This window comes from Elephas maximus, chromosome 15, assembly GCF_024166365.1.
Source record: "Elephas maximus indicus isolate mEleMax1 chromosome 15, mEleMax1 primary haplotype, whole genome shotgun sequence".
NCBI lineage: Eukaryota > Metazoa > Chordata > Mammalia > Proboscidea > Elephantidae > Elephas > Elephas maximus.
The window spans coordinates 28182607-28254695 of record NC_064833.1 but is presented as its reverse complement, the minus strand read 5'-3'; positions in this window follow the sequence as shown (position 1 = coordinate 28254695).

Sequence of the window (72089 nt, the reverse complement as noted above, 5' to 3'; positions counted from 1 at the left end):
ATAAGAATAAGTTCAGACTACTCAGAAGAAACCATGAAGGCAAGAAGGGAATGGGACGACATATACAGAGCACTGAAGGAGAAAAACTGCCAGCCAAGGATCATATATCCAGCAAAACTCTCTCTGAAATATGAAGGCGAAATTAAGATATTTACAGATAAACACAAGTTTAGAGAATTTGCAAAAACCAAACCAAAGCTACAAGAAATACTAAAGGATATTGTTTGGTCAGAAAAACAATAACATCAGATACCAGCAAAACACAAGGTCACAAAACAGAACATCCTGATATCAACTCAAATAGGGAAATAACAAAAACAAATTAATTAAAAAAAAAATGTTCATAACAGGGAATCACTGAAGTCAATACGTAAAAGATCACAATAATCAAAAAGAGGGACTAAATACAGGAGGCATAGAACTGCCATATGGAGAGTGATACAAGGCAATATAGAACAATATAAGTTAGGTTTTTACTTAGAAAAATAGAGGCAAATAATAAGATAACCACAAAGAGGTATAACAACTCCATAACTCAAGATAAAAGCCAAGAAAAACGAAACGACTCAACAAACATAAAGTCAAACACTACGAAAATGAGGATCTCACAATTTACTAAGAAAAACGTCTCAGCACAAAAAAGTATGTGGAAAAATGAAATCGTCAACAACACACATAAAAAGGCATCAAAATGACAACACTAAACACTTATTTATCTATAATTACGCTGAATGTAAATGGACTAAATGCACCAATAAAGAGACAGAGAGTCTCGGACTGGATAAAGAAACACGATCCGTCTACATGCTGCCTACAAGAGACACACCTTAGACTTAGAGACACAAACAAATTAAAACTCAAAGGATGGAAAAAAATATATCAAGCAAACAATAAGCAAAAAAGAAGAGGAATAGCAATATTAATTTCTGACAAAATAGACTTCAGACTTAAATCCACCACAAAGGATAAAGAAGGACACTACATAATGATAAAAGGGACAATTGATCAGGAAGACATAACCATATTAAATATTTATGCACCCAATGACAGGGCTGCAAGATACATAAATCAAATTTTAACAGAACTGAAAAGTGAGATAGACACCTCCACAATTATAGTAGGAGACTTCAACACACCACTTTCAGAGAAGACTGGACATCCAGTAAGAAGCTCAATAGAGACACGGAAGACCTAATTACAACAATCAACCAACTTGACCTCATTGACTTCTACAGAACTCTCCACCCAACTGCTGCAAAGTATACTTTTTTTTCTAGTGCTCATGGAACATTCTCTAGGATAGACCACATGTTAGGTCATAAAACAAACCTTTGCAGAATCCAAAACATCGAAATATTACAAAGCATCTTCTCAGATCACAAGGCAATAAAACTAGAAATCAATAACAGAAAAACTAGGGAAAAGAAATCAAATACTTGGAAAATGAACAATACCCTCCTGAAAAAAGACTGGGTTATAGAAGACATCAAGGAGGGAATAAGGAAATTCATAGAATGCAAAGAGAATGAAAATACATCCTATCAAAACCTCTGGGACACAGCAAAAGCAGTGCTCAGAGGCCAATTTATATCGATAAATGCACACATACAAAAAGAAGAAAGAGCCAAAAGCAGAGAACTGTCCCTACAACTTGAACAAATAGAAAGTGAGCGACAAAAGAACCCATCAGGCACCAGAAGAAAACAAATAATAAAAATTAGAGCTGAACTAAATGAATTAGAGAACAGAAAAACAATGGAAAGAATTAACAAAGCCAAAAGCTGGTTCTTTGAAAAAAATAACAAAATTGATAAACCATTGTCGAGACTGACTAAAGAAATACAGGAAAGGAAACAAATAACCCGAATAAGAAACGAGAAGGACCACATCACAACAGAACCAACTGAAATTAAAAGAATCATATCAGATTATTACGAAAAATTGTACTCTAACAAATTTGCAAACCTAGAAGAAATGGATGAATTCCTGGAAAAACACTACCTACCTAAACTAACACATTCAGAAGTAGAACAACTAAATAGACCCATACCAAAAAAAGAGATTGAAACGGTAATCAAAAAACTCCCAACAAAAAAAAGCCCTGGCCCGGACTGCTTCACTGCAGAGTTCTACCAAACTTTCAGAGAAGAGTTATGCAAAGCCAACAGCCAACATTACTCTAAACGGAGAGAACCTGAAAGCATTTCCCTTGAGAACGGGAACCAGACAAGGATGCCCTTTATCACCGCTCTTATTCAACATCGTGCTTGAAGTCCTAGCCAGGGCAATTAGGCTAGACAAAGAAATAAAAGGTATCCGGATTGGCAAGGAGGAAGTAATTTATCACTATTTGCAGACGGCATGATCTTATACACAGAAAACCCTAAGGAATCCTCCAGAAAACTACTGAAACTAATAGAAGAGTTTGGAAGAGTCTCAGGTTATAAAATAAGCATACAAAAATGACTTGGATTCCTCTACATCAACAAAAAGAACACCGAATAGGAAATAACCAAATCAATACCATTCACGGTAACCCACAAGAAGATAAAATACTTAGGAATAAATCTTACCAAGGATGTAAAAGACCTATACAAAGAAAACTACAAAGCACTACTACAAGAAATTCAAAAGGACATACTTAAGTGGAAAAACATACCTTGCTCATGGATAGGAAGACTTAACATAGTAAAAATGTCTATTCTACCAAAAGCCATCTATACACACAATGCACTTCCTATCCAAATGCCAATGTCATTTTTTAATGTGATAGAGAAACAAATCACCAATTTCATATGGAAGGGAAAGAAGCCTTGGATAAGCAAAGCATTACTGAAAAAGAAGAAGAAAGTGGGAGGCCTCACTCTACCTGATTTCAGAAGCTATTATATAGCCACAGTAGTCAAAACAGCCTGGTACTGGTACAACAACAGACACATAGACCAATGAAACAGAATTGAGAAGCCAGATATAAATCCATCCACGTATGAGCAGCTGATATTTGACAAAGGCCCAGGGTCACTTAATTGGAGAAAAGATAGTCTTTTTAACAAATGGTGCTGGCATAACTGGATATCCATTTGCAAAAAAATGAAACAGGACCCATACCTCACACCATGCACAAAAACTAACTCCAAGTGGATCAAAGACCTAAACATAAAGACTAAAACGATAAAGATCATGGAAGAAAAAATAGGGACAACCCTAGGAGCCCTAATACAAGGCATAAACAGAATACAAAACATTACTAAAAATGACAAAGAGAAACCAGATAACTGGGAGCTCCTAAAAATCAAACACCTATGCTCATCTAAAGACTTCACCAAAAGAGTAAAAAGTCCACCTACAGACTGGGAAAGAATTTTCAGCTATGACATCTCCAACCAGCACCTGATCTCTAAAATCTACAGGATTCTGTCAAAACTCAATCACAAAAAGACAAACAACCCAATCAAGAAGTGGGCAAAGGATATGAACACACACTTCACTAAAGAAGATATTCAGGCAGCTAACAGATACATGAGAAAATGCTCTCGATCATTAGCCATTAGAGAAATGCAGATTAAAACTACAATGAGATTCCATCTCACTCCAACAAGGCTGGCATTAATCCAAAAAACACAAAAGAATAAATGTTGGAGAGGCTGCGGAGAGATTGGGATTCTTATACACTGCTGGTAGGAATGTAAAATGGTACAACCACTTTGGAAATCCATCTGGCGTTATCTTAAACAGTTAGAAATAAAACTACCATATAACCCAGAAATCCCTCTCCTCGGAATATACCCTAGAGAAACAAAAGCCTTCACACAAACAGATATATGCACACCCATGTTTATTGCAGCTCTGTTTACAATAGCAAAAATCTGGAAGTAACCAAGGTGTCCATCAACGGATGAATGGGTAAATAAATTGTGGTATATTCACACAATGGAATACTATGCATCGATAAAGAACAGTGACGAATCTGTCAAACATTTCATAACATGGAGGACCTGGAAGGCATTATGCTGAGCGAAAACAGTCAGAGGCAAAAGGACAAATATTGTATAAGATCACTATTATAAGATCTTGAGAAATAGTATAAACTGAGAAGAACACATACTTCTGTGGTTACAAGGAGGGGAGGGAGGGAGAGGGTTTTTTTACTGATTAATTAGCTGAAAAGAACTGCTTTAGGTGAAGGGAAGGACAACGCTTAATACATGGAAGGTCAGCTCAACTGGACTGGACTGGACCAAAAGCAAAGAAGTTTCCGGGAAAAACTGAATATTTCAAAGGTCAGTGGAGCAAGGGCGGGGGTTTGGGAACCATGGTTTAAGTTAGGGAACTTCTAAGTCAATTGGCAAAATAATTCTATTATGAAAACATTCTGCATCCCACTTTGAAATGTGGCGTCTGGGGTCTTAAAAGCTCACAAGTGGCCATCTAAGATGCATCAATGGGTCTCAGCCCACCTGAAGCAAAGGAGAATGAAGAACACCAAGGTCACATGACAACTAAGAGCCCAAGAGACAGAGAGGGCCACATGAGCCAGAGACCTACATTATCCTGAAAACACAAGAACTAGTCGGTGCCCGGCCACAATCGATGACTGCCCTCACACAATAGAGAACCCCTGAGGGAGCAGGAGATAAGTGGGATGCAGACCCCAAATTCTCATAAAAAGACCATACTTAATGGTCTGGATGTGACTAGAGGAATCCCGGCGGCCATGGTCCCCAAACCTTCTGTTGGCGCAGGACGGGAACCATCCCTGAAGACAATTCATCAGACATGAAAGGGACTGGACAGTGGGTGGGAGAAAGATGCTGATGAAGAGTGAGCTAATTATATCCGGTGGACATTTGAGACTGTGTTGGCATCTCCTGTCTGGAGGGGGAATGGGAGGATAGAGAGAGTTGGAGGCTGCCAAAGTTTTCACGAAAGGAGAGACTGGAAGGGCTGACTCATTAGGGGGAGAGCAAGTGGGAGTAAGGAGTAAGATGTATATTAACTTATATGTGACAGACTGACTTGATTTGTAAACGTTCACTTGAAGCTCAATAAAAGTTAATAAAAAAAAAAAGAATATTGAAGAGGAAATCATCAAATCAATGCCATTTACAGTATCCCCCAAGAAGATAAACTACTTAGGAATAAATCTTACCAGAGATGTAAAAGATGTATACAAAGAAAACTACAGTAAACTTCTGCAAGAAACCAAAAGAGACTTACATAAGTGGAAGAACATACCTTGCTCATGGATAGGAAGATTTAACATTGTAAAAATGTCTATTCTACCAAAAGCGATCTATACATTTAATGCAATTCCCATCCAAACCCCAATGACATTATTTAATGAGATGGAGAAACAGATCACCAACTTCATATGGAAGGGAAAGAGGCCCCGGATAAAAAAGGCATTACTGAAAAAGAAGAACTAAGTGGGAGATCTTACTTTACCTGATTTTACAACCTGTTATACTGCCACAATAGTTAAACAGCCTGGTACTGGTACAACAACAGGTACATGGACCAATGGAACAGAATTGAGAATCCAGACATAAATCCATCCACATATGAGCAGTTGATATTTGACAAAGGCCCCAAAGCAGTTAAATGGGGAAAACACGGCCTTTTTAACAAATGGTGCTGGCATAACTGGATATCCATCAGCAAAAAAATGAAACAAGACCCATACCTCACTCCATGCACAAAAACTAACTCGAAAAGGATCAAAGACCTAAATATAAAATCTAAAATGATAAAGATCATGGAATAAAAAAATAGGGACAAGGGTAAGAGTCCTAATATATGGCATAAACAGTATACAAAACATTATAAAGAATGTAGAAGAAAAACTAGATAACTGGGAGCTCCTAAAAATCAAACACCTATGCTCATCTAAAGGCTTCACCAAAAGAATAAAAAGACTACCTATAGACTACCATAGTTTTTAGCTATGACATTTCAGATCAGCGGCTGATCTCTAAAATCTACATGATACTGCAAAAACTCAACTGCAAAAAGACAAATAACCCAATTAAAAAATGGGCAAAAGATATGAATAGACACTTCATTAAAGAAGACATTCAGAATGTGCATGATCATTAGCCATTAGAGAAATGCAGATCAAAACTACAATGAGATTTCATCTCACTCCAACAAGGCTGGCATTAATCCAAAAAACACAAAATAATAAATAATTTAGAGGCCGTGGAGAGATTGGAACACTTATACACTGCTGGTGGGAATGTCAAATGGTACAACAACTTTGGAAATTGATTTCCTTAAAAAGCTAGAAATAGAACTACCATACGTTCCAGCAATCCCATTCCTTGGAATATATCCTAGTGAAATAAGAGCCTTTACACGAACATGCACACCCATGTTTATTGCAGCACTGTTTACAATAGCAAAAAGATGGAAGCAACCAAGGTGCCCACCAATGGATGAATGGAGAAATAAATTATGGTATACTCACACAATGGAACACTACGCATCAATAAAGAACAGTGATGTATCTGTGAAACATTTCATAACATGGGGGAACCTGGAAGGCATTATGCTGAGTGAAATTAGTCAGTTGCAAATGGACAAATATTGTATACGACCACTATTATAAAAACTGGACAGATAGTTTAAACTGAGAAGAAAATATTCTTTTGTGGTTATGAGAGCGGGGAGGGAGGGAGGGTGGGAGAGGGGCATTCACTAATTGGATAGTAGATAAGAACTACTTTAGGTGAAGGGAAAGACAGCACACAATACAGGGGAGTTCAGTACAATTAGACTAGACCAAAAGCAAAGAAGTTTCCTGAATAAACTGAATGCTTCAAAGGTCAGCGTAGAGAGGGCAGGGATCTGGGGACCATGGTTTCAGGGGACATCTAAGTCAATTGGCATAATAAAATCTATTAAGAAAACATTCTGCATCCCACTCTGAAGAGTGGCGTCTGGGGTCTTAAACACTAGCAAGCAGACATCTAAGATGCATCAATTGGTCTCAACCCACCTGGATCAAAGGAGAATGAAGAACACCAAGGACACCAGGTGATTACGAGCCCAAGAGACAGAAAGGGCCACATGAACCAGAGACTTACATCATCCTGAGACCAGAAGAACTAGATGGTGCCTGGCTACAACCGATGACTGCCCTGACAGGGAACACAACAGAGAACACCTGAGGCAGCAGGAGAGCAGTGGGATGCAGACCCCAAATTCTCATAAAAAGACCAGACTTAATGTTCTGGCTGAGACTAGAAGGACCCTGGTGGTCATGGCCCCCAGACCTTCTGTTGGACAAGGACAGGAGCCATTCCCAAAGCCAACTCGCAGACTCGGATTGGACTGGACAATGGGTTGGAGAGGAATGCTGGTGAGGAGTGAGCTTCTTGGATCAGAGGGACACTTGAGACTATGTTGGCATCTCCTGCCTGGAGGGGATATGAGAGTAGGGAGGGGGTTAGAAGCTGGTGAAATGGACATGAAAAGAGAGAGTGGAGGGAGAGAGCTGGCTGTTTCATTAGGGGGGAGATTAACTGGGAGTGTGTAGCAAGGTGTATATGGGCTTCTGTGTGAGAGGCTGACTTGATTTGTAAACTTTCATTTAAAGCACCATAAAAATTAAAAAAAAAAAGAAAGTTCCTCATGAGCACAATTAAGTGTTCTGGAACTCCCATTCTTCACAGTGTTATCCAAAGTTTTTTATGATCCACACAGTCGAATACATTTGCATAGCCAATAAAACACAGGTAAACATCCTTCAGGTATTCTCTGCTTTCAGCCAGAATCCATCTGACATCAGCAATGATATCCCTAGTTCCACGTCCTCTTCTGAAACTGGCCTGAATTTCTGGCAGTTCCCTGTCCATATACTGCTGCAGCTGTTTTTGAATGATCTTCAGCAAAATTTTGCTCACGTATGATATTCTTCTACAATTTCCACTTTCAGTTGTATCACCTTTCTTGGGAATAGGCATAAATATGGAACTCTTCCAGTCAGTTGGCCAGGAAGCTGCCTTCCATATTTCTTGGCATAGACGAGTGAGCACCTCCAGCACTGCATCTGCTTGTTGAAACATCTCAATTGATATTCCATCCATTCCTGGAAGCTTGTTTTTCACCAATGCCTTCAGAGCAGCTTGGACTTCTTCCTTCAGGACCATTGTTTCCTGGTCATGTGCCAACTCTTGAAATGGCTGAACTTTGACTAATTCTTTTCAGTATAAGGACTCTGTGTATTCTTTCCATCTTTTTTTGATGCTTCCTGTGTCCTTTAATATTTTCTCCATAGAATCCTTCACTATTGCAACTCGAGGCTTGATTTTTTTCTTCAGTTGTTTCAGCTTGAGAAATGCCAAGAGTGTTCTTCGCTTTTGGCTTTCCATCTCCAGCTCTTTGCACATGTCATTATAATACTTCACTTTGTCTTCTGGAGACACCCTTTGAAATTTTCTGTTCAGTTCTTTTACTTCATCAATTCTTCCTTTTGCTTTAGCTGCTCGACGTTCGAGAGCAAGTTTTAGAGTCTCCTCTGACATCCCTCTTGGTCTTTTCTTTCTTTCCTGTCTTTTCAATGACCTCTTGCTTTCTTCATGGATGATGTCCTTCGTGTCATTCCACAACTCATCTGGTCTTTGGTCGCTAGTGCTCAATGCGTCAAATCTATTCTTCAGATGATCTCTAAATTCAGGTGGGATATATTCAAGGTCATATTTTGACTCCTGTGGACTTGCTCTGATTTTCTTCATTTTCAGCTTGACCTTGCATATGAGAAACTGATGGTCTTTTCCACAGTTGGCCCCTGACCTTGTTCTGACTAATGATATTGAGCTTTTCCATTGTCTCTTTCCACAGATGTAGTCAACTTGATTTCTGTGTGTTCCATCTGGCAAGGTCCATGTGTATAATTGCTGTTTATGTCAGTGAAAGAAAGTATTTGCAATGAAGAAGTCGTTGGTCTTGCAAAATTCTATCATTTGATCTCCGGCATTGTTTCTATGACCAAGGCTATATTTTCCAACTACTGATCCTTCTTCTTTGTTTCCAGCTTTCCTATTCCAATCACCAGCAATTACCAGTGCATCTTGACTGCATGTTCGATCAATTTCAGACTGTAGCAGCTGAGAAAAATCTTCTATTTCTTCATCTTTGGCCCTAGTGGTTGATGCCTAAATGTGAATAATAGTATTAACTGGTTTTCCTTGTAGACGTATGGATATTATCCTATCACTGACAGCATTGTGGTTCAGGATAGATCTTGATACATTCTTTTTGACTATGAATGCAACACCATTCCTCTTCAAGTTGTCATTCCCAGCATAATAGACTGTATGATTGTCCTATTCAAAATGGCCAATACCAATCCATTTCAGCTCACTAATGCCTAGGATATCGATGTTTATGTGTTCCATTTCACTTTTGACAATTTCCAATATTCCTAGATTCATACTTCATACATTCCAGGTTCTGATTTTTTTTTTAATAATTTTTATTGTGCTTTAACTGAAAGTTTACAAGTCATTCTGTCACATATAAGCTTATATAAACCTTACTCCATTCTCCCACTTACTCTCCCCCTAATGAGTCAGCCCGCTCCCTCCTTCCAGTCTCTCCTTTCATAATGGTTTTGTCAGTTTCTAACCCTCTCTACCCTCCCATCTCCCCTCCAGACAGGAGATGCCAACACAGTCTCAAGTGTCCACCTGATACAAGTAGCTCACTCTTCCTCAGCATCTCTCTCCAACCCATTGTCCAGTCCCTCCCATGTCTGATAAGTTGTCTTTGGGAATGGTTTCTGTCCTGTGCCAATAGAAGGTTTGGGAACAGTGACCGCCGGGGTTCTTCTAGTCTCAGTCAAACCATTAAGACTGGTCTTTTTATGAGAATTTGGGGTCTGCATCCCACTGTTCTCCTGATTCCTCAGGGGTTCTTTGTTGTGCTCCCTGTCAGGGCAGTCATCGGTTGTGGCCAGGCACCATCTAGTTCTTCTGGTCTCAGGATGATGTAAGTCTCTGGTTCATGTGGCCCTTTCTGTCTCTTGGGCTCATAGTTATCGTGTGACCTTGGTGTTCTTCATTCTCCTTTGATCCAGGTGGGTTGAGACCGATTGATGCATCTTAGATGGCCCCTTGTTCGCATTTAAGACCCCAGATGCCACACTTCAAAGTGGGATGCAGAATGTTTTCATAATAGAATTATTTTGCCAATTGACTTAGAAGTCCCCTTAAGCCATAGTCCCCAAGCCCCTACCCTTGCTCTGCTGACCTTCGAAGCATTCACTTTATCCCAGAAACTTCTTTGCTTTTGGTCCAGTCCAGTTGAGCTGACCTTCCGTGTATCGAGTACTGTCCCTCCCTTCACCTAAAGTATTCCTGCCTCCCCACCTCGTAACCACAAAAGTATATGCTCTTCTCAGTTTATACTATTTCTCAAGATCTTATGATAGTGGTCTTATACAATATTTGTCCTTTTGCATCTGACTAATTTCACTCAGCATAATGTCTTCCAGGTTCCTCCATGTTATGAAATGTTTGACAGATTCGTCACTGTTCTTTATGGATGCATAGTATTCCATTGTGTGAATATACCATAATTTATTTAACCATTCCTCCATTGATGGACACCTTGGTTGCTTCCAGCTTTTTGCTATTGTAAACAGTGCTGCAATAAACATGGGTGTGCATATATCTGTTCGTGTAAATGCTCTTATTTCTCTAGGGTATATTCCGAGGAGTAGGATTTCTGGGTTATATGGTAGTTCTATTTATAGCTTTTTAAGAAAACTCCAGATAGATTTCCAAAGTGGTTGTACCATTTTACATTCCCACCAGCAGTATTTAAGAGTTCCAATCACTCCACAGCCTCTCCAACATTTATTCTTTTGTGTTTTTTGGATTAATGCCAGCCTTGTTGGAGTGAGATGGAATCTCATCGTAGTTTTAATTTGCATTTCCCTAATGGCTAATGATCGAGAGCATTTTCTCATGTACCTGTTAGCTGCCTGAATATCTTCTTTAGTGAAGTGTGTGTTCATATCCTTTGCCCACTTTTTGATTGCATTGTTTATCTTTTTGTGGTTGAGTTTTAACAGAATCCTGTAGATTTTAGAGATCAGGCGCTATTCAGAGATGTCATAGCTGAAAATTCTTTCCCAGTCTGTAGGTGGTCTTTTTACTCTTTTGGTGAAGTCTTTAGATGAGCATAGGTGTTTGATTTTTAGGAGCTCCCAGTTATCTGGTTTCTCTTCATCATTTTTGGTAATGTTTTGTATTCTGTTTATGCCTTGTATTAGGGCTCCTAGGGTTGATCCTATTTTTTCTTCCATGATCTTTATCGTTTTAGTCTTTATGTTTAGGTCTTTGATCCACTTGAAGTTAGTTTTTGTGCATGGTGTGAGGTATGGGTCCTGTTTCATTTTTTTGCAAATGGATATCTAGCTATGCCAGCGCCATTTGTTAAAAAGACTATCTTTTCTCCAATTAAGTGACACTGGGCCTTTGTCAAAATTCAACTGCTCATATGTGGATGGATTTATATCTGGGTTCATGATTCTGTTCCATTGGTTTATGTGTCTGTTGTTGTACCAGTACCAGGCTGTTTTGACTACTGTGGCTGTATAATATATTCTAAAATCAGGTAGAGTGAGGCCTCCCACTTTCTTCTTCTTTTTCAGTAATGCTTTACTTATCCAGGGCTTCTTTCCCTTCCGTATGAAGTTGGTGATTTGTTTCTCTATCACATTAAAAAATGTCATTGGAATTTGGATCAGAAGTGCATTGTATGTATAGATGGCTTTTGGTAGAATAAACATTTTTACTATGTTAAGTCTTCCTATCCATGAGCAAGGTATGTTTTTCCACTTAATTATGTCCTTTTTAATTTCTTGTAGTAGTGCTTTGTAGTTTTCTTTGTATAGGTCTTTTACATCTTTGGTAAGATTTATTCCTAAGTATTTTATCTTCTTGGGGGCTACTGTGAATGGTACTGATTTGGTGATTTCCTCTTCGATGTTCTTTTTGTTGATGTAGAGGAATCCCAGTGACTTTTGTATGTTTATCTTATAACCTGAGACCCTGCCAAATTCTTCTATTAGTTTCAGCAGTTTTCATGTCATCTGCAAATAGAGATAATTTTACTTCTTCCTTGCCAATCCGGATGCCCTTTATTTCTTTGTCTAGCCTTATTGCCCTGGATAGGACCTCTAGTACAATGTTGAATAAGAGCGGTGATAAAGGGCACCCTTGTCTGGTTTCCGTTCTCAAGGGAAATGCTTTCAGGCTCTCTCCATTTAGAGTGATGTTGGCTGTTGGCTTTGTATAAAAAAAAATTTTTTTTTTTGTATAGATGCCCTTTATTATGTTGAGGAATTTTCCTTCAATTCCTATTTTGCTGAGAGTTTTTATCACGAATGGGTGTTGGACTTTGTCAAATGCCTTTTCTGCATCAATTGATAAGATCATGTGGTTTTTGTCTTTTGTTTTATTTATATGGTGGATTACATTAATGGTTTTTCTAATGTTAAACCAGCCTTGCATACCTGGTATAAATCCCACTTGGTCATGGTGGATTATTTTTTTGATATGTTGTTGAACTCTATTGCCTAGAATTTTGTTTAGGGTTTTTGCATCTATGTTCATGAGGAATTTAGGTCTGTAATTTTCTTTTTTTGTGGTGTCTTTCCCTGGTTTTAGTATCAGGGATGTGGTAGCTTCATAGAATGAGTTAGGTTGTATTCCATCATTTTCTATGCTTTGAAATATCTTTGTAGTAGTGGTGTTAACTCTTCTCTGAAAGTTTGGTAAAACTCTGCAGTGAAGCCATCCAGGCCAGGGCTTTTTTTTGTTGGGAGGTTTTTGATTACCTTTTCAATCTTTTTTTTGTTATGGGTCTATTTAGTTGTTCTACTTCTGGTTGTGTTAGTTTAGGTAGGTAGTGTTTTTCTAGAAATTCATCCATTTCTTCTAGGTTTGCAAATTTGTTAGAGTACAATTTTTTGTAATAATATGATACGATTCTTTTAATTTCAGTTGGGTCTCTTGTGATGTGGCCCATCTCGTTTCTTCTCCGGGTTATTTGTTTCCTTTCCTGTATGTCTTTAGTCAGTCTCGACAATGGTTTGTCAATTTTCTTAATTTTTTCAAAGAACCAGCTTTTGGCTTTGTTAACTCTTTCAATTGTTTTTCTGTTCTCTAATTCATTTAGTTCAGCTCTAATTTTTATTATTTGTTTTCTTCTGGTGCCTGATGGATTCTTTTGTTGCACGCTTTCTATTTGTTCAAGATGTAGGGACAGTTCTCTGATTTTGGCTGTTTCTTCTTTATGTACGTGTGCATTTATAGATATAAATTCACCTCTGAGCACTACTTTTGCTGTGTCCCAGAGGTTTTGATAGGAAGTGTTTTAATTCTCGTTGCATTCTGTGAATTTCTTTTTCCCTCCTTAATGTCTTCCATAACCCAGTCTTTTTTCAGCAGGGTATTGTTCAGTTTCCAAGCCTTTTATTTTTTTCCCTGATTTTTCTGTTATTGTTTTCCACTTTTATGGCCTTGTGGTCTGAGAAGATGCTTTGTAATATTTCAATGTTTTGGATTCTGCAAAGGTTTGTTTTATGACCTAATATGTGGTCTATTCTAGAGAATGTTCCATGTGCACTAGAAAAAAATGTATACTTTGCAGCTATTGGGTGGAGTGTTCTGTATAAGTCTGTTAGGTCAAGTTGGTTGATTGTAGCAATTAGGTCTTTCGTGTCTCTATTGAGCTTCTTACTGGAAGTGCTATCCTTTTCCAAAAGTGGTGTGTTGAAATCTCCTACTATAATTGTGGAGGTGTCTATCTCACTTTTCAGTTCTGTTAAAGTTTTTTTTATGTATCTTGCTACCCTGTCTTTGGGTGCATAAAATTTTAATACAGTTATATCTTCCTGGTCAATTGTCCCTTTAATCATTATGTAGTGCCCTTCTTTATCCTTTGTGGTGGATTTAAGTTTACAGTCTATTTTGTCAGAAATTAATATTGCTTCTTCTGCTCTTTTTTGATTGTTGTTTGCTTGATATATTTTTTTTTCCACCCCTGAGTTTTAGTTTGTTTGTGTCTCTAAGTCTAAGGTGTGTCTTTTTTAGGCAGCATATAGACGGATCATGTTTTTTTATCCAGTCTGAGACTCTCTGTCTTTATTGGTGCATTTAGTCCATTTACATTCAGAGTAATTATAGATAAGTATGTGTTTAGTGCTGGCATTTTGATGCCTTTTTGTGTGTGTTGTTGACAATTTCTTTTTTCCACTTACTTTTTTGTGCTGAGACTTTTTCTTTGTAAATTGTGTGTTCCTCATTTTCATAGTAGTCAAATTTATGTTTGCTGAGACATTATGTTTTTCTTGATTTTTATTTTGAGTTATGGAGTTGTTATACCTCTTTGTGGTTACCTTAATATTTACCCTTACTTTTCTAAGTAAAAACCTAATTTGTATTGTCCTATATCGCCTTGTTTCCCTCTCCATATTGCAGTTCTATGCCTCCTGTACTTAGTCCCTCTTTTTGATTATTGCGATCTTTTACATATTGACTTCAATGATTCCCTGTTTTGAGCATTTTTTTCTTTTTAAAATTAATCTCAATTTGTTTTTGTGATTTCCCTATTTGAGTTGATATCAAGATGTTCTGTTTTGTGACCTTGTGTTGTGTTCGTATCTGATATTATTGATTTTCTGACCAATTTCCTTTAGTATTTCTTTTAGCTTTGGTTTGGTTTATGCAGATTCTCTAAGCTTGTGTTTATCTGTAAATGTTTTAATTTCGCCTTCATATTTTAGAGAGAGTTTTGCTGGATATATGATCCTTGGCTGGCAGTTTTTTTCCTTCAGTGCTCTATATATGTCATCCCATTGCCTTCTTGACTGCATGGTTTCTGCTGAGTAGTCTGAACTTATTGATTCTCCTTTGTAGGAGACCTTTCTTCTATCCCTGGCTGCTTTTAAAATTTTCTCTTTATCTTTGGTGTTGGCAAGTTTGATGATAATATGTCTTGGTGATTTTCTTTTTGGATCAATCTTATATAGGGTTCAATGAGTGTCTTGGATAGATATCCTTTTGTCTTTCATGATGTCAGGGAAGTTCTTCCAGCAGATCTTCAACTATTCTCTCTGTATTTTCTGTTATCCCTCCCTGCTCTGGAACTCCAATCACACTCAAGTTATTCTTCTTGATAGAGTCCCACATGATTCTTAGGGTTTCTTCATTTTTTTTTAATTATTTTATCTGATTTTTTTTTTCAGCTATATTGGTGTCAATTCCCTTATCCTCCAGGTCCGCCACTCTGCATTCCAATTGCTAGATTCTGCTCCTCTTGCTTTCTATTGAGTTGTCTAATTCTGTAATTTTACTGTTAATCTTTTGGATTTCTGAATGCTGTCCCTCTATGGATTCTTGTAGCGTATTAATTTTTCCACTATGTTCTTGAATAATCTTTTTGAGTTCTTCAGCTGCTTTATCAGTGTGTTCCTTGGCTGTTTCTGTAGATTGCCTTATTTCATTTCTGAGGTCATCCCTGATGTCTTGAAGCATTCTGTAAATTAGTTTTTTATATTCTGCATCTGGTAATTCCAGGATTGTATCTTCATTTGGGAAAGATTTTGATTCTTTAGTTTGGGGAGTTGTAGAAGCAATCATGGTCTGCTTCTTTATGTGGTTTGATATCGACTGCTGTCTCTGAGCCATGTATAAGATATTGTAATGATTTATTTTATATTTTCTCACTGAGTCTTATCTTGTTTTGTTTTCTTTCAATATACATAGATGGGCTACTAGATTGCACTGTCTTGATTGTTGTAGCCCTTGAATCACTTATGTCCTATTACCAGCTGGTTTGGGTTGTTACCAGATATATAAGCCCAAGAGTCCATTTCCTATTCTTGAGTAGAATCTGATTTTTCAGTCACCAAGTGTGTGGTGCAGACTGTCACCTATCCACCTAGAGGAGTAGTGTTGATAGTTGTGTGCACCAGATTCTAGTAGCAGCAGGGGTTCATACTCCAGGGGGGCAGGATGCTGACAGGCTTCCCCCAAGTGCCAGTGAGGTAGGTGTGTCTCTATTCCTAAAGCACTGTGGTGGGTGGGCTATGCAGCTGTACCTTAGACACCCAATGCATGTACCTCTACAGATTGGTAGGTGTCACCATTCTCAGACCCCTAAGGCAGAAGGGTAGGTGGTCTGGGGGGAGCTTCAGCCCTCAGTTCCCCATTGTGGGTCAGTGAGGGCTCTGTTTAATACACAGAGGTATCAGACCTGGGAAACTTGTCTTTCCAGTAATCTGCTAAAACAATTACAATCAGATCACTCTCAGAATTGCCTTTGCATTATAATAGTCACCTTGTTCCCTGTAGGGATGAAAGGCCAAGACTGTGGGTCTCATATGCTTGGCTGCAGCTGGTTCTATATTTTTAGTCCAATTTCAGCAAGTCAGGGAAGGATTTTTGGTCCCTGGGTTTTTCTCTCAGGCCAGAAGAATGGGTTAGGAAAAGATTAAAAAAAAAAAAAAAAAGAACCACAGAGCACTTCACTCTCTGGTTCAGGAAATTCCAATGTTAATGAAGCCACCTGGGAAGTGGAGGGGAAGGATCAGATAGATAGGAAAGAGTAGCATCCTGGAATATAGACGAAGTTACTTATCTTGTTGCATGATGACTGTTTTATCTGATATTCTTGAGGGGTCTGTAGCCTATGTACATTGGCTGGGTAGAGATTGCCCTTGAGGGTCAGGCCTACATCCTGTGCTTGTGCTGTCTCAGAAGCCGTGGTCAGTTCCTCCGCTCCCAGCCCGAAGCCCAGCACCAAGGTTCCCTGGCTGGGACGCTGCACTGCAGGCTCCAAAACCAGTCGCTGCCTACTGGTGACTTCTCCTCCTGTCAGCAGCATCACTGCGCTGCCTGCATGCACTGGCTGGGCTTCCCCCGAGGTCACTTCTGAGGGATAGGGCTGCATCCTGTGTTTGCACCGTCTCATGTTTGCTCAGCTCTCCTGCGCCCAGTCCAAAGCCCGGCGCCAAGGTTTTCTGACTGGGACGCTGGCTCCAGGCGCTGAAAATAGTCGTTGCTTTCCCGTGGTTGCTCGTTCTCAGTCTCTGTCACTCAGGTCAACTCTTTAGATCTGTGTTTGATGGTCTAGGTTCATAGATATTCACGTATGTGATCAATTCACTTGTTTTTCCGAGTCTTTGTTGCAAGAGGGATCCGAGGTAGCTTCTACCTAGTCAGTCATCTTGGCCCTGCCACTCCAGGTTCCCATTATTAATGGATGTTTGCAGCTGTTTCTTTTCATTTTGAGTCATGCCACATCAGCAAATGAAGGTTCCAAAAGTTTTACTCCATCCACATCATTAAGGTCAACTCTACTTTGAGGAGGCAGCTCTTATCCAGTCATCTTTTGAGTGCCTTCCAACCTGGGGCACTCATCTTCCAGCACTATATCAGACAATATTCCAGTGCTATTCATAAGTTTTTCACTAGCTAATGCCTTTCAGAAGTAGACTCACGGGTCCTTCTTTCTAGTTTGTCTTAGTCTGGAAGCTCAGCTGCAACTGTCCTCCGTGGGTGGCCCTGTTGGTATCTGAATACCAGTGGCATAGCTTCCAGCATCACAACAACACGCAAGCCCCTACAGTACAACAAACTGACAGACATGTGGGGGCAGTGGAAGAATAGGTAAGCAAAATGTGGTACATTTATACAATAGAATATCATGCAATGTAAAGAACAATGATGAGTCTGAGAAATATAACATGGATGGACCTGAAGGGCATAATACTAAGTGAAATAAGTCAAGCACTTAAGGACAAATGTTGTATGATCCCTCTTTTATAAGAAGATAAGAATAGACATATATAAAGAGATCAAAGTTCATTGATGGTTACCATGGAAAGGAGGGGTTGGAGGGGGGAGCATACTTTAGGTCGTGAATACTGGTTATTTTTGGTGATAAGAAAAGTGGCATCAAATATGGGTGTAGTGATCACAGCGTGAACAACATAAATGATGTTGCTGAGAAGCGCTCATGAGAAAAGAATGCTTGTACTAAAGAATTTGTCATATATATGATGGCAACAACTCCCACAAAGACCAAAATATGAGTCTAGGATCACATATGGATGGGTATAGGCAGATAGGTATATGAGTAGGTACAGATTTATACATATGTAAAAACATAGACAGAAGTATCTACATGCACATGTGAATACAGATACGTGTGGGCAGGCACACATATTCATTGAAAACACAATTATAGATACTCCTCAAACATAACCAAATACCTGAGATTGGTTTTCTAGGTTTGAAAGCTTAGGACTATAGGCTTATTGGACAACTCAGACAACTGATGTAACATATCATATTTTTAAGCAAATAATGCATGCCTTCTACATTTGTTTGCTAACCACTCCCTCCCCCCAGGAGGTATTTTCCTAAGTTTGCTGTGCTAATTTTTTTTTTTGATAGCAACAAGTAAAAAAAATCTGCATAGCAACCGTTCTGGAAATGACTCACAGGGGGAAGGAGTGATCCACAAGCAAATGTAGAAGGCACACATTTGTGTAAAAATATGGTATTTCGCAAAGTTGATGTTTCTGCATCCTAGTGAAGTGAGTAGCATGTGAGATCTAAAAACTTGTAAGAGACCATTTAAGATACAACAACTGGTCTCTATATTTGTTAGGAGCAAAAGAGTAAGAAGGCAATCAAAATCTCAGAGCAAAACAAGTGTACAAGGCTGACAGCCTACATAAGCTGTGACTTCAACTATCCTGAGGCCAAAGAACTAGATGGTGCCTGTCTATCACCACTGACTGATCTGATCATGGGCACAACAGACGTTCCCAGATAGAATGGGAGAAAAATGTAGAACAAAATTCAAATTCTCAAAAATGGCAGTCTAACTAGACCACTGAGACCAGCAGACTCCCTGAGACTATCACCCTGAGAAACCCTTTAAACCTTGAACCGAAATATCCTGAGATCACCTTTTAGCAGAAAAGCAGAGTGACACACAAAATAAAGGATATTGCCTGTTAGATTGGAGCTGTGCTAAAAAAAAATCTGTATGAGTCCAAAAGGTCAATATTTAATCAAAAGCAAAGATGAAAAAGTAAGCAGTGAAGGGAAACTAGGGTATTAGAAACGAAACAGGAGAACACAATTAAAGAGAATATTGACACTATGTGAAAAATGTAACTAATATCATTGACCATTTTGTGCGGAATTGTCAAATGGGAACCTAACTTCCTCTGTAATATTTCACCAAAAACACAATAAAATATTATTAAAAATTATTTTACAAAATTCATAGGCCCCTATGAGATATAGTGATATATTGATGAAGACTTAGTGGAAAAATATATTTACATAGTTGTTTATTTTCCAATCAGTGCATATTCTTTAGAGTGCTCTGGCATCATCTTTTCCAGGGACCACTGGAGTCGAGAAACAATCTCTTTTTGCTTTTTAATGTCAAACGTGCCCTTCCTGGTTAACTTCGTTTATCCCACTATAAGAAAAGAGAGCAATACAGTTATTACTCAAAATGCTATGGCTCTTAAGAACTCATTTGTAATGAAACAAGACACATGTTTTTGCCTTTGCAATTCCTTAAAATAATTTATTAAATGTACCTTAAATCATTACTTATGATGTTGTATAGTCTGTTTTGTTGCCTGTGAAAATGACTTTTAATGAGTCTTTCAAAAGTTGGTGCTGTCCTTCATTGATGATGGCCATATATGCAGGTCTTAACCAGAGCATTCAGAAATATGTGCATGTTAATTTGTTTTCTGGTCATGTTAAATATATTGTTATAATTTTCATAACATAAATGTAGAATGACATACCTTCTGATAATGACTTTCTTGAAATCTTTAGGCTACAATTGTTGTTTCTAGAATTTGATATATTTTAATGTTAATGGTCTCTGCCTTCCATATTCCACCAGGAGCAGAAAGGTGGTGGGTCAATGAGCAGAGCAAGAATGATTGAATTTTCTTTGTCTTTCAATGAGCAGAGCATAAGACCAACCTGGAGGAACCCAGGAATTTAAGGGAACTTTGTATCTGTACTACGGCAGCAATTTTTCTGCAAATCTAAAATTAGTTCAAAATAAAAACCAAATCACATATAAATACAAGAAACAGATTGAATTGATTTTATAATCTAGTTGACAACTAACACCTTATATTTACTTGTCCCAAACAGCATGATCCCAACCATCTTCTACGAACAAAGAGTTTCATGGATTAGGAAATATGAACTTTGTCAAATGTCGCTGCTATGTCAAACAGGTAAGGGTATAGATTTGAGAACGTTATTTAGCAAGGTGGAGCTTATTGGTGATATTGATAAGAGCATTTTCAGTGGCAGATTAATGGCTGAAGTCTAATAAGAACAAGTTCAGTAGAGGAGAGATAGAGAAATTAGAAAGCACACACACACTAATATTTCAAAACAAAACAAACTAATAAAAAAACTTGTAAGGGAAAAGAAAGCCATAGAGTAGTAGCTGGAAAGATAAATGGATTTAAGCCCTTTCTGAGTTTTTTTTTTTTTTTTAGCACAGAAAAAATATAGCATGTTAGTATACTGATAGAAATGACCCAGTAGTGAGAGAAAAGGTGGCATTATTGGATATAAAGAGCAGAGTTAGTTGGAGAAATCTAATTGAATAAGCAAGAGAGATTGGAAACCAGGGTATATGTGGGAAGTTGGCTAGCTGGAGAGCAAAGGTAAAACCAATCAGTGTAGCTGAGTGGTTCATTACAGCCATATTCAGTTATCCTAGTGCAGTCATGCACTAAAAAGAAGGTTGAATTTGGCTGCCTTTTTTTTTTTTTCTAAGCAGTATGATAAAATAAAAGAGGGATCAAATTCTTGAGTGTAAATACCAGTGAACAATTATAATTATTCACAGCGAAACTTAAGTTGGAGAGATGAGGAGTGAGAACATGAAAGTGAAAAAGTGGTGGTATCGATGTGTTTTAAAACCATTAAAATCAAAGGCTTGCTGCACTTGGGGTAATAAAAGGAGTGAGTTGATGGGTGAGTGGAATGTCGAAAAAGAAAAACATGGAAGTGTTTCAGTTGTTGGTAATGAGAAGGTCTAGGCATGGCAGTGGAAGGGAGTGGCTGTGATGGGAGGAGGTAAAGATCGCAGGAAGAAAGGGTGTCAGGAGCTGATGAGATGGAGTACTTGATATGTTCCTTAACCTTGAACAGCATTCAAACAACTGACATGAAGCACCTCTATGGACTATGCACTATACATTATTTGGAGGGGAATCGAAATGGAGGGAGATTGTTACATCAAGTACCATGTCAGATAACCCCATATGACATCCCTATTGTTAAAAATCCCTCAGTCAATTTGGATTCTTAACATCTCATTATCCCATCTTTCTCTCCTTGCAACCAGAAACTTCTAAATAAATACCAACCCCTTTGTTATTGCAAACAAGTCAACTCTCTCATTGCAATATTTCTAAAATGAGCTCAAGTAAAGAACTTCCTTTTCTATCCAAAGGCTCATTAATGTGTTGTTTCAGACAATGCCTATGTATTCCAACACTAACCCATCAAAAGAACAAGAGAGCTAACTGATGGAAAGATGGAAGGGTCAGTCTTTTTTTCTTTTTGTCATATCTTTGAGTTTTATTTATAGAGCTTTATTTCCCCAACATTATTAACTAAGCCATTGCCCAGGAATGTAGAATCAACTGCAATTAGTTCTGTTTTAAAATAACAACTTCTTTTCAATATATAATTCTTCTGTATTTCTTCTACAAAAATAGACTTGTACATAGAGAAACAGATGATAATTTATAACCTCAACATTTAGACCAATACTGGTTATATGGGAGCCACTGAATATATATTTGCTGGATGAATTAATACATGAATAACATGCATACATGCAAAGAGTGAGCCCTAAAAATATCCTGAAGAAATACCTTTAAAATAATAGGAAGTACCTGATACTTATAAAACACTAAGGTATGATGAAATAATGATGATTTTTTGCCTTATTAAATCAATTATCTTTATTAAACTCTAGGTAATATCTTTTTATGATAGTCTTCATAAACCCTGCCAAGTTTTTTCATTATTTGGAGAAGTATCAAATTGGCAATTAGAGATCTATCAGGCACATAATAATTTGAATAAAAAAAGAACTTTTGTCTTTTTAAATATGAAATAATGACCTTTAATTCTTAAACAGTGTATCAGATCCTGCTGTGATAATAGTCATTTTTGGTCTCTGCCAGTTTGTGCCCTACTTAATTCCTAAACTGAGGTAGTTTCTTTTAAAGTTGCTGTCTTGGTCATCTAGTGCTGCTGTAACAGAAATACCACAAGTGGAAGGTTTTAACAAAGAGAAGTTTATTCTCTCACAGTCCAGTAGGCTAGAAGTCTGAATTCAGGGCACTGGCTCCAGGGAAAGGCTTTTTCTCTCTCTCAGCTCCACAGGAATGTCTTTGTCATTGGCCTTCTTTTGATCTGGGAGTGTCTCAGTGCAAGAACCTCAGGTCCAAATGACGCACTCTGCTCCCGATGCTGCTTTCTTGGTGGTATGAGGTCCCCCTGTCTCTCTGCTTGCTTCTCTCTTTTATGTCTCAAAGTGATTGGCTTAAGACACTATCTAATCTTGCAGATCTCATCAATATAACTGCCACTAATCCATCTCATTACATCATGGTGAAAGGATTTACAAAGCATAGGGAAAACACATCAGATGACAAAATGGTAGACAATCATACAATAGTGGGAATCATGACCTAGCCAAGTTAGCAGATATTTGGGGGGGACACAATTCAATCCATGACAGTTACCTTGCTTATGCTTAGTGTTTTACAAGTTTTTTTTTTTCCTCAGTGGAAGAAAACAACAAACTTTATGATTTCTTTTAGATATAAAATATTGGGATGAAAAGGGGCTACTATCAGACTTTACAGTTAAGTAGTGGAGAATGCAGGCAGAATGCAAGGGAGAGGTTTTTTTGTTTGTTTGTTTGTTTTAATACTTCTTCAAGCTCTTCTTTGAAGCCTGGGAAACTAAATTCCATGACAAGGGAAAGAATGTGCCATATCCCACTTTTTTTTTCCTTTTTCATTCTACATCCTTAAACATAGAAATTAAAGGGCGTGATGGATAGAGCAACCAACCAAAACTTTCTCCATTTGGAATATGGAATTGGAAAAAGAAAACAACAGAGAAGGAATTAAGGAACCCAGGGAATGGAAAATATGTTGTTTTAATAGCTCAAAGCAGCTTCCATTTAAGGGGGCTGTCAGGGAAAAAGCCCGTCAGTGTAGAAACCTCTTCTTCCAATCACTGCTACTGAGCCACCTGCAGCATGGCTCACTAAGGAGCAGCTGTCCACCCGGGAATAGGCTGCTTGATTAGGTACGGATTTCTTGTTATGTTTATTAAATCAATTACCTCGTTCTCCAGCTGTCTTGACAAATTTACTTCTGGCAAAAGAAGAGAGGGAGTATTGAATTCAGTACTAAAGTTTTCATTGATCTTTCTGAAAATAATACTACAGATCAGTAAGCATATCCTTTTTACATACTGTCAAAGAGAGACCATTCTGTGAAGCAATACATTATTAAAATTATTTAAAATTTTCATTACAATTTTTTTTCAGCAATTACCAAAAACCAGAACCAAACACACTGCCATCAAGCCAATTCTGACTCAGAGCACCTGGTGGACTTGAACTGGTGACCTTTTGTTTAACAGCCATAGCACTTAACCACTACACCACCAGGGTTTCCTCAGCAATTATGTAAACCTATTGCTGTCAAGTTGATTCTGACTCATAGTGGCCCTAAAGGACAGAGTAGAACTGCCCCATAGGATTTCAAAGGAACACCTGGTAGGATGGGATAAACGAAGGCATCTACATAAGACAGGGAAGTTTATGACAGGAATGATAGCTTAAATCACCAACACTAACCAACAATCTTAATGTGAGACACCACTCTGAACAATACAACTGACATAAGGATTTATGTAGAAAGAATGCTGTCATAGAATTATTCTCTTACTTCTTAATATACCTCATTTTTGAAATGCAAATAATAACTCATATTTTGATTCAGGATCTTTGCATTCAGTGCTCCATCTTTCTCTAATGCTCTTTCCCTAGATATAGGCGTGGATTCATTATTTCATTCAGATATCTTTTCAAATGTTACCTGGTTGAAGAGGACCTTCTTGACCGCTCTAAATGCTTTGCATGAAAATACTTTGCACATTAGTGATTACCTATTTTTGCCTAAATATTAATGTCAATGACTACACTTCCTACTAGTTTGGTTCTATATTTAATATTTTAATAGCCTATCCTGATTTCAAATTCCCTTTATCAGTCTTAGAAAAATAATTCAAGTTATCTTATTCCCTTTGAATATTTTAAAGTATATCAGACTAAATTTAAACACATTAGCACTCCATGCATAAATCATTTGACCATAACTATGTAAAACTATATAATTTTCAAATGCTGTGAGTTCTTAGCACATTGTTTTCTATGCTAATAATGGCTACCAGAAATAGCTATTTGTAGATATCACTGCTGTTTTTTATTTGATTTCATTATTAAGACTTGGTTCAAAGAATTAGAAATCATGAATCGTAATGCACACACACACACAAACCTACCAAATATCAAATATATTGATTATATTATATTGTGTTTGTGTGTGTGTGTGCATTGAGAATTTCTTGCATGGCTTCAGTAGCATATTTTGCTATCATGAACTTATTTTCTTTCCATCAATTAACAATTAATTAAGTTTTGTAATTACATGAAAATATTTCATGACCATAATCAAGAGTTCTACCACTGATCGCAAAAAATGTCTCAGATCATTGACAAATTAATTGGTTCATCAATAATTTACTAGATTGGGGTCCACACCCTGAAGCAGTCGAGACAATGAAATGTACTTCAAGTCGGAAAGAGAGAGGAAATTTTTTAAGAGGTGACACCAATGGGAGGGACCCAACAGCAATGCTGGCTGTTCATTATGGAGTCACCCAAAAGCAATTTTTGCATCAGAACTTATACATCATTTTGGCAAGGATTACCTAATGTTTTTAAGCATGTAGCCCACAGATGGTCATATACATCACAAAACAACTACAAGGAACTCTTTATTAAACTATAGATATGCATGTTGTACATCTGGACTCTATGTGTTTGTAACAGGCTGAAAAAAAAAAAAAAAAAAACTTACGTAAGAATCTTCCGGCCTGTGGAACTGGCCTGCCAAGTCCTCTCTGACTGAGATAAGGAAAAAGAAAGAAAGTTGCAGATCAAAAGCTACAGGCAGCCTTCCTTGCTGCTGTCTTGCAGGCTGAAGGCCATTTCTCAAGAGAACAAAGAAGAGGACAGAGACCGATGCCACAGGAGCTGAAAGGCCTCTGTACCCCTTTGGAAGATACCAGAGCAACTGGTCCAAGTGCTTATAGATTACTTAAGAGTCATCATAGTGTTAGTGATGTCAAGCTCTCAGTCACCTATTTTGAATAGGAGAAAACATGTTGTAAGTTATTAGGGCCACAATAATGTCACCAAACCAAGAAAAAAAAAAAAAAAAAAAAACCTGTTGCTGTTGAGTTGATTTTGACTCCTAGCAACCATATAGGACAGAGGAGAATTGCCCCATAGGGTTTCCAAGGAGTGGCTGATAGATTTAAACTGTCAACTTTTGGTTAGCAGCAAGAGCTCTTAACCGCTGAGCCACCAGGGCTCTGCAATAATACCACAAAAGTAAAAAATAAAACATTTTATGGAAGACATGTAAAAATTACATAATTTTTCACTACCAAATATTTTCTTCCTTTTACGCTGCCTAGAGAATATTTTATCTACTCATTACAATGTATGTTTAAAGTCAGATTACCCCACATCTAGTCTTTCATCGTGTATTGTTGATTAAGGTGTTTTTAGATTAGATATTCTGCATCTTTATTATTTTGATGTTTTGCTATTTATTTCCTTTTTAGCATGCTTTAGTTTTTCTCTATGCTAAACTTTCCAGGCCTCATTTTTTAATGTATATCAATTACTCGTATAAAATCTATTTTCATATCCCAAGTTGTCCAGTTGCTCTCAACAGCTCATTATCTTAACTAAATAAAATTTATGGCAACAATGCCATTTTACTTTATTTGCGTTTTAGTCCTACATTAAAGTCCTGTAATGCTGATTTATACTATACATTAAGAAGCTGCAAATATCACTCCAGAAAAGACTCTAAAAAGGAGAAAAAAAGGAAACATACACACTAAACTGTTACAGATGATACAAAACAGGGTATATCAATAAAATACTGAACTTTGGAAAAGTCATAGAATCTAATGTTTAGAAATGTGAATAGTGATCTACTGTTAAAAATTGTGCAGGGTCAGCAAAAAAAATTGTGCAGGGTCAGCAAAAAAGGGAAAGACCCTCAATGAGATGGATTGACACAGTGACAGCAACAATGGGCTTAAGCTTAGCAACGATTGTGAGCATGGTGAAGGAGGGGCAGTGTTTTGTTCTGTAGTACATAGGGTCGCCATAAGTTGGAACTGACTCAATGCACCTAATAACAACAAAAACTTTTAAAAATTAGTGTCCTAAATAAAGAAAAATAATTGCTTTAATCATTTCTCTCCTAAAAGATTAAAAAAAAAAAAAACTAAACAATATTGATTAGATATTCTTAGTTATGCCTCATTAATTATTTCTATAAACTTCTAGATTCCTTTCCCTCAAGATAACTGTACTGCCTATTTTCATACCATGTAGCTGAATTTATACTTAATTAATATAAAGTCTTTTAACCATGTTCATTTCCACCTTTGTCATAAATGAGACAGTAATAGTTCACATGATACAGCATGAAAGTTCTGGAACATAAAGCTTCATGGTGATATTTGTAAAAACATTGCCATCCCCCAGTATCTACCTCTGCCAAAACAGCCAAGAATCATAACAGTTCAGGGGATAGTTTGAACGAATCAGCAGTACATATAGCCACTTGGAAATTGCTATCTATTTCTACAGATCAAAAAAAAAAAGTATCCCCCATTGCTAAGAATGTAGTCATCAGTTGTCCAGCTACGATATAATAAAAACAGTATCTTTTTCCTATAATTAAGAAATTTACTAAACATACCGAAGATATCATCTGGCCTTATTTGAGTTTTTACTCTCAGAGTGACTTGTAATAACTCACATTATCAAAATTATCAAAGTTGAGTGAATTTTATTACTCATTTTTTACTAGTTTATGCTGTAGTAACCAAATAACCCACAATCTTGGTGTCTAACAACTACAAAGTATTATTTCTCATTTACATTACAAGTTGGCTACAGTTCTATCTTTCTATATGTCTTCTAAAATCCAGGAAGAAGAGCTTTCCTAAGCAGAGGAGAAACAATATTGCAAAAATACATGACAGGTACTAAGTGGCGCTAAGTGGCACACATCATTCCTGCTCATATTTCATTGGCTAAAACTAGACACAGGGTAAAGACTGATGTGTTTAGATCACAGAAGAATAATTGTATTACAGAGACCAAACCAAACAGAGAAGGGCACCCAATATGTGGTACCAATAAAATCCCACACACAGAAACACACATGTAAATAAATATCAAAACTTTAAAATCAAATATGAACTAATGCACTTTGTCTATAAGATTAAATTTAATTAACCTTAGCCTCTGATTTATATATTGCAACCAAAGAATTTTTCAAATAAATAGTATCTCTTTAGTTATTACAATAAAAACAGAAAAAAGGATTTTTTAAATATTATATATTTAAGAATCTCATGTTCTACAGTAACTCTCAACAGTTAATAAAAAACAACAAACAGAACTACCATAAACCTGTGGAAACCAAACCAGTTGCCATCAAGTAGATTCCGACTCATAGCAACATTATAAGACAGTAGAAGTGCCCCATAAGGTTTCCAAGGAGTGGCAGGTGGATGCAAACTGCCAACTTTTCGCTTGGCAGCTGAGCACCTAAGCCAAGATCTTAACCACTGCGCCACCAAGACCCCCACAGAAATATCATATGACCCAGCAATTTCACTGCTTGAAAGCAGCGAACATACATATATATACCAAAGTTCATTGCACTACACACAATAGCTAAAAGATAAAAACAACCTAGATGCCCATCAATAGAAGAATGGATCAATAGAACATTGTACGCACATAAAATGGAATACAACTCAGCCAGAGAGAAAAATGAAGTCCTGACACATGCTACTCATGGATACATGGATACATGGATAGAGCTACTCATAGTGACCCTATCGGGCAGAGAAGAACTACCCCAAAGAGTTTCCAAGGAGTGGCTGAAGGATTCGAACTGCTGACCTTTTGGTTAGCAGTCAAGCTCTTAATCATTCTGTCACCAGGGCTCCTTGAAGACTGTATGTTGAGTGAAATAAGTCAATCACAAAAGAACAAATTCTGTATGACCTCACTTATATTAAAAGACAAGCACAGGCAAACGTGTAGAGACCAAAATATATTTGTGGCTACCAGGGGCAAGAAGGAAGGGGAAGTGGAAGTGGAAGTTAGTGCTTATGGAGCCCTGAGTTTCTGTTTATGGTGATAAAAAATTCACATTAAGAGTAGTGGTTTCCAGGGGACCAAGATGGCTGACTAGGTAGAAGCTCCCACTAATCACTCTTGCAACCAAGACTCGAAAAAACAAGTGAATCAAATACATACATGACAATCTATGAACCCTGACCATCAAACACAGAACTAAGGAGTTGATCTGAGTGACAGGGGAGTGAAAAGCCGCATGCAGAAGCACCGGCCACTTCCAGAGCCGGCATGCAGTGCCACAGGCTTGAGCCCTTGCAGTTCCTTGGTGCCAGAGTGGTGGGGCTGATCATGACTTACTGAGATGGAGCAAGCACAAGACGCAGCCCTGATGCCCTGGAGGAACCCCAGCTGCACACTGACATGGCTGACAGGGGAACAAGAAACCACAGAGAAGCAGCAACTGGTTTCGGAGCCTGGAGCGCAGAATCCCAACCAGGAGACCTTGGTGCTGGGCTTTGGACTAAGCACGGCAGGGCTGATTGTGGCTTCCTGAGGTGGGTCAAGCAGAGGATGCAGCCCTAACCCTCTGAGGCAATCTCAGTGGGGACCCAGACAGCGCACACAGGCTACACACCCCTCTGAAATCTCAGATAAAACAGTTCTCAGCAAACAAGATAAGTAACTTTGTATATTTTGCAGTGCTACTCTCCCCTATCTATCTGATCCCTCCCCTCTCTGCCCCAGCTGGCTTCGTTAATATTGGAATCCCCTGGGCCAGAGAATGAACTGCTCTGTGGGTTTTTTTTATTTGTTTTTTTTTTTCTTTTCTAACCATTCTCCTGGCCTGAGGAAAGAAGCAATTAACAATCTGGGGAAAAATCCTTCCCCGACTTCCCTAAACTGGAATAACAATACAGAAGCAGCTCCATCCAGCCATAAGAGATCCACAGTCTTTGGCTTTCACCCCTACAGGGAACCAGGTGGATATTATAATGTAAAGGCAATTCAGATAGAGAGCTGACTGTACTTGTTTTAGCTGAGCAGTGGAAAGGCAAGTTTTGGATGTCAGATACCTCTCTACCTATTAAACAGATCCCTCACTGATCCACAGCGGGTAACTGAGGGCTGTGGCTCCATCCACATCACCTAACCACCTGCTAAAGGGGTCTGAGAATAGTGACACCTTACCAATCTTTAGAGGTACAAACTTTCAGTGCCTAAGGTACAGCTGCCGAGCCCACCCACCACAGTGCTCTAGAGAATAGAAACACTCCTACCTCACTGGCACTTGGGGGAAGGCTGTTGGCATCCTGCCCTCCTCAGAGTATGACCCCTTGCCACTACTAGAAACTGGCACATACGACCATCACCACTACTCCTTTAAGTAAATAAGTGAGAGCCTATACCACACACTAGGTGACCCACTATCAAGACACCTGAGCTGATTCTATTCAGGAATAGTGAATGGACTCAAAGTCTCATATACCTGGTAACAGCTCAAACCAGCTGGTAAGAGGACATAAGTGATTCAAAGGCTACAACAATCAAGTTAGCATACTCTAGTAGTGCATCTGGGTGTGTTGAAACAAAACAAAACAAGAAGACTCAATGAGCAAATATAAAATAAATCATTACAATATCTTACAGATGGCTTAGAGACAGCAGTCAGTATCAAATCACATAAAGAAGAAGACCATGATTGCTTCTACAAACCCCTGAATCAGAGAATCAAAACCTTTCCCAGGTGAAGATACATCCCTGGAATTGCCAGATGTAGAATAAAAAAACTAATATGCAGAATGCTTCAAGACATCAGCGATGACCTCAGAAGTGAAATAACACAATCAGCAGAAAAAGCCAAGGAACACACGGATAAAGCAGTTGAAGAAATCAAAAAGATTATTCAAGAACATAGCAAAAAAATTAATAAGCTGCAAGAATCCATAGAGAGACAGCATTCAGAAATTCAAAAGATTAACAATAAAATTACAGAATTAGACAACTCAATAGGAAGTCAGAGGAGCAGAATTGAGGAAATGGAATGCAGAGTTGAGGAAATGGAGGATAAGGCAATTGGCACCAATATATTTGAAGAAAAATTAGATAAAATAATTAAAAAAAAATGAAGAAATCCTAAGAACCATGTGGGACTCTATCAAGAAGAATAACTTGAGTGTGACTGGAGTTCCAGAACAGGGTGGGATAACAGAAAATACAGATAGAATAGTTGAAGATCTGTTGGCAGAAAACTTCCCTGGGATCGTGAAAGATGAAAGGATACCTATCCAAGATGCTCATCAAACCCCATATGAGATAGACCCCAAAAGAAGATATAACCGTATTAAATATTTATGCACCCAATGACAGAGCTGTAAGATCAATAAAAAAAAAAAAAAAAAAAAAAAACTCTAATAGAATTTAAAAGTGAAATAGACACCTCCACAATTATAGTAGGAGATTTCAACACACTACTTCTGGTGAAGGAAAGGACATCCAGTAAGAAGCTCAATAAAGACATGGAAGATCTAATTGCTACAATCAACCAACTTGACCTCATTGACTTATACAGAACACTCCACCCAATAGCTGCAAAGTATACTTTCTTTTCTAGTGCACATGGAACATTCTCTAGAATAGACCATATATTAGGTCGTAAAGCAAGCCTTTGCAGAATCCAAAACATCGAAATATTACAAAGCATCTTCTCAGATCATAAGACCATAAAAGTGGAAATCAATAACAGAAAATCTAGGGAAAAGAAATCAAATACTTGGAAACTGAACAATACCCTGCTGAAAAAAAAGACTGGGTTATAGAAGACATTAAGGAGGGAATAAAGAAATTCATAGAATGCAACAAGAATGCAAACACTTCCTATCAGAACCTTTGGGACACAGTGAAAGCTGTGCTTAGAGATCAGTTTATATCAATAAATGCACACATACAAAAAGAAGAAAGAGCCAAAATCAAAGAAATGTCCCTATAACTTGAACAAATAGAAAGAGCAACAAAAGAAACCCTCAGGCAAGAGAAGAAAACAAATAATACATATTAGAGCAGAATAAAATGAATTATAGAACAGAAAAACAATTGGAAGAGTTAACAAGGCCAAAAGCTGGTTTTTAGAAAAAATTAACAAAATTGATAAACCATTGGCTAGACTGACTAAAGAAATACAGGAAAGGAAAAAAATAACCTGAATAAGAAATGAGATGGGCCATGCCACAACAGATTCAATTGAAATTAAAAGAATCTTATCAGATTACTATGAAAAATTGTACTCTAACAAATTGGAAAGCCTAGAAGAAACCTAGAAACACACTACCTGCCTAAACTAACACAAACAGAAGTAGAACAACTAAATAGACCCATAACAAAAAAAGAGATTGAAAAGATAATCAAAAATCTCCCAAGAAAAAAAAAGCCCTGGCCTTGACTGCTTCACTGCTGAGTTCTACTAAACTTTCAGAGAAGAGTTAACACCACTACCACTAAAGGTATTTGAAAGCATAGAAAAGGACAGAATACTACCTAACTCATTCTATGAAGCCACCATATCCCTGACACCAAAAGCAGGTAAAGACAACACAAAAAAAGAAAACTACAGACCTATATCCCTCATGAACATAGATGCAAAAATCCTCAACAAAATTCTAGCCAATAGAATACAACAGCATAACCAAAAAATAATGCACCATGGCTAAGTGGGATTTATGCCAGGTATGCAAGCATGGTTTAATATTAGAAAAACCATTAATGTAATCCACCATATAAATAAAATAAAAGACAAGAATCACATGATCTTATCAATTGATGCAGAAAAGGCATTTGACAAAGTCCAACACCCATTCATGACAAAAACTCTCAGCAAAATAGGAATTGAAGGAAAATTCCTCAACATAATAAAAGGCATTTATACAAAGCCAACAGCCAACATCATTCTTAATGGAGAGATTCTGAAAGCATTCCCCTTGTGAATGGGAACCAGACAAGGGTGCCCCTTATAACCACTCTTATTCAACATTGTGCTGGAGGTCCTAGCCAGAGAAATTAGGCTAGCTAAAGAAAAAAAGGGCATCCAGATTGGTAAGGAAGAAGTAAAAGTATCTCTGTTTGCAGATGTCATGATCTTATACACAGAAAACCCAAAGAATCCTCAAAAAAACTACTGAAACTAATAGAAGAGTTCAGCAGAATATCAGGTTACAATATAAATGTACAAAAATCAGTTGGATTCCTCTACACCAACAAAAAGAATATCGAAGAGGAAATCACCAAATCAATACCATTCAAAGTAGCCCCCAAGAAGATAAAGTACTTAGGAATAAATCTAAGCACAGATGTAAAAGACTTATACAAAGAAAACTACAAGGTACTACTGCAAGAAACCAAAAGAGACCTACATAAGTGGAAAAACATACCTTGCTCATGGATAGGAAGAATTAACATTGTAAAAATGTCTATTCTACCAAAAGCCAACTATATATACAATGCAATTCTGATCCAAATTCCAATGGCATTTTTTAATAAGGTGGAGAAACAAATCACCAACTTCATATGGAAAGGAAAGAAGCCCTGGATAAGTGAAGTATTACTGAAAAAGAAGAACAAAGTGGGAGGCCTTGCTCTACCTGATTTTAGAACCTACTATACTGCCACAGTGGTCAAAACAGCCTGGTACTGGTACAACAACAGATACATTGACCAATAGAACAGAATTGAGAATCCAGATATAAATCCATCCACATATGAGCAACTGATATTTGACAAAGGCCCAGTGTCAGTTAATTGGGGAAAAGATAATCTTTTTAACAAATGATGCTGACATAACTGGATATCCATCTGCAAAAAAAATGAAACAAGACCCATGCCTCACACCATGCACAAAAACTAACTCAAAATGGATCAAAGACCTAAGCATAAAGTCTAAAACGATAAAGATTATGGAAGAAAAAATAGGGACAAAGTTAGGAGCCCTAATACATGGCATAAACAGTATACAAAACATTACTAGAAACCGGAGCTCTTAAAAATCAAACACCTATGCTCATCCAAAGACTTTACCAAAAGAATAAAAGACTACCAACAGACTGGAAAAAATTTTTAGCTATGATATCTCCGACCAGTGGCTGATCTCTAAAACCTACATGATTGTGCTAAAACTCAACCACAAAAAGACAAACCACTCAATTAAAAAATGGGCAAAAGATATGAACAGGCACTTGACTAAAGAAGATATTCAGGTGGCTAACAGATACATGAGAAAATGCTCTCGATCATTAGCTGTTAGAGAAATGCAAATTAAAACTACAATGAGATTCCATCTCACTCCAACAAGGCTGGCATTAATCCAAAAAACACAAAATAATAAATGTTGGAGAGGCTGTGGAGAGATTGGAACATTTATACACTACTGGTGGGAATGTAAAATGGTACAACCACTTTGGAAAATCAAAGTGAGAACTAGAACTACCATAGGACCCAGGGACCCCACTCCTTGGAATATATCCTAGAGAAATAAGAGCCTTTATATGAACAGATATATGTACACCCATGTTTATTGCAGCACTGTTTACAATAGTAAAAGAATGGAAGCAACCAAGGTGCCCATCAATAGATGAATGGATAAATAAATTATGGTATATTCACACAATGGAATACTACACATCGATAAAGAACAGTGATGAAGCTGTGAATCATTTCATAACATGGAGGAACCTGGAAGGCATTATGCTGAGTGAAATTAGTCAGTTGCAAAAGGACAAATATTGTATAAGACCACTATTATAAGAACTTGAGAAATAGTTTAAACTGAGAAGAACACATTCTTTTGTGGTTATGAGGTGGGAGGGAGGGAGGGTGGGAGAGGGTTATTTACTAATTAGATAGTAGATAAGAACTACTTTAGGTGAAGGGAAGGACAACACTCAAAACAGGGGAGGTCAGCACAACTGGACTAAAGCAAAAGCAAAGAAGTTCCCTGAATAAACTGAATGCTTCGAAGGTCAGCGTAGCAGGGGCAGGGGTTTGGTGACCATGGTTTCAGGGGACATCTAAGTCAATTGGCATAATAAAATCTATTAAGAAAACATTCTGCATCCCACTTCGAAGAGTGGCCTCAAACGCTAGAAAGCGGCCATCTAGATACATCAATGAGTCTCAACCCACCTGGATCAAATGAGAATGAAGAACACCAAGAACACAATGTAATTATGTGCCCAAGAGACAGAAAGGGCCACATGAACCAGATAGTACATCATCCTGAGACCAGAAGAGCTTGATGGTGTCCGGCCACAACCAATGACTGCCCTGACAGGGAACACAACAGAGAACCCCTGAGGGAGCAGGAGAGCAGTGGGATGCAGACCCCAAATTCTTATAAAAAGACCAGACTTAATGGCCTGGCTGAGACTAGAAGGACCCTGGTGGTCATGGCCCCCAGATCTTCTGTTGGCCTAGGACAGGAACCATTCCCAAAGCCAACTCTTCAGACATGGATTGGACTGGACTATGGGTTGCAGAGGAATGTTGGTGAGGAGTGGGCTTCTTGGATCAGGTGGACACTTGAGACTGTGTTGGCATCTCCTGCCTGGAGGGGAGATGGGAGGGTAGAGGTGGTTAGAAACTGGGAAAATGGGCACAAAAAGAGAGAGTGGTAGGAGGGAGCGGTCTGTCTCATTGAGGGGAGAGTAATTGGGAGTATGTAGCAAGGTGTATATAAGTTCTTAATTGAGAGACTGACTTGATTTGTAAACTTTCACTTAAAGCACAATAAAAATCATTAAAAAAATAAAATGGCATTTTCATATATATATAAAAAAAAAAAAAAAGAGTAGTGGTTTCAGAGCCAATTGGTATGATTGATGCTCCTAAGTTGTTCACCTGTAAAAAGTTGATATGGCAAATGCTGTGTGGTACACCCAAGCCAGTGCAGCTGAGTCCATTCCGACTCATAGCGACCCTATAGGACAGAGTAGAACTCCCGCATAGTTTCCGATGAGGACCTGGCAGATTCGAACTGCTGACCCTTTGGCTAGCAGCTGTAGCATTAACCACTACGACACCAGGGTTTCCGCTGTGTGGTACATTGATTAAAAATTTACTCCCCGTCTTTGTTTCATTGATTGTATTTTTAATTTCTATTCCAATGCCAATAATGTTCACTAACAAGTTCCATAGAGTGCATAAGGATCTAATAACAGACAGTAGTCAGCATCCTATGGTGGATTTTGTACTGCTCATTATTGGAGAAAAAAAAGAAAGGTGAAATCAGTGAGAGAAAATGATTTTTACTAGTACCTAATATATATATATACATATATATGCACATATATTATATTATATAGTATACTTGACACTTATACTTGACATATTTCAAATACTATTAGCTCACATGTTACATGGGAATAAAATTCTCAACATTAAACAACTAGTACTGGAAATCTTTATTCAGCAAGTGCAACCTACTTTGGAAAATGAGTGAAAATACAAAGGAAAAGGATTAATTTGTTTATTGATTTCACTTGGAGTAATAAAAAGACCTTCAAGCCTTATGGGATATTCTTGTTGAAACTACACTAGAAATGGACCATCAGGCACAATTATTGTTCTTATTTCTATTGACATGCGCCATTAAGAAGGGTAATTTAGGACACCCTCAAGGTCACTAGGAAAGAGAATGATTTTATTAAAGCTATCAAATTTATCTCAACCATTGTGTTTCTTATTATACTCTAACATATTCTTCTTTAACTGAAATAGACCTAAAATTTGAGTTAACGCTAAATGTTCTTACAAGGAGACACTTATTAGGAAATGAACCAATTCAGATAATTTTCCTAATACACATTAACATGTGAATAGCAAGTACAATTGTGAAAATGAGTAAAATTAACGGAAGATATATGGATTGTCCATATACTAGATCTCATTTTATTCATAAAACTAAGGCAATGAACCCAAATGTTACCTATTCTTATCACACTATTTTTTATTAATAATACTAAAGCTGCTAAGACTATGCAAAATAAATATCTCAATTAGTTAAAATGAATTTTTTATATAAAACATAAAAGAGCAAGATAAATGTGAGAGTATTCATTATGTATTGTATTAATCCCTTTAATTGACATTTATTTTTATTTTGCAAATTGATCTTCTCTGTATTTTTAAAGTGTCTTTTAAGATATATTTATAACATACATGGATTAAATAAAAGGAAAATACTATATACCTAGCTTAAATAAGGAAAACTCTGGTGTCTGGCCAATTGGTTGATACGGTTCTTACTGGTAAGAACAATTTGAACACAAGAAAAAATTTCTGGATGACTTCTGTCTAGTTTTTTGTATTACAAAGCGGAAGCTATAAGCCACAAAGATAGGATGAAAGGCTCAATGATGAGAGTGAACTATCTGGCCACAAAACTATAGGAATCAGATGACATCTGTGACTTATACTTGAGTGGTTCAGAACAGATTCACCTATGTGCATATAGATTGTTGCTTGGAGAGATGGTAATTTCCACCTTTAATAATGACTTAGCTGTTTAATGGGCTCATACCTTTTTTCTTTTTAATTGCGCTTTAAGTGAAAGTTTACAATTCAAGTCAGTTTCTCGTACAAAAACTTACACGCACATTGTTATGTGACCCTAATTGCTCTCCCTATAATGTGATAGTACACTCCTCCTCTCTACCCAATATATCCCGTGTCCATTCAAACAGCTCCTCTTCCCCTCTGCCTTCTCATCTCACGTCTGGACAGGAACTGGCCACATAGTGTCATATGTCTACTTGAGCTAAGAAGCACACTCCTTACCAGTATCATTTTATGTCTTATAGTCCAGTCTAATCTTCCTCTGAAGAGTTGGCTTTGGAAATGTTTTTAGTTTGGGGCTAACAGAGATTGCAGGGGCCATATCCTCTGGGATCCCTTCAGTCTCAGTCAGACCATTAAGTCTGGTCTTTATACTAGGTTTGACTTTTGCATCCCACTTCTCTCCTGCTCCATCACAGATTCTCTGTTTTGTTCCTCTCAGGACAGTCATTGGTGGTAGCCAGGCACCTTCTAGTTCTTCCAGTCTCAGGCTGCTGGAGCCTCTGGTTTATATGGCCCTTTCTATCTCTTGGACTCTTATTATCCTTGTGCCTTTGGTGTTCTTCATTCTCCTTTGCTCCAGGTGGGTTGAGACCAATTGATGCATCTTAGATGGCCGCTTGCTGGCATTTAAGACTCCAGACACCACTCTTCGAAGTGGGATGCAGAATGTTTTCTTTTTTTTTAAATAATTTTTATTGTGCTTTAAGTGAAAGTTTACAAATCATATCAGTCTGTCACATATAAACTTATATACATCTTACTACATATTCCCATTTACTCTCCCCCTAATGAGTCAGCCTGCTCCCTCCTTCCAGTCTCTCCTTTTGTGACTGCTTTGCCAGTTTCTAACTTTCTATACCCTCCCCTCTCCCCTCCAGACAGGAGACACCAACACACTCTTTATCAACATCTCTCTCCAACCCGTTGTCCAGTCCCTTCCATGTCTGATGAGTTGTCTTTGGGAATGATGCCTGTTCTGGGTCAACAGAAGTTTTGGGGACCATGACCGCCAGGATTCTTCTAGTCTCAGTCAGACCATTAAGTCTGGTCTTTTTATGAGAATTTGGGGTTTACGTCCCACTGTTTTCCTGCTCCCTAAGGGGTTCTCTGTTGTGCTCCCTGTCAGGGCAGTCATCGGTTGCGGCCGGGTACCATCTAGTTCTTCTGGTCTCAGGATGATGTAAGTCTCTAGTTAAAGTGGCCTTTCTGTCTCTTGGGCTCATAGTTATTGTGTGACCTTGGTGTTCTTCATTCTCCTTTGATCCAGGTGGGTTGAGGCGAATTGATGCATCTTAGATGGCCGCTTGTTAGCATTTAAGACCCCAGACGCCACACTTCAAAGTGAGATGCAGAATGTTTTCTTAATAGAATTTATTATGTCAATTGACTTAGAAGTCCCCTTAAGCCATAGTCTCCAAACCCCCGCCCTTGCTCTGCTGACCTTTGAAGCATTCAGTTTATCCCGGAAACTTCTTTGCTTTTGGTCCAGTCCAGTTGAGCTGATCTTCCCCATACTGAGTATTGTTCTTTCCTTCTCCTAAAGTAGTTCTTATCTACTATCTAATCAGTAAATAAAACTCTCCCACCCTCCCTCCGTCCCCCCTCTCATAACCACAAAAGTATGTGTTCTTCTCAGTTTGTACTATTTCTCAAGATCTTCTAATAGTGGTCTTATACAATATTTGTCCTTTTGCCTCTGACTAATTTCACTCAGCATAATGCCTTCCAGGTTCCTCCATGTTATGAAATGTTTCACAGATTCGTCACTGTTCTTTATCGATGCGTAGTATTCCATTGCGTGAATATACCAAAATTTATTTAACCATTCATCCGTTGATGGACACCTTGGTTGCTTCCAGCTTTTTGCTATTGTAAACAGTGCTGCAATAAACATGGGTGTGCATATATCTGTTCATGTAAAGGCTCTTATTTCTCTAGGATATATTCCAAGGATTGGGGTCGCTGGGTCCTATGGTAGTTCTAGTTCTCACTTTTTAAGGAAGCGCCAAATTGATTTCCAAAGTGGTTGTACCATTTTACATTCCCACCACTAGTGTATAAATGTTCCAATCTCTCCACAGCCTCTCCAACATTTATTATTTTGTGTTTTTTGGATTAATGCCAGCCTTGTTGGAGTGAGATGGAATCTCATCATAGTTTTAATTTGCATTTCTCTAATGGCTAATGATCGAATTTTCTCATGTATCTGTTAGCTGCCTGAATACCTTCTTTAGTGAAGTGCGTGTTCATATCCTTTGCCCACTTTTTGATTGGGTTGTTTGTCTTTTTGTGGTTGAGTTTTAACAGAATCATATAGATTTTGGAGATCAGGCGCTGGTTGGAGATGTCATAGCTGAAAATTCTTTCCCAATCTGTAGGTGGTCTTTTTACTCTTTTGGTGAAGTCTTTAAATGAGCATAGGTGTTTGATTTTTAGGAGCTCCCAGTTATCTGGTTTCTCTTCGTCATGTTTGGTAATGTTTTGTATTCTGTTTATGCCTTGTATTAGGGCCCCTAACGTTGTCCCTATTTTTTCTCCCATGATATTTATCGTTTCAGTCTTTATGTTTAGGTCTTTGATCCACTTGGAGTTAGTTTTTGTGCATGGGGTGTGAGGTATGGGTCCTGTTTCATTTTTTTGCAAATGGATATCCAGTTATGCCAGCACCATTTGTTAAAAAGACTATCTTTTCTCCAATTAAGTGACACTGGGCCTTTGTCAAATATCAGCTGCTCATCTGTGGATGGATTTATATCTGGGTTCTCAATTCTGTTCCATTGGTCTATGGGCCTGTTGTTGTACCAGTACCTAGCTGTTTTGACTACTGTGGCTGTGTAATAGGTTCTAAAATCAGGTAGAGTGAGGCCTCCCACTTTCTTCTTTTTCAGTAATGCTTTACTTTTCCGGGGCTTCTTTCCCTTCCATATGATGTTGGTGATTTGTTTCTCTATCACTAAAAAACGTCACTGGAATTTGGATCGGAAGTGCGTGGTATGTGTAGATGGCTTTTGGTAGAATAGACATTTTTGCTATGTTAAGTCTTCCTATCCATGAGCAAGGTATGTTTTCCACTTAAGTAGGTCCCTTTTAGTTTCTTGCACTAGTACTTTGTAGTTTTCTTTGTGTAGGTCTTTTTCATCTTTGGTAAGATTTATTCCTAAGTATTTTATCTTCTTGGGGGCTACTGTGAATGGCATTGATTTGGTGATTTCCCCTTCGATGTTCTTTTTGTTGATGTAGAGGAATCCAAGTGATTTTTCTACGTTTATCTTATAACCTGAGACTCTGCCAAACTCTTCTATTAGTTTCAGTAGTTTTCTGGAGGATTCCTCAGGGTTTTCCATGTATACGATCATATCATCTGCAAATAGTGATAGCTTTACTTCCTCCTTGCCAGTCTGGATACCCTTTATTTCTTTGTCTAGCCTAAATTGCCCTGGCTAGGACTTCAAGTACGATGTTGAATAAGAGCGGTGATAAAGGGCATCCTTGTTTGGTTCCCGTTCTCAAGGGGAAATGCTTTCAGGTTCTCTCCATTTAGAGTGATATTGGCTGTTGGCTTTGCATAGATGCCCTTTATTATGTTGAGGAATTTTCCTTCAATTCCTATTTTGCTGAGAGTTTTTACCATAAATGGGTGTTGGACTTTGTCAAATGCCCTTCCTGCATCAATTGATAAGATCATGTGGTTTTTGTCTTTTGTTTTATTTATATGGTGGATTACATTAATGGTTTTTCTGATATTAAACCAACCTTGCATACCTGGTATAAATCCCACTTGGTCAAGATGGATTATTTTTTTGATATGTTGTTGAACTCTATTGGCTAGAATTTTGTTCAGGATTTTTGCATCTATGTTCATGATGGATATAAGTCTGTAATTTTCTTTTTTTGTGGTGTCTTTCCCTGGTTTTGGTATCAGGGAGATGGTGGCTTCATAGAATGAGTTAGGTAGTATTCCATCGTTTTTTCTATGCTTTGAAATACCTTTAGTAGTAGTGGTGTTAACTCTCCTCTGAAAGTTTGGTAGAACTCTGCAGTGAAACCATCCGGGCCAGGGTTTTTTTTTTGTTGGGAGGTTTTTGATTACCTTTTCAATCTCTTTTTTTTGTTATGGGTCTATTTAGTTGTTCTGCTTCTGATTGTGTTAGTTTAGGTAGGTAGTGTTTTTCTAGGAATTCATCCATTTCTTCTAGGTTTGCAAATTTGTTCGAGTACAATTTTTCATAATAATGTGATATGATTCTTTTAATTTCAGTTGGGTCTCGTTTCTTATTCAGGTTATTTGTGTTCTTTGCTGTATTTCTTTAGTCAGTCTGGACAATGGTTTATCAATTTTTAAAATTTTTTCAAAGAACCAGCTTTTGGCTTTGTTAATTCTTTCAATTGTTTTTCTGTTCTCTAATTCATTAGTTCAGCTCTAATTTTTTATTATTTGTTTTCTTCTGGTGCCTGATGGATTCTTTTGTTGCTCACTTTCTATTTGTTCAAGATGTAGGGACAGTTCTCTGATTTTGGCTCTTTCTTCTTTTTGTATGTGTGCATTTATCCATAAAAATTGACCTCTGAGGACTGCTTTTGCTGTATCCCAGAGGTTTTGATAGGAAGTATTTTCATTCATGTTGCATTCTATGAATTTCTTTATTCCCTCCTTAATGTCTTCTATAACCCAGTCTTTTTTCAGGAGGGTATTGTTCAGTTTCCAAGTATTTGATTTCTTTTCCCTAATTTTTCTGTTATTGATTTCCACTTTTATGGCCTTGTGGTCTGAGAAGATGCTTTGTAATATTTCGATGTTTTGGATTCTGCAAAGGTTTGTTTGATGACCTAATATGTGTTCTATTCTAGAGAACGTTCCATGTGTGCTAGAAAAAAAAGTACACTTTGCAGCTGTTGGGTGGAGTGTTCTCTATAAGTCTATGAGGTCAAGTTGGTTGATTGTAGCAATTAGGTCTTCTGTGTTTCTATTGAGCTTCTTACTGGAAGTCCTGTCCTTCTCTGAAAGTGGTGTGTTGAAGTCTCCTACTATAATTGTGGAGGTGTCTATCTCGCTTTTCAGTTCTGTTAAAGTTTGTTTTATGTATCTTGCAGCCCTGTCATTGGGTGCATAAATATTTAATATGGTCATATCTTCCTGGTCTACTGTCCCTTTAATCATTACGTAGTGTCCTTCTTTATCCTTTGTGGTAGATTTAACTTTAAAGTCTGTTTTGTCAGAAATTAATATTGCTTCTCCTGCTCTTTTTTGCTTGTTGTTTGTTTGATATATTTTTTTCCATAACTGAGTTTTAGTTTGTTTGTGTCTCTAAGTCTAAGGTGTGTCTTTTGTAGGCAGCATATAGACGGATCGTGTTTCTTTATCCAGTCTGAGACTCTCTGTCTCTTTATTGGTGCATTTAGTCCCTTTGCATTCAGCGTAGTTATAAATAAGTATATGTTTAGTACTGTCATTTTGATGCCTTTTTGAGTGTGTTGTTGACAATTTCATTTTTCCACTTACTTTTTGTGCTGAGACATTTTTCTTGGTAAATTGTGTGTTCCTCATTTTCATAGTAGTTGACTTTATGTTTGTTGAGTCGTTATGTTTTTCTTGGTTTTTATTTTGAGTTGTGGAGTTGTTATACCTCTTTGTGGTTACCTTAATATTTACCCCTATTTTTCTAAGTAAAAACCTAACTTGTATTGTCCTATATTGCCTTGTTTCCCTCTCCATATGGCAGTTCTATTCCTCCTATATTTAGTCCCTCTTTTTGATTATTGTGATCTTTTACATATTGACTTCAATGATTCCCTGTTTTGAGCATTTTTTTCTTTTTAAAATTAATCTTAATTTGTTTTTGTGATTTCCCTATTTGAGTTGATATCAGGATGTTCTGTTCTATGACCTTGTGTTGTGCTGGTATCTGATATTATTGGTTTTCTGACCAAACAATTTCCTTTAGTATTTCTTGTAGCTTTGGTTTGGTTTTTGCAATTTCTCGAAGCTTATGTTTATCTGTAAATGTTTTAATTTCGCCTTCGTATTTTAGAGAGAGTTTTGCTGGATATATGATCCTTGGCTGGTAGTTTTTCTCCTTCAGTGCTCTATGTATGTCAACTCATTGCCTTCTTGACTGCATGGTTTCTGCTGAGTAGTCTGAACTCATTCTTATTGCTTCTCCTTTGTAGGAGACCTTTCTTTTATCCCTGGCTGGTTTTAAAATTTTCTCTTTATCTTTGGCGTTGGCAAGTTTGATGATAATATGTCTTGGTGATTTTCTTTTTAAATCAACCTTATAAGGGGTTCGGTGAGCATCTTGGATAGATATCCTTTCGTCTTTCATGATGTCAGGGAAGTTTTCTGCCAACAGATCTTCAGCTATTCTCTCTGTATTTTCTGTTATGCCTCCGTGTTCTGGAACTCCAATCACACACAAGTTATTCTTCTTGATAGAGTCCCACATGATTCTTAGGGTTTCTTTATTTTTTTAAATTCTTTTATCTAATTTTTTTTCAGCTATATGGGTGTCAATTCCCTTGTCCTCCAGAACCCCCACTTTGCATTCCAATTGCTGGAGTCTGCTTCTCTGACTTCCTATTGAGTTGTCTAATTCTGTAATTTTACTGTTAATCTTTTGGATTTCTGAATGCTGTCTCTGTATGGATTCTTGCAGCTTATTGAATTTTCCACTATGTTCTTGAATAATCTTTTTGATTTCTTCAACTGCTTTATCAGTGTGTTCCTTGGTTTTTTCAGTAGATTGCCTTATTTCATTTCTGAGGTCATCCCTGATGTCTTGAAGCATTCTGTAAATTAGTTTTTTCTATTCTGCATCTGGCAATTCTAGGATTGTATCTTCATTTGGGAAAGATTTTGATTCTTTAGTTTGGGGGGTTGTAGAAGCAATCATGGTCTGCTTCTTTATGTGGTTTGATATTGACTGCTCTCTCCGAGACATCTATAAGATATTGTAGTGATTTATTTTATATTTGCTCACTGAGTCTTACCTTGTTTTGTTTTCTTTCAATATACATAGATGGGCTACTAGATTGCACTGTCTTGATTGTTGTAGCTCTTTAATCACTTATGTCTTATTACCAGCTGGTTTGGGCTGTTACCATATATATAAGCCTGTGAGTCCATTCACTGTTCTTGAGTAGAATCTGATTTGGGGTTACCAATGTCTGGTACAGACTGTCACCTATTCACCTAGAGAAGTAGTGGTGATAGTTGTGTGCACCAGATTCTAGTAGCTGCAGGGTTTCACACTCCGGGGGGACAGGATGCTGACAGGCTTCCCCCAAGTGCCTGTGAGGTAGGTGTGTCTCTATTCCTTAAGCACTTTGGTGGGTGGGCTCTGCAGCTTTACCTTAGGCCCCCAGTGCCAGTGTCTCTTCAGATTGGTAGGTGTCACCCTCCTTAGACCCCTAAGGCAGGAGGCTAGGTGGTCTGGGGAGAGCTTAAGCCCTCAGTTCCCTGCTGTGGGTCAGTGAGGCGTCTGTTGAATATGCAGGGATATCAGACCTGGGAAACTTGTCTTTCCAGTAATCTGCTAAAACAATTACAGTCAGATCCCTATCAGAAATGCCTTTGCATTATAAAAGCCACCTTGTTCCCTGTAAGGATGAAAGCCCAAGACTGTGGATCACATATGCTTGGCTGGAGCTGATTCTGTATTTTTAGTCCAATTAGGGAAGGATTTTTGGTCCTTGGGTTTTTTGTAGCTGCTTGTCTCAGGCCAGGAGAATGGGTTAGGAAAAGACCAAAAAAAAAAAAAAAAAAAGAAAAACCACAGAGCACTTCACTCTCTGGCTCAGGAAATTCCAATGTTAATGAAGCCACTTGGGAAGTGGAGGGGAAGGATCAGATAGATAGGAGAGAGTAGCACCCCGGAATATAGACAAAGTTACTTGTCTTGCTTGGGATGACTGTTTTATCTGAGATTCCTGAGGGGTTCTTGGACTGTGTGTGTTGGCTGGGTTGAGTTTGCCCCTGAGGGTCAGGCCCGAGTCCGGTGCTTGTGCTGTCTCAGAAGCCGTGGTCAGTTCCTCTGCTCCCAGTCCAAAGCCCAGTGCCAAGGTTCCCTGGCTGGGATGCCACACTCCAGGCTCCAAAACCAGCTGCTCCCTCCTGGTGACTTCTCCTCCTGTAAGCCGCATCACTGAGCTGTCTCCTTGCACTGTCTGGGCTTTCCCCGAGGTCACTTCTGGGGGCTAGGGCTGAGTCCCGTGTTTGCGCCATCTCAAGATGCCGTGCTCAGCTTCTCCGGGCCTAGTCCAAAGCCTGGTGCCAAGGATTCCTGACTGGGACCCTGGCTCCAGGCTCCAAAAGTTGCTGCTTCCCCGTGGATGTTCGTTCTCTGTCTCTGTCACTCAGGTCAACTCTTCAGATCTGTGTTTGATGGTCAGGGTTCATAGATTGTCATGTATGTGATCAATTCACTCGTTTTTCCGAGTCTTTTTTGCAAGAGGGACCCAAGTTAGCGTCTACCTAGTCGGCCATCTCGGCCCCGCCTCCCTCATTGGTCCATTTTGAGTTAGTTTTTGTGCACAGGGTGAGGTATGGGTCTTGTTTCATTTTTTTTTCAGATGGATATCCAGTTATGCCAGTACTATTTGTTAAAGAGTCTGTTCTTTCCCCAATTAACGGACTTTGGCTTTATTGAGCATCAGCTGCTCATAAATGGATGAATTTATGTCTGGATTCTCATTTCTGGTCCATTGGTCTATGCATCTGCTGTTGTACCAGTACCAGGAAGTTTCAACTACCTTGGCAGTATAATAGGTTCTAAAATCAAGTAGGGTGAGGCCTCTCACTTTGTTCTTCTTTCCCAGTAACACTTTACTTACCCAGGGCCTCTTCTCTTTCCAGATGAAGGTGGTGATTTGTTTCTCCATCTCTTCAAAAAATGCCATTGGAATTCGAATTGGGATTGTATTGTATCTGTAGAGTGCTTTGACTAGAGTAGGTATTTTCACAATGTTGAGTCTCCCTATCCATCAGCAAGGTATGTTTTTCCACTTGTGTATGTCTCTTTTGGTTTCTTGCAGCAGTGTCTTGTAGTTTTTATTATATAAGTCTTTTACATCTCTGGTTAGATTTTTTCCTAACTATTTTATCTTCTTGGAAGCTATTGTAAATAGTATTGATTTGGTTATTTCCACTTTGAAGTTCTCTTTGTTGGTGTAGAGGGATCCATCTGATTTTTGTATTTTTATATTGTATCCCGATGCTTTGCTGAACTCTTCTATTAGTTCCAATAGTTTTCTTGCGAATTCTTTAGGGTTTTCTGTGTATAAGATTATATCATCTGCAAATAAAGATGCTTTTACTTCTTCCTTACCAATCTGGATGCCTTTATTTCTTTTTCTAGCCTAATTCCTCTGGCTAGGACCTCCAGCACAATGCTGAATAAGAGTGGTGAAAAAGGGCATCCTTGTCTGGTTCCCATTCTCCAAGGGAATGGTTTCAGACTCTATTTAGTATGACGTTTACTGTTGGCTTTGTATAAATGCCCTTTATTATGTTGAGGAATTTCCCTTCTATTCCTATTTTGCTGAGAGGTTTTTTTTTTTTTTTTTTTTTTATCATGAATGGGTGTTGGATTTTGTCAAATGCCTTTTCTGCATCAATTGTTAAGATCATGAGTTTCTTGTCTTTTGTTTTATTTACATGATGGGTTATATTGACTGTTTTTCTAATGTTAAACCAGCCTTGCATACCTGGTATGAATCCCACTTGATCATGGTGAACTATTTTTTTGATATGTTGTTGAATTCTGTTGGCTAGAATTTTGTTGTTGATTTTTGAATCTAAGTTTCATGAGGGATATAGGTCTGTAACTTTCTTTTTTTTTTGTGGTGTCTTTACCTGGTTTTGGTATCAGGGATATGCTGGCTTCATAGAATGAGTTTGGGAGTATTCCATCGTTTTCTATGCTCTGAAATACTTTTGGTAGTGGTGGTGCTGACTCTCCTCTGAAAGTTTGTAGAATTCTCCAGCGAAGCTGTCAGGGCCAGGGCTTTTTTTGTTGTTGTTGGGAGTTTTTAATTATCTTTTCAATCTCTTCTTTTGTTATATGTTTACTTAGTTTTTCTACCTCTATTTGTGTTAGTTCAGGTAGGCAGTGAGTTTGTCCATTTCCTCTAGGTTTTCAAATTAGTTAGAGTACAATTTTTCACAGTATTCTGTTATTACTCTTTTAATTTCTGTTGGGTCTGTTGTGGTATTGCCCATCTTGTTTCTTATTCAAGTTATTTGTTTTTCTTTTGCCATTTTGGCCAATGGTTTATCAATTTTGTTGATCTTTTCAAAGAAGCAACTTTTGGGCTTGTGAACTCTTTCAATTGTTTTTCTGTTTTTTATTTCATTTAATTCTGCTCTGATTTTTATTATTTGCTTTCTTCTTGTTCCTGAGGACTCCTTTTGCTGCTCTCTTTCTATTTGTATAGTTGTAGGGATAAGTCTTTGCTTTTCGCCCTTTCCTTCTTTTTGGGTATGTGCATTTATTGTTATAAATTCACCTCTGAGCACTGGTTTTGCGTGTCTCAAAGGTTCTGGTAGGAAGTGTTTTCATTCTCATTTGATTCTATGCATTTCTTTATTCCATCCTTAATTTCTTCTATAACCCAGCATTTTTTTGAGCAAGGTGTTGTTCTATTTCCATGTGTTTGATTTTTTTTTCCTTGCTTTATTTATTTATTTTTTTTCTGTTACTCTTTTCTACTTTTATGGCTTCATGGTCAGAAAAGATACTTTGTAATATTCCAATGTTTTGGATTCTGTTAAGGCTTGCTTTATGGCCTAATATGTGTTCATTACTGGAGAATGTTCCATGTGTATTGGAAAAGAAATTATACTTCGCTACTGTTGGTTGGAGTGTTCTATATATAAGATCAAGTTGGCTGATTGTGGTATTTAGATCTTCCATGTCTTTATTGAGCTTCTTTCTGGATGGTCTGTCCTTCACCAAAAGTAGTGTGTTGAAGTGTCCTACTATTATTGTGGAGCTGTCTATCACTCTTTTCAACCCTGTTAAAGAATGTTTTATGTATTTTGCAACCCTGTTGTTGGATGCAGAAATATTTATTATGGTTATATTCTCCTGTTATATTGTCCTTCCTTATGATTTGTGGTGGATTTTATTTTAAAGTCTATTTTGTCAGAAATTAATATTACCACTCCTGCTCTTTTTTTGATTGTTGTTTGCTTGATATATATTTTTTTCCATTCTAAGAGTTTTCGTTTTGTGTCTTTAAGTCTAAGGTGTGTCTCTTGTAGGCTTCATACAGACGGATCGTGTTTTTTAATCCATTCTGCCACTCTCTGTCTCTTTATTGGTGCATTTAGTCCATTTACATTCAGTGTAATTATGGATAGGTATGAGTTAAAAAAATATATTTTTTTTTATGAGTTTAGAACTAACATTTTGATGTCTTTTTTTTGTGTGTGTGTGGTGTTAGCTGTTTCTTTTTTCCACTTATTTCCAGTGCTGAGTCATTTTTCTTTATGTATTTTCTTTTCCTCTTTTTCATTGTTGTTGCTTTTGTATTTGCTGAGTCTTCATGTTTTTTTCTTCTTGTTTATTTTGTTGCGAAGGATAATTAGTTTCCTTTGTGGTTACCTTAATATTTACCTCTATTTTTCTAAGTTTAAACCAACCTTATATTTTTTTATATTGCCTTGACCTCCTCTCCATAAGAAAGATCTAAGACCACCATTTTTTAGTCTGATGGGCTTATACCTTTAAAAAGACACTTCAAATTAGACAAGGCTTTAAGTGGAGCACAGGAAGTCTAGCTGTCATGAATTCTTAGATTCCATTTTGTTAATGTGATTGTGTGCCGCTCTAAATAGTTTGTATATGTTTTCTTGTTTTTTTATAAATAAAAATATTGCCTGTGTTTAACAATTTAAGACAGTGCCTAAGTTTGTTTTAATATTAAGTTTCTTCAAATTATCCATGATAATAAAGATTAAAATTGAGGGTTAAAATAAAGCAATAAAGTTATATTTTGGACATCTATGTGAAAATTTCAATGATGTTAGTTTTGGGGAAAATTCGGAATTAAAATTGGTGGCTGAAAGATAATTAAAAATGCAGCTGTAGAATGAAGACAAAGATTACAGGATGTGTACAATTAAAATCTGCATGAGTCAATAAAGAACAAACTACACTATGTTAAAAATGAATCAATGGAAGACTCTCAGTTTTTCTCCATTGAGTATAATGGTGGCAGTGGATTTTCTTAACCAAAAGGAGGAATAATTGTTGAACAAAACTTCAAATTCTTTTTGGAATTGGGATTTACTGAATACATTGAGACTTTAGGGGCCCCTGAATTTATTGCCTGGAAACAACTTTTCAGCTTTGAGCCAAAACTATCCCATGAAGTCATCTTTAAACTAAACAATGTAGCTCAATAGATAATGTCTGCCTTGAGCATCGAGCCCTTTTACGTTGCAAAGACTTAGAAAAATCTGAGGAATATTCAAACACCTTGAAATATCCAGGTAAATAATTGAACTTCTGGAATAAAGAATCCTGGAAATTCTGAAGAGGAGATAGAAGCAAAAACGAGATTATCCATAAATTTCTTAATCAATAAGTGTTGGCAGATAAAAGCTTAATGTCTACAGAACTGTATAGCCATAGAGAGAAAATAGTAGAAACTAAATGTAAACCAGTCAAAGTGAACTTTCTTATATAGTCAGAAATAGATATCCTGAAACATGTAAGGGCTTAGAACATCTATTTCTGCGAAGTCTTACAGAAAACATATTACTCAAAGATGTACTTAAGCTGACAGAAAGGCAGTTAATAAAAACCAGGTATGGAAACAGGATAGTAATGTAGTGGTCACTGAAACACTTAAATAGAGAATAAATAACAAGTGTTTAAAATCTGCTTGTAAAAAAATGAAAATATTAAGAAATATTATAAGTTGCATTGTTTTGTTGTTATTATTATTGGCAGCCATTTATAGACATAAAGCCCCAGAATATGCCAAAAAAATAAAAGTGATGTTGGCTTAAAGAGGATTCAGAAATTAGCCATAGAAGAAAATAGATAGATTACAATTTTTTAAAGGTAATGATTATAGGAATGCATAAGGAAGTATGTATGTGGGTGCACAAATATGCGTGTAACTAATGGAGCCCTGTTGGCACAGTAAGAGCTATGGCTGCTAACCAAAAGAACAGCAGTTTGAGTCCACCAGCTGCTTCTTGGAAACCCTATTGGGACAGCCATCCTTTTTCCTAGAGAGTCACTCTCAATTGAAATCGACTCAATGGAAATGGGTTTGGTTTTGTTTGTGTTGTTCATAAATGTTAGGCAACACTACAAGGGGTTGCTTGAAACTTTTTATTCTAAATGACTATAGAAACAAAATTTAAAAGCATAGCACATAAGACAAACTATTACAAATTTTTTTCTTTTTTTTAGGTAAGGTAAAAAATTGAATTTAATACTGTGTGTGACATTTTTCAATGAGAATTACTGTTTAAAAAATAGTGAATTTGACTTATGAATTTGGGACTTGCTGGCCTCTACGTGACCTATTTCCTTTATATGGTTCTTGATTTCTGTGAGACGTTGCAGCAAATTAGGGAACTGAGAGATAGGAGGGAGAGTGCTGAGGGGAAAGGGTGTACTTGATGTTAGAGATGATGGAGTGGTATAGAGGCTTGGAAAAGTTGGACATTTGGGACATCCTTAGCCTCTGCCTCACAGGTACCAGCTTTGGCAGATCTTTAAGAAGAAAGTGAAACAGCATATGAAACCTGTGTAGATAGCACAAACCAAAATAAGATAGGGTTTCAAGTGTGGGTAGAGTAATATTTAAAACACTTGTAAATAGAAATGACATATGCCAACTCCACGAAGACAGTATTAGAGTTATTTGCTTTTCAAAATCTTTTCATCCACCCTGAGTTACTCTTTAAATCTTGAATCAAAACTAATCCCTATAGCCACCTTTACACTAAGTAACAGTTTAACTCAAGAGGTAAAGATTGTCATGTGTATTATACTCTTTTAAAAATTTTACATAAGACCAAATGGACAACATTTATTTTAATACATAGATGAGAATGTTGGAGGGCAGAGAGGTTGAGTCAATGAGAGTGAAACGACTAGAACAGAAATAAGGAAAATATTTATACAATGTGAAGAACATAACTAATGTCTCCGATCATTATGCCTAGAAACCGTCAAACGGGAAAAATTTTGCTGTGTATATTTTCACCGAAAACAAAATTAAAAAAAAATATATTTTTCCCACTCTGCCTTGAGATAAGTAGTGTCCGAGGAGGGGATAATACCTTAGCCTAGATTCTAGAATGATTATGACATAGGACAGATCCACACATGACCAAATAAATACATATAAACTAGCCAAGGTAGAGAGCTTTGATTTCAAAGCTACTGAGATTTTCGGATTTTTGTTTCACATCACAACTCTGCCTAAGCAAAGTTATTTTCTCTCATTAAAAAAAATAAACAAATAAATAAAATATATGGCATTGACAAAAGGGCAATATGGTGATTGGAGAGCAATTTTTTTTTTTAGACTTGGCGTCCTTGGGTAGCGCAAATGATTAATTCAATCAACTGCTAACCAAAAGGTTAGAAACTTGATTCTACCTGGAGTCACCTCCAAAGAAAGGCCTGACAATCTACTTCCAAAAAAGCAGTCAACGAACCCAGTATGGAGTACAGTTCTACTCTGACACTTGTGATGCTGCCATGAGTTGAAATTTACTCAATGGCACCTGGTTACTGATTAACATGACTACTCATGTTATGTATTGTTAAAATATTTGATAAAACTGTCCCGTTTGCTAAGTTAGAAGACAGATAATGTCCCCAAAGAATTTGAGCTTTAGATAAAAAAAAATGGTAAAACATAATGTTAGTAGCTTAAATTGTTTGCTATTGATTGCCTTTGAAAAGTTACTATAAAAGGTTAATTCAAAACATAACTTTTCTGGTATACTAGCCGAAATTAAAAGGATATGAATTAACCAGAAATTCTACTACTCACAGGACTAAAATAAAATTATTTCTTGTCACCAACTGATGGAAAAATAAGAAAGTCTTTAAGAAACAAGAACTCGTTACAACTCAGCCTCTTGTCCAGGGATAGTTCAAAGATTTGATCATAGCCTCCCTTCTAACAACCTCAAAGCAGCCAATCAGTAAATCCTTACAGCTGGATAAAATTCCGCAAATAAAAGCAAGTATATGGCTCTCCCATTGATGTCTGATGACTTAAAATTGTTCACAATTAGGTCTATGGAGTGGAATTTTTAGAACAGTTGTGGGTGTGGCTATCACTACAGGGAACAGACTGAAATCAAATAGATAAAAAGAACATTTAAATTTTGAGAGTTTTGTATTTATTGCCACAGAAACTTAATTCTTGGATTAAAACGTTATTTAGGGATGTAAAAAGGGGTTTGATCAAAACTTCTCAACCCTCAGGATACAGGATCTTTGGAATATCTGCCCAGAAGAATTTCAGAATTGCTATGAGCCAGTATGTAATTTATCTCTTCCATTTTTCCCTTTCCAAATGGGAGAATTGTTGCAGTTATTCCTATTCCTCATCTGAGTCTGCTTGACATGCGGGAAACCGTTCATCTTTTAGTTCATAAAAACATGGAAAGGCAGGAGTCACATCCAGACATAATTTAGAGATTATCATGAGATCTTGGACTTGAACCTGTGTCATGATTGCATGGGACATTTAGGTTACCTTTTTTTTTTTTTTTTTGTAGGAGTTGAGCTTGTTTTACATGCCTAAGGAAAAGAAATGAATATCTGTGAACAAGAAGATGAACTGTAGTTGATATTATTCTTGTTGAAAATATTCAAATTTACCAACATATAGTTATAAGGATTGACTTACAGAATTGCTCATTGGGAAGATTGTAATATTTTGTCCTTTTGAAGTAGTGCTTAGCCATGTGATTTGCTTTAGTCAATAGAATGTGAATTGAAATAAAGTTTTTCACTTACAAGAAGGAATTTTAAAAGAGATTATGTAGTTCCACTCTGATCAATCCTTTTATCTGTCCTAGTTGGGGCTGATTCTTCATCTTGGATTCCTGAAGTAAAACACCATGGAGAAGAGCCACATTCAACCTGAATAGAAATTTTTGTTATGAGTCAAAATCTTTGCTGTAAGCCACTAAAATGTTAGGATTGTTTGTTATCACAGTATTGTATCGAGCCTAAGCTGCTTGATTCAGTATAATGATCACTGAAATTGATTATTTAAAATACAAATAGGTTTTAAATCTAGAAATCAAACTCAATGTAAATACCAATACTACTTTTTATAACTTTAAAAAAATAGTGCATTTTTTCTTCTTTTTATAATTAGTTGTGTGTGTATAATTATTAATAAATATTTCTTTAACTCTTAGTTGCAAACTTAATAAATATTAACATGTTGCTTTTGTTTTAGGTACTGTTGAGTCAGTTCTGATCATAGCGACCCTACGTACAACAGAATGAATGTTATTTAAATGTGTCCCAAGTGAATTTTCACAAGAAAATGTAAAAAAAAAAAAAGTTATTGCCCTAATATGGCTTTCTACCATTTTTAAGTCACACTGAATTTGAAAGAGAGATAAATAGAACATAGGAGACAGCAGTTCAGTGGCCAATATCCAAAGCACTTTAATATAACCTAAGTGATTTTATGGTAATAACAGCAAGTTTCTGGGTAAATACCTCTGTCATTATCTCTGGCAATAATGAAATTAATTTCAAAACTTCAAAATTTGACTCCTCAGTGTAAAGTCATCATTTTCAGGCTATTAGATAAATCAAGAAACACAGTGGCTGTTACCAGGAGCCATTTATTATCTTGAGTGGAGACAGCAGGGGATGATCCAGTATGTTCTTTCAACATAAAGAGTGTTCTGTTGACATTCAGTCTGAACATAAATGGAAGTGATTTACTACCACTTTTACTGCAATCATAAAGCAGCTCTAAACTGACAATTATCTGTTTAGGTTGTGAACTTTCTAAAATTCTGTAAGATTTGAGAGTTTTCCAGAAAATGTGATTAAAATTCAGCTTAATATTAGTTAACACTGTGTGCACAAATATTTCACCCAGTGACAACATTATGTATATTATTATACATCTTTCCTCTCACTTTTTCACTAATGTTCTTTAGAGGTTACATTTAATATTGCCATTAAATATCTTTGTTTCCCTCAGTGCAGGTGAAGAAGTAAATTTTTTACTTGAGTAGGAGAAGTGCAATGTAAAATTGATTTTTCAAGAAAGAAATACACTTAGCACATAATTGTTTAACACATCAGATGTAAAATTTTCTGTAACCTTTTGTGAATAATTTTACAAAAGATAAAGAAAAATATATAATTAATTTTATGTGAAGAAAATATAAAAACAATATTTGTAGCATGCAAATGTGTAACACCATAATGAAATTTCTACATATAAAATGTATTGAGGGTTTTTTGAAAAAAATAAAAATTTAACATCCTTGTTTAACGTAAGGTTTTGCTCCTAAAGCTTTCAACTGATTGGATGAGGCCCATCCACATTATGGAGGGTAATCTGCTTTACTTAATACTAAGTGAATTAAATGTTAATCACATATAAATATTTCATTGCAGCATGTAGACTTATGTTTGGCAGAACTGGGCACCTTAACCTGACCAAGTTCAGACATAAAATTAAACATACTTCTGTGTATAATAGTTAGGCTAAGTATGTCAAGATATTGTCTCATCCCTGGCAGGCCAGAGTGCCTGGTGAAAGTGTCTCTGAACAAAGGCAGCCTTGTTTGTTTACCCAAATGCACTATATACATGTTACCATATCCTGTATATGCCAAGCTTTTTAAAATGTTGGGAAGTACTCTCTTGGACCAGTGTCAATAGATTATTCTTTAAGATATATATTAATTTTATATTGATACGAATTGAATTAAAGTTTGAATCAATGTCATGTATAGCAAACTTTACACAGCCATTAGTCATATTGACCATTAAATATTTGACAATTTCCTAAGGATTATACAAAAATAAAGACACTTAATTATATATTTACCAACAGTAGATACATCTCAGAATTTTGCTTACTAGTTTTGAAGAAGTAAGAAATCTCAATGAAATAGTTACCCTGGCCAGAATATTAATAATCAAGGATCCAATTGTCACAATTGATGGATAGCATGCTAGCTGGTTGAGGCACTAGTTGTTCAGGCCTACCATATCTCAATCTCCTTGGCTAAAAGGCCAAATCCCTAGTGGCTCTGAGTTGTAGTTTCAAGGCATTACCCATTCAGTACCACTGCTCTTCTGAAAACAAACAAACAAAAAATCAATCCATCAATCAGGGCACTACTTTCATACATGCAAAAGAGGAGATTTACATATTTCTCTTTAATTAATGGATGAATGAGATAAACAATAAAATTTTTCTCATTATAAAAAAAGGCCAAATACAAATTTTTATCCCAGAAGAAGATCATTCAGAGCATAAAATCTCTAGAAAACAGAAATTTTTAAGAAAAGTTAAAAATTGAACCTAACATGCTTCAAGTATTTTCTTATCATTTGGGACTAATTATATCCCTCAGATTATGGGCAGAGTTTATAATTATAATATTCATCGTATTACAATGCTTCAGCTTTATACTTACTGTTATTGTTTTACGAAAATTTAGTAAGTTGTAGGAGCTAATTTAAAATGAATTTGGGGGAAGTTTACTGATCTCAAAATAAATGATTATATTTTAAAACAAAGCAGAATAACTCTAACAGCAATAGAGAAATTCACTATTAGGCATTTCAAATGAGCTAATTAGCAATATTAAATACATAAACATGACTATTTCTTGGTGTTACTCAAAATTCATTGTATGTCACCCAGTATCAAAGAGCAAGTGTATTTTTCTGTAAAGAATTTTTGACAAGAATTAATTTTAAGGGATGTGATTACATGCATACTTGTTTAAAACGCATGGAGTAGCATTGTAGATTATACTTTTTAAGATATGAAAAAACCTACTATGAATATAAAATTATAATTGTCTCTGAAAGCATAATTTTATACTATAAGTCAGAGAATCAAATGAAAGTGTTAGGGAGATATATATTTAGTACTGATTTCACAGTGTTTAAGTCAGACTTTCTATAAGTCTGCAAAAAGACTCACAATACTTGGTTAATCAAAAAACCCACCACTTATCTGTAGGTTGTCATACTGTGGTGGCTTGTGTGTTGTGTGAAGCTGGAAGCTATGCCACCAGTATTTCAAATACCAGCAGGGTCACCAATGATGGACAGGTTTCATTGGAGCTTCCAGACTAGGAAGAGGGACTTGGGATCTACTTCTAAAAAAATTGGCCAGTGAAAATCTTAGGAATAGCAATGGAACGTTGCCTGATATAGTGCTGAAAGATGAGTCCCTCAGGTTGGAAGGGACTCAAAATATGACTGGGAAAGTGCTGCCTCCTCAAAATAGAGATGAACTTAATAATGTGGATGCAGTAAATCTTTTGGGATCTTCATTTGCTGATGTGGCACAACTGAAAATTAGAAGAAACAGCTGAAAACATACATTAATAATCAGAATGTGGAATATACGAAGTATGAATCTAGGAAAATCGAAGTAAATGATACCCTATGCATTAGTGAGCAGAAATTTACTGGCATTGGTCATTTTGAATCAGAGAGCCGTGTGGTCTACTATGCCAGGAATGACAAACTGAAGAGGAATGGCATCACATTCATTGTCAAAAAGAACATTTCAAGGTTGATTCTGAAGTACAACATTGTCAGTGACAGAATAATATCCATATGCCTACATGTAAGATCAGTTAATATGACTATTATTTAAACTTACGTACCAACCACTAATACCAAAGATGAAGAAATTGAATATGTTTACCAACTTCTGCAGTCTGGAATTGATCAAATATGCAGTGAAGATGCATTGATAACTACTAGTGACTGCAATACCAAAGTCGGAAACATAGACGAAGGACTCAGAGTTAGAAAATAGGGTATTTGTGATAGAATGAACACCGGAGATTGCCTGATAGAGTTTGGCATGACCAATGACTGACTCATTGAAAATAATTTTTTTCAAACATAAATGGTGACTATACATGTGAACCTTGCCAGATGGAGTACACTGGAATCAAATCGACTACATCTGTGGAAAGAGACAGTGGAAAACTCAATATCATCAGTCAGAACAAGGGCAGAGGCCGACTGCAGAACAGGCTATGGATTGCTCATGTGCAAGTTCTAGGTGAAGCTGAAGAAAATTAAAACAAGTCCAGCAGAGCCAAAGTACAACCTTGAAAATATCTCACCTGAATTTAGAGATAATCTCAAGAATAGATTTGATGCATTGAACATTAATGACTGAAGAACAGAGGAGTTATGGAATGACATCAAAGACATCATATGTGAAGAAAGCAAAAGGTCATGGAAAAGACAGGAAAGAAGGAAAATACCAAAATGGTTGTCAGAAGAGACTCTGAAACTTGCTCTTGAACATAGAGTAGCTAAAGCAATGGAAGAAGTGATGAAGTCAGAGCTGAACAGATTTCAGAAGGCGATTACAGAAGATAAAGTTTAAAATGAATTGTGCAAAGATCTAGAGTTAGAAAACCAAAAAGGAAAACACGCTCAGCATTTCTCAAGCTGAAAGAACTGAAGAGAAAATCCAAGCCTAGATTTGCAATGAATCTTGAAAGATTCTCTGGGCAAAATATTGAACAACACATGAAGCACAACACAAAATAAGATGGAAGGAACACATAGAAACAGTGTACCAAAAATAACTGGTCAATATTCAACCATTTCAGGAGATAGTATATGATCAAGAACCAATGGTACTGAGGGAAAAAGTCCAAGCTGCATTGAAGGCATTAGTGAAAAACAAGGTCCCAGGAATTGATGGAATACCGATAGAGATGTTTCAACAAACGGATGCAACACTGGAAGCCCTCATTCATCTATGCCAAGAAATTTGGAAGACTGCTACCTGGACAAATGACTGGAGGAGATCCGTATTTGTGTCCATTCCAAACAAAGCTGATCCAACAGAATGTGAAAATTATTGAACAATATCATTAACACACACAAGTAAAATTTTGCTGAAGGTAATTCAAAAACAGTTGCAGCAGCATATCAGCTGAGAACTGTCAAAAATTCAAGCTGGATTCAGAAGAGGCCATGGAATGAGGGATGCCATTGCTGATGTCAAATGGATCTTGGCTTAAAGCAGAGAATACCAGAAAGATTTTTTACCTGTGTTTTATTGACTATGCAAGGGCATTTGACTGTGTGAATCACAACAAATTATTGATACCACTGTGAGGAATGGAAGTTCTAGAACACTTAATTGTACTTATGAAGAACCTGTACATAGACCGAGAGGGGATACTGTGTGGTTTAAAATCAGAAAAGGTGTGTCTCAAGGTTGTATTCTTTCACCTAGTTATTCAATCTGTAGGCTGAGCAAATAATTTGAGAAGGTGGGCTATATGTAGAAAAATGTGGCATCAGGATTGGAGGAAGACTCATTAACAACCTGTGAAGTGCAGATGACACAATCTTGCTTGCTGAGTGGGAAGAAGATTGGAAGAACTTATTGATGAAGACAGAAGACTCCAGCCTTCAGTATGGATTACACATCAATATGAAGAAAACAAAAATCCTCACAACTGGGCCAATAAGAAACATCATGATAAATGGAGAAAAGATTGAAGTTGTCAAGAATTTCATTTTACTTGGATCCATATAATCAACACCCATGGAAGCAGCAGTCAAAAAATTGAAGAATGTATTTTATTGGCCAGATCTTCTGCAACAGACCTCTTTTAAGTGTTGAAAAGATGAGATGTCACTTTGAGGACTAAGGGGTGCATGATCCAAGCCCTGGTATGTTCAATTACCTCATATGCATGAAAAAGCTGGACAGCGAACAAAAGAAAATGGAAGATGAATTGATACATTTGAATTATTGTGTTGGTGAAGAATATTGCATATACCATGGACTGCCAGAAGAAATGAAAAAATGTGTCTTGGAAGAAGTACAGCAAGAATGAGCCTTATGTATTTTGGACATGTTATCAGGAGGGACCAGTCCCTACCAGTTCTATAGAAGAACATCACGCTAGGTAAAGAAGAGAGTCAGCGAAAAGAGGAAGACCCTCAAGGAGATGGACCAATACGGTGGCTTCAACAATGGGCTGAAGGATAGCAATGACTGTGAGGATGGTTCTGTTGTACATAGAGTCACAATGAGTGTTAACTGACTCGACAGCACCTAACAACAACAACATCAATTGCAAAATGCTAGCATAGTGTGAAAGTCTTTATGTAATATACTTTCAAAATTCTTTATTCTATTTTAAAAGTTGTACGTATTGTGAGCAATCAAACTGAAAGCAATTCAGAGATAGTGGATAAGAAAGGAATGTCTAAAGTCTATTTTGGTTCTCTTTTCGTGTTGATCAGTTTCCATGAATTTCTCTTCCTAGAGCCTTCTATAGACATTCTGTGACTTTACCTTGGTTTTGGAAATGCTATTATTCAGTTTTATGACTTCCCAGTACCAGTTCAGTTGCCATTTACCTTGATAGATCGGCAGTATTTTGAACACTTTGAAAGCAAAATATTTTAACGTAATAATACTACTGAATTTTTTTGACCTTCCCAAGATAATATGCTTAATGTTATGAATTTCCTTATAAAAATAAATATTAATCCAGATGACAGGGCATGTAAAAAGGTAACATCAAAATAAAAATCTGCATTGAAACCTAAAAAATAGTATAGAAATATAAGTGATTTTGCTGAGCTTTATCATAATCATCTACCTATTGAATGATTGTGTAAACATAAAAAATTAAATAATGTTAATGAAATTACCTGCAGAGCTTTCCTCGTAGTATTCAAGCCTCAAGTTGCAATAGTGAAGGATTCTACAGGGAAAATATTAAGTGACAAAGGAAACATTAACAGAAGATGGAGGGAATACACACAGTCACTGTACCAAAAAGAATTGGTTGATGTTCAACCATTTAGGAGGTAGCATATGATCAGGAACCAATGTTCCGGAAGGAAGAAGTCCAAGCTGCACTGAAAGCATTGGTGAAAAACAAGGTTTCAGGAATTGACAGAATATCAGTTGAGGTGTTTCGACAATCACATGAAGCTGTGGAAGTGTTCACTTGTCTACGCCAAGAAATTTGGAAGACAGCTACCTGGCCAACTGACTGGAAGACATCCATATTTATGCCTATTCCCTAGAAAGGTGAGCCAACCAAATGTGAAAATATTGAATAGTATCATTAACATCACAGGCAAGTAAAATTTTGCTGAAGGTCATTGAAAAGTGACTGCAGCAGTACATTGAGAGGGAACTGCCAGAAGTTCAAGCCAGATTCAGGAACCAGGGATATCATTGCTGATGTCAGATGGATCCGGGCTGAAAGCAGAGAATACCGGAAAGATGTTTACTTACGTTTTATTGATCAGGCAAAGGCATTTGACTGTGTGGATCATAACAAATTACAATAAAACTGTGAAGAATGAGAATTCCAGAACACTTAATTGTGCTCATGAAGAACCTGTACCTAGAACAAGAGGCAGTCATTCAAACAGAACAAGGGGATACTACATGGTTTAAAGGCAGGAAAGGTATGTATCCGTATAGTATCCTTTCACCATATGTATTCAATCTGTATGCTGAGGAAATAATCTGAGAAGGTGGACTCTGTGAAGAAGAACAGGGCATCATATTGGAGGAAGACTTATTAACCACTAGCATTATGCAGATGACACAACCTTGCCTGCTGAAAGTGAAGAGGACTTGAATACTTACTGATGAAGATCAAAGAGCACAGCTTTCAGTATGGATTACGCCTCAACATAAAGAAGATGAAAACCCTTCCAACTGGGCCAATAAGTAGCATCTTGATAAATGGAGAAAAGAGCAAAGTTGTCGAGGGTTTCATTTTACTTGGCTCCACAATCAGCACCCAAAGAAGCAGCAGACAAGAAATCAAAAGATGCGTTGCATTGGACAAATCTGCTGCAAAAGACTTCTTTAAATTGTTGAAAAGCTATCACCTTGGAGACTAAGGTGAACCTGACTCAAGCCATGGTGTTTTCAATCACCTCATATGCATATGAAAGCTGGACGGCGAATAAGGAAAACTGAAGAAGAATTAATGCCTTTAAATTGTGGTGTTGGCGAAGAATATTGAATATACCGTGGACTGCCAAAAGAATGGACAAATCTGTCTTGGAAGTACAACCAGAATGCTCCTTAGAAGCAAGGATGGCAAGACTATGTCTTACATATTTTGAACATGTTATCAGGAGGGATCGGTCCCTGGAGAAGGACATCATTCTTGGTAAAATAGAGGGTTATTGAAGGGGAAGGCCCTCAGTGAGATGGATTGACACAGTGGCTACAACAATGGGCTCAAGCATATCAGTGATTATGAGGATGGCACAGAGCCAGTCAGTGTTTTGTTCTGTTATACATAGGGTCGCTATGAGTCTGAACTGACTTGATGGCACCTAACAACAACAGGTATATACATTTTTTATTAAATCAGTAGAAAACCTTACCTAGAAACTAGAGATAGAAGTATATAGTACTTATTCTCTCCCATCACAGAGATAACAACCTAAATGGTAAAGCAAAAAATAAGTATACATTTAAAATGATTACTAATATAATCTTGTCTGTGTTATATGATTCAGATTTCAGTAACTTCTGTCTCTAAATGATTATAGCACTTTTTCTGTATCCTTTCTTATATTATTTGTACATAAGTCTTACATTTGCTAATTTATATATATTTTAATTTTAGAACCTTCTCCCAAATACTTAGCATCAATTTGATGTTGTTGCCATGAGTAGAAATTGACTAGAGGGCAAGTGATTTTATACTCTGTATTTATTGCACAACTGTTCATTGGAAAAGACAGTTATAGAAGAAATGTGGGAAGAATAATCACCAAGTATTGAGTATAGAAGCCTAAGCTGGGCCATGGTGCCTGGGTGCCACCGGGGAAAAAATTCAGAGAATAAGTGTAAATGCATTCCAGTGGGTAAAAAACCTGAAAGAAAAAAGGAAGCAGGTGTGCATGTGCCATGCTTGGGTAACAGTGATTACACACATTTGAACAAACTAAGGGCACCGAAAGATGAACTGGGAGAAGTTCTTATAAAACTACAACACAAAAAGAAAATGTTCACATTATATTACAGATAAAATATCTAAAAGTCATATTTTATCTGAGGAACGACCAGATAAGATACAGTTTAGACTTGGCAGAGCTGCTCAGAACCAGAGACTAAGCAATTGGATTCACTCATTAATTCCCAACTATTCTTTTTCTGGCATGCATTAGAGAATACAATGATTGTGTAGCTCTATAATGCTAAAATCTGACAGCTCTCCTAAAAGTATTTCTGGTACTGTATATTTAAATGTTTCTGCTTCAACAGCTGGCAAAGGTCTCAGAACCCTCGCTAAAATAACCATTCTCGTCTTTTCAAACCATTAGCTTTTGGGTGAAAGTCATAGCAAGCCCAGACCCCATGCTGAGGACATCTGCATCTGAACATCATAAAGCAGCCTTGAACCCACTGCAAACCTTAGTTGAAAATTGGCTACCAGCATCAATTTGGATATGAGTACACAGGATTGGATTTCTTTTTTCTTTCTATATCTTCAAATACCTTGATCTAAGGGTCATTGCAAGCAGCATTACAAAGTCGATGAAACATAATTAACTCCTACAGCAAAAGGTGAAAACTAAATTAATAATTAAAATTAAGGGTGAGATTGATGGAAGCAGCCTTCACACCATCTCCATATGTTTGCTTACCTCATCTATTATGTAAAAGCAAATTTTATAGGAAATGAAGATAATTTATTGTATACATAAAATTGACACAAGATCAGTTCCCAAAATGTGATAATAATTCATATCCCTGTTCTCCTACTTCTTCATCTCTGACGCCAGCCGCCCACATAGTATTCTCTTTCTCTGTTTTAAACACTAAGAGTTAGGTCTTTCCAAAATTATTGCCTGTACATACCTTAAGGCTGGTTCCTCACAGATTAGGACTCTGTTCTTCTAAGTAACTGCCAAATAGGCAGACACAAGGCCCTGCTGGCTCTCACCACCCCAAGTAGGTTCAATAATTTGCTAGAATAACTCACAAAACTCATGGAGACTATTATTTATACTTACAGTTACCCATTTATTATAACCAAAAAGGATACAAGCCTAGAGTCAAGATGCAACAGGCAAGGTCTATGACAGGTCCAGTCACCACGGGGCTTCCATTAACCCCAGAGATGTGCCACACCCTCTTCCGTCTGTGGATGTTCTTACCAAAGAGAGCTGCAAGGGCTAGGGTCTCCTAGTTATGGGAACTCAGTGACTATGTATGAATCAATAAATATGCACGATTGGCTGCCTCATGCCCCCTCCTTGCTTGAAGTAAGTTTGCCAGGTGTGGGGCCTGTGTAGCCCCTGCTTACCTGGCTATGGTACAAAGACAAATACCACCTTAATAGCTCAGGCTACATTCACAAGCCAGATACAAAAGCCCAAACTTAGTTTTTTGTCCCACACATATAAAATGATTTGGAAAGGAACTGCTGAAAAATGTTTAAAGGATTCAAGTTTATGTCATGTGTTGAGTCATAAGTTATTAGATCTGAATGTCAATCCCTTAGACATCTTTCTTTCTCTCTCTTGCATAAGAATCATTGGGGGAAATTTTACATCATGAAATTATTCACCATGGAGACTAAGTTCTTCACTCCTGCCAGACTATATCAGGTTCCCAATTTATAAGCCCTCATTGCATTCTGACCTCTTTCTGGCACTTTTCACAGAAAGCTAAATGCCAGTCTCCCACAAGACACTAAACTACATAAGGGTAGAGTCACTGTCCAACTGAGCACTATTTTATCCCAGTTTAAGCCAGAGCCAGCATAAGGCGCAAAGACATAATTATTTATTAAATATATGCACCTGTTAAGTAATTATAGAATATTGAGTGTTACGAAAAAAGGAATGAAGGTAGTATGTACAGTGGGGCATAAAGGAAGTCACTCTTCAGCTGAAATTTGAACTATGAATAGGAATTAGCCATGAAAAAAGAGTAACATTGAATTGTAACGGAGAAGGGCATTCAAAGTTGACGAACTATCGTACATTCAATAACCACAGACTCAATGTGTGTGTATGTATATATGTGTCTATATACATAAAAATATTTACAAATACAATAAAATGTGTATGTACGAAAGCTATTATCTATATAATCTATTTGGAAACCCTGGTGGTGTAGTGGTTAAGTGCTATGGTTGCTAATCAAAGGGTCGGCAGTTCGAATCTGCCAGGTGCTGCTTGGAAACTCCATGGGGCAGCTCTACTCAGTCCTATAGGGTCTCTATGAGTCAGAATCGACTCGACGGCACTGGTTTTGGTTTTGGTGCTTTATATACAATGCTAGAGAAAGATGTGACAGTCTGCTTCCATAAAAACTTTCAGCCTTGGAAATCCCATGGGGCAATTCTACCCTGTCCTATAGGGTCACTATGAGTAGGAACCAATTCAATGGCAGTGGGTTTATATATAATACTTAGAAATATGAGAATCACTTCTATTACGTCTTTGTGTTACCTTCCCAAGGATATACCGTTCATAGTTTTGGAACTACTAGAGACAATAATAAGTCTTGAAGATAACTCTAAAGATCTATAGAAGTAAATAGTGACACAAAAGTTAACTTTGTACCACTGAATTTTAATTATTTCCTCCTTCTGAAACATTTCTGGCTTGGTTACCGTGGTAATTTTGTTTTCTCCTACTTTTTTAGCTATTTATTTTGTCTTCATCAAGATTCTACTTCTCGTCTCCTAAATTTTGACATCTCTAGGTATATCCAGAATTATGTTCGTTGTATTTGTTAGATCTGTCAGTGTCTCCTCTTCTCTTCCTTTTTCCTTTTAATAAAAAAAGGTTATTTAACTTATCATTACCCTTAACAAGGTTTCATTCTTTACTTATGAATGGGGGATCATTCTACATAAAACAGGGCAGAGTCACAATTTTAACATATATCAGAAAAACATGCACTCATCTGTCAGAGGAAGAGCAAGAACTTTGACAATACTAGAAGAATAGAAGGAACACACACACCTTTCTTGATTTAGAATTATTGTGGCTGTATGTTTTCTTTTCATCTCAATGTATTTCCTTTCTCAATATAAATTCTGCTGAAAATACCAACTACAATCAGAGATAATATACAATAATTCAGATAGATTCCCAAAATGTTTTATCATCTATGGCTACTACTTGATTAAGAAGATGAGAATGTGAAATGCATTATTTCAACATTAAAACAATTAAGGAAATATTATTAAAATAGAGTATCCAAAGAATTATAAAAGTTGGTATAGCAAAAAAAAATTTTTTTTCCCTGTCTTGGGCCCCATAGCAATACTTTAATTCACAATGCTTTTTAAATAATATCAGTATAATTTTCCTCCCAGATTTTAAACAGGGTATAAACAACACTTTCTTTTGAGTGTATACCATTGCCATTGAGTTGATTCTGGCTTATAGAGATCCTATAGTATAGGACAGAGTAGAACTGCCCCATGGGGTTTTCATCACTGTGATCTTTACAAAGGGGACTGTCACATCTTTCTGTCACAGAGCAGCTGGTATATTCAAACCGCTGATCTTCGGTGAGCTGCTGTGCACTTAACCACTTCATCACCAGAGCTCTTTTCCCTCTTCAGTGTACAGAACCAAAAAAAAAAAAAAAAATCTCACTTCCACCAAAATCTCAATTTGCCCAGGTCTGGCAGAGAATTTCTTACCCAGTCACAAAAGACTTCCTCAAAACGATAGTCAGAAAAGCAGTGTGTTAATGTGTCAATCAGAAGTAGTGATGCTGGCAACTGTGTGATAGGAACATGTCACCAGCATAAAATCCAAGGAATCATGGTTCTAATCATCAGCTATCTAAGGTCAGTTGGCAACCACAGCTAATGGAGCCATCTTGGAAGATACCATCTGAGCAGACTGCTGTAGACTTATTTCTTCCTCTTCCTTCTCCTCCAAAATCTTAGAATGGAAGTTGGATGTGAGATTCTTTAGTGGGTGTGGACTCTTCTGATTTTAGAATTGCAAAAACATCAAGAAATCCGTTGTATCCACTCCCCTTTCTCTAAACCTCATTCTGAGTGAGTTATGGTAACAAGCAGTTAAGGTCTGTGTGTTTTCTCAGAAAAGCATTATTGGGTCTGAAGTATCAGATGGGTTTTTCGGCAACACCACAATTCGAATGCAGCAATTCTTCTTCTGTCTTTTCTTTTCATTTCCAGCTTTTGCATGTTGTTCCTTTTTAATTTTAATTATTAACACAGATGACATTTTTATTACTTTAAAACAGATTATGTAATACATTCATTAGAATGTACGTTATGCTGAAAAAGCCCACAATCTCAAGACTTCTTATTAACAAAAGTTTATTTCTTAGTCACAGAACATAATCTATGTGAATTGACAACAGGCCTTATCCCTCATGATAGAGCCTCTGCCGTGTGGATGGAGGCCCCGTCATGTTGACAGAGCCCTGCCATGTTGAGAAGGCCTAGTCATGTTGATGAAAGCCCCATCACATTAATGGAGATCCCATCACGTTGTTGGCTGTCTCACGATGTTGAAGGACACGCTGCCATATTGAAGAGGCCCTGCATGTTGAAGAAGCCCCTGCCATGTTGAGAAGTCCCCTTCATGTTGATGGAGACCCACCATGTTATATAGGACCTGCCACGTTGTTGGAAGGCCTGCCGTGTAATGGATTCTCTACTTTTTTTTTAAATCCATCTCTTTAATGTCTTATTCATTTCTACTGCTCCAACTAAAATTCTGAGGCATAATATTTTATCTAAATCTCTGATCTCATTTCAAAGCTTCAATCCTGAGTTTCAAAACTGTCACTAGGAATTTTTACCTCCATGAAATGTCATTGTATTAAAATCAAAGACATCCAGAGAAAATATGTAGAATATAAATAGAAAACGGCAGAAGCCAAAATTCTGAGAATCATCAACAATTCTATATAGGAAAAGTGAAGCCTTTCTAAAGTGGCTGAAAATGAACTAATAGCAAATACTATGGAAAACCTGGAGAGTGCTATTAGGGAAGGCAAGGGAGACGAGTGTTGAAAAATCTGTCAAGTTATGAAGTGAATGAGTGTAGAGACACAGAGAAAGACAACAGTCTTACTCTTCTTGGAAGCTTGATTTAAGGTTGTCTTTGATAGAATATATAAAGAAGTATCAGAAAGAAGCATCAAAGTCAGCCTCAGACCATAAAAGACTTCCTTTAGTTGAGTCCTAAGGGACAAATTATGTTTTCCAGACAGCAAATGTGACCAGAATGGAATTATAAAGCAAAAACAGGCAAAAACACAAGACCTCACTGAGAAACTACAGAAGAGCAGAGTAGTACAAGGCTTTATGCAGATTGAGATGAGGCTGGAAATACAACAAGGGGGAAGTTTGTAATAGTCTGTTTCTTGGTAAGGAACTCAAAATTTAATAATAAAAATATTAATATCAGTCAACATATATTTATTTGGTGTTAGAAACTATGTTAACTTTTTACTTATGCTATTTATCTGTTTCCTCAAAAAGTACTGTATGATGCATGATAAGAGGATGGATTCTGGAATTGGACTTCCTGGACAAGTTTTTTTTTTTTTTTTTTTGACATAAGATATAATTGATATAAAAAAAATAAAAAATAGTGCATGTAAAACACTTATAAGAGCACCTAGCTGACAGTAAACACTCACGTATTAGCTAGTTTTACTGTTACAGGTATTCTGATTTTACAAATGAATTTCTTACATTAATCAATTGACTGATTAAATTTATTTAGAAACTAACTGGCAGAGTGTGGGTAAAAGCACAGAACATCCCAGAATCCCTGTTCTTAATATATACAATTCATATTTTTAAAAAGGAATATTGGAAGAAGTTTTTAAAGAAATACAAATTACTTACTTTTGGACATAGTATTATTGAGATACTTCCGGTGGCATAGTGGTTAAGAGCTCGATTGTCAGCCAAAAGTTCAGCAGTTTGAATTCACCAGCCCTTTCTTGGAAACCGTATGGGGCAGTTCTACTCTATCCTATAGGGTCGCTGTGAGTCGGAATTGACTAGACTGCAAAGGGTTTAGCTTTTTTTTTTTTTTTTTCTGTGACTACAGAGCATAGTCTAGGAGACAGGTAGGTCTTCAGGTCTGCTATTCGAGACAGGGGTCTGGGATATGAATAGAGATATGTCAGCAAATAGTTGGTATGAAGTTGGTATCAACGAAGCCATGTGGTCAAGCAAGATTGACCACAGACTTCTCTTAGCACTAAATGAGAGAACTTCATGGAATATCAATATGGTGAAAAGAAAGAAAGAAAAACATCAATAAAGGAGTCCAGGAGGCAGTGCCCCAAACCTTTGAAGCAGTCTTGTCAAAAAGTCTAACTTGATACTAACCATGTCCCAAAATCCAATAAACAAACTATAGGAAATATAGAAGTTAAAGAATAGCATCTTCAAAACTCAGATTGTGGGAAACTTTACAGGGAAAATCCCTCAATTACTGCTACAAATTAATTTCCAGGATTGGGGATGATAAAAGAAAGAAATGGAGCACAATGTCTAGAGACTAAAATACCTTAAAGACATAGCAACTCTTCATAAACTATAAATTTTATTTGGATACAGCTTCAAGAAAAATATTTTATATTTAATGACATTTGTAAGGCAACTGGGAATTTAAATACTGACTGAAAATGCCAGTATTAAATAATTATTACTGAATTTAGACATGCCAAAATATTTTATCATGTTGTATTCTTTAAAAGAATACTTCTTATCTTAGCTATTCATCCTGATGAAGTAGTATGGTATCTGGAATTTTCTTAAAGTAATACAGGCAAGGAGTATTGGGGATATAGTGAAACAAGAGTGGCTGTGAGCTGATGACTGTGGAATCTGGCTGGTATATACATGAGGGTGACTTATACTATTTTAGATGCTTTTCTATGTTTTTATACTTATCCATAATAAAAATGAAATCAATAGAAATAAAACAAAAATCAAGTAAGAAACCTTCCCAGAGAAGTAAAAATACAATTAGAAGTATAAGCCAAGAGGAAAAAGGTTTCAAGAAGGGCCAAGAAAATATGGCAAACTGGGATGTGGTGAATTTGACGGTATTGAAATGATTGATGGATTCCCTATGCTTATTCTTGTTAACACAATCCTCCCAATCATGTAATTACACACTCGTGCCATGTGCTTCGATTTCTAATTCCACCTCAAATGCCACATTCATTTCTCCCCCCACTCCAAAGTTATGCAGTGGCTAACTTTAAGATGTGCTTTTCTTTCTACATTTCTGCTTATTACATTTGTCATTATCTCTTGCTTTCCCTGTTACAAAAGCCTGTTAATTAATCTTCTTTTCATAAGTTTTCTTCCCCTCCAATGTATCTTGCAGCAGCTCTATCTACTAAATAAAGTCTTATGATCCAACCCCTTTAATTTCTTACTCCTACTAGGGAAAAAAAAAAAAATGAAGCCTTGTCCATCCAACTCCCTCTGTGACATTTCAGTCATATTTCTAGACTTCAAAATGATGCATTGATGGCAATTCCAGTTTTTGATTCTTTGGAATTTTTAGGGAATAATTCATCCCAGAAGTTTATGAAAGCCATCAATCTATATATCAACATATCTAAACTGTGGACCATCCGCTTCCCCAAATCTGAAAAAATTAAGACTTCTCTAATATCAATTTGACAGTCTCTGGTGGGGCAATAGTTGAGTGCTTGGCTGCTAATTGGAAGATCGATGATGATTCAAACCCACCCAGCATCTCCATGAGAGAAAGACACCCTAGAAAACCTGTGGGGTATTTTTACTCTGTGACGTTGCATTGCTATTCATCAAAAACAAAATGACAACACCTAACAATAAGAACACTAACAAATTATTAGTTTCATGCTAACCAAGAATTTTAAATGCAGCTGTGATATGCAAAATACATCAAGAACGAATGTTTAAAAAAAATTGAAGTCATGGATTTGAATTTAAAGGCAACAGGACACATTTTGCAATGTTACAAATGGTAGCACTTTACCAGAAATTTTAATTATTTAAATAAGCAATCCTGAGTCAACACAAACCTTTTCTGACTTTGTATTTATACTCTAATATAACTTAATATGTATCACACGTAGCTAAGTTGATTATAGAGCATTCTATACAGATTTTTGACCTACTGTGGCACTTTCTGAGTGGGTGAACTGCAGAACTTTCACTGCTAACGTAGCCCAGGTATATTGTTGTAACAGTAACTAAAGGTTGTTTTTTTATTAATGATAGATGTTGTTTAACTCTATGACTTTTCACATTTCTGACAGATGTTCAACTTTTCTGAGTTTTCACTGAGTGTCCCATATCGTTCTCACTGATGTTACTTTCTCGTAGCTTCACCGGCTACTCTCTGTTCCTTGGACATATTTTTAAGGTGTAAAGACAGTTACCTTTCTGTATAATTGAATTAATTCTTGAGCCTTCATCAACGGTTTGATGGAAGCATAATTGTCTTGCACATAGCACATGCTCAACAAATGCAGTTATTAACATTATCGCTCATTACCATTTGCCTTTAATATTTACTTCCATAAATGCTCTATGTTCTTTTATTTTTTTAAACAAAATCTTTATAAACCAATTTTGTTAGTTTCTTTATAAACCAATTTTATTAGTTTCCTATGGCTGCTGTAAAAAATTGCCATGAACTTAGTGGCTTAAAGTGACCCAAATATCTTACATTTATGGAGCTCAGAAGTACAAAAAGAGTTTCACTGGGCTAATATCAAGGTGTCAACAGGGTTAGGTTCCTTCTATAGGATCTAGGGGATAATCTGTTTCCTTGGCTTTCCCAGCTTCTAGAGCCTGCTTGCCTGTGTTCCTTGGTTCATGGTTCCGTTCTTCCATCTTCAATCTAGCAGTGCAGTATCTTCTAATTTCTCGTTGATTATAAGCCTTTCTCTTTCACTTATAAGGACAATTGTGATTTCATTGAGTCAACCTGGATAATCCAGACTAATCTCTCCATCTTAAAATCCTTAAACATATCTATGAGGCCCTTTTGCTATAAAAGTAATATATCCACAGGGTCCAATGATCAGGACATGGACATCATTGAGGGGTCCATTATTGTGCCAACTACACTATTTTTTCCTCTAATAATTAAAAAAAACTGCTAACTGCAATTTTACTTTATTAATCTACTGTTTACTGTTTCCTAAGGCTTGCTTGCTTTCTCTATCCGTGTATTCAAGTTTATCTGGGTTCTGTCTGCTTGCTACAATACTCAAGTAAAGGCAGTCTGTGTCATGGTTCTCCTGTCAGTCATTTAAGAGATATCTGACATTATACAAATGTCAACTTTTGTAAGCCTCATTTTCCTTTTATGTAAAATGAAAAGAAAATAGTGAGATAATACATATAAAATGCTTATTGTACCTAGCACAAAACATGTTTAGTAAAAGGTAATCATTAATATTAGTGTTATTATTAGGGTTTGATAGGCAACTAGAATCATACATTGTTCACATCTACGACATTTCCTGCGTAAGAGCATTAAACATTCCCTTGGCCCCAGGGGTATTACTGATTTCTTACTTTATGCCTGTTTTATTTGAACCATGACCTATTATGTCTTACAAAGAAAAGAACACTTCATTTTTTCTTGAAGACAAAGCATTTA